Source organism: Trachemys scripta, chromosome 9 (assembly GCF_013100865.1).
Source record: "Trachemys scripta elegans isolate TJP31775 chromosome 9, CAS_Tse_1.0, whole genome shotgun sequence".
Classification (NCBI taxonomy): domain Eukaryota; kingdom Metazoa; phylum Chordata; order Testudines; family Emydidae; genus Trachemys; species Trachemys scripta.
Window position 1 is genome coordinate 98,097,614 of NC_048306.1, and position 70,531 is coordinate 98,168,144.

General features: G+C 54.5%; 1 protein-coding gene across 1 annotated transcript; it reads left to right on the forward strand.

Annotated features, from left to right (window-relative positions):
* Positions 1 to 22,070: 22,070 nt before the first annotated feature.
* NMUR1 (neuromedin U receptor 1) lies at positions 22,071 to 33,700 on the forward strand. Its single transcript, XM_034781937.1, has 2 exons — positions 22,071 to 22,965; positions 31,392 to 33,700. The coding sequence occupies exons 1-2, from the start codon at positions 22,071 to 22,073 to the stop codon at positions 31,790 to 31,792; spliced, it is 1,296 nt and encodes a 431-aa protein (XP_034637828.1). The 3' UTR covers positions 31,793 to 33,700.
* Positions 33,701 to 70,531: the final 36,831 nt, after the last annotated feature.

Genomic DNA, 70,531 nt, shown 5'->3' on the forward strand with positions numbered 1-70,531 from the left:
CTACAGCATGGAGAACAGAGATTCCAAGGCAAGAACCGCAGGGAACTCTGGGACCAGAAAAGCAGGGAAGCACTGCATGCTGGGGGATCTCGGCTCCACGTGTTAATGCACACACCCAGCTCAGTAGTTATCAGACCAATTCTAGTAATGAATCCTTTATTGATATCCAAAATACAGAAGCTGCCTAATTGCATTGTGAGCTCCCTGGAAGGAACACCGCCCATAGCCAGGAATGATCAATTCCTATTGTGTAGCCTGAACAAAACCACTTTGGGATACTCCCTGGAGCCATCAGTTGACCCACAAACAAATCTAGTGTTCTCCCTTGAACCATTGTTGTTTCCCTACAAAAACCCCTACCCACGCTCAAGGAAGGGTTCTGATGCCTGGATCCAAAATTGCGTCAGTTCCATTGGGACTTCAACTTCTCCGGCCTGATCGTGCTGGGGGCTCTGCCTGTCCCCAGCACTCCGGACCCTCAGTTACCACCACCATCACCTGGGTACCCCGGCCGGTTCAAGCTTCACGGAGTGGTGAGAACCCAGCTCTCTCTCTCTCTCGGTGTAGCCTTCTGACCCTGACTTGTGTGATCTGTTAGTTTTCTAAACCTGACTTTTGTAATCACATTTAAGCTGGATTTAATATTATAACTGTTTTGTTTGTTTGGCTCCCCTTGTCTGGTTATTACCCGGCAATAAATAACTTGTATGGTTAAGCTGGTTGCTTCACTCCCTCCCTCTCTCTCGCTCTCTCTTGTGTTTTTGGCTTCTCCATTCGCTCTGCAGCAACGCTCCTCTTACCTAAGCTAAAGATCCCTGCAGCGCCCAAAAATCTGGTGGGGTTTGCTCATCCAGTGGGTTCTACCAGGACAATTGTGATGTGAAAGTGGGGATAGGGACGTGCCGAACCTGGGGCATAGGAGGGTGGCAGCTTGGAAGTGCTGCTCGACCCAGCCTGCAGAGTCCAGGGGCATATAAGGGGTCAGCTGGGGAGTGCTGATTGACCCGCTCCGCTCAGACGTGCTCTGTTAGTGTGTGTGTGCGTCTGATTCTGGGCTGGAGGAACCCGCCCTGGGGAACCGAGGTCCTGCAGGAGAGCTCCATTGGGCGGGAACTCGCAGCAGGGAGAAGTAGAGCTCTGTGTGGGAACACAAGTGACACAAGCAGCACATTGATTGAAGTACAGACCCCCCCCCCCGAAGAGTAACCCTAATAAATGAGTGCACCCCAAAGTAATGGGCAAGTCTGGTAACACCGGGGCGTCTGGTCACCTGTGTCTGGGTGTGAGCACTGAACAGCACTGAGCTTGGCATCGGCGCTCGTGAATATCACCAGAACCCGCAGCCCGTCCGTGTGCGGCTCCATGTCATGGGCACAGCAGCGCACAGAGAGCCGGCTGCTCTTCAGGGACACCAGCCGCTTGTCGTGGCCCCGCCGCTTCGTATACTGACTCCCCCTGGCCGGCATGAGCTGAGGTCTGACACGTTCCAACGTGTCCTCATGAATCTCCGGCTGCCCTGACCCATCTGCCTCAGGTTCCCCGGGGAGACCCATAGAGCGTCACTTTCGGAAACACGGTACCTCATTGCCAGTGGGCCTCAGCCCTTACCTAGGGGTGAGAAGTTCCACCCCAGAGGTAGCTGCATTTAAATGCTGCCTAGAATTTCTCCTCACCCCCTTTGCTCCACTGCCTGCTCGGCCACGAGGCTACCAGTGAGGGTTTCCTTTCTGCAGCTCAGCTCGTCCCCTTTGCCTTCTCACTCCCTTCCTTGTGCTCCCCTAGTGCTGGCCGTGAGTCTGTATTTCATCCCAGCTGGCCCAGGCCCTGCCCTCTCTGGAAATGCCTCCTGCTGCCACCTTGACTTTCAACCCTCAGCTGGACACAGATCTCTTTCCCCCTTGCCTCTGTCGATCTACCTCCGCCTCCCGCTGCTGGGAATTAACCTTGCCAAGCCCTTTTGCGGAAGCACGACACAAATGCTGGCTGGCAAGGAAGTGTGACCTCGGAGCCTGGCTGATGCGCGGGCACCAGGAGCTGGACTGAGACCTGCCAAACTCATGTCACCGACATCAGTGGCCAAGCTTGGCTTGGACTCCACAATGTGCAAGACAGGGATAATTGCTACTCGCCGACACAGATGCACAAGCCGAATAGAACTCGATCCGTTTCGGTCAAGGCATTTCATCTCCAGTGGGGATCCCAGGGTGCCTTTCCTAGGAAGATTTATTGCTAGCAGCATCCTGTTAGCACGCCTCGCCTCCCGTCCCAAATGCCAATGCAGTCAAGGAGGCTGGCAAGCTGCCACGCTCTCCCCAGTGGCCACTTGTTACTGCCTAGCTAACTATGTTAGCCAGCACGTGCTTCGCCCAGGTAACCGGGGTGGCTGGGAAGCTGATGTGATTATAGGCAGCGGAGAAGATTGCAGAGAGTGCAGGGCGCCCCATGGCAGCTCTGAAGCCCTTTATTTCTCCTTTCCAGGAGCCACTCGCTAGCAGCACCAGAAGGAGTGAGGCGAGAAAGCTGCTGTAAGGTTTGGGGTAACTCGTTTAAAGCAGTTGTCTTCTTTGGCCCCGGCTGGAAAGGCGCTCCTGCGGGCTCTTTGGAGACAGTCCCCAGGTGCCTCCATGAACTTGGCCATTGGCAAGGATCCGAGTCTATCACGGAGGTCGTGGATTCTGTGACCTCATCGGTTTCAGTCTGCTGTAATGGTGGGGCTGGAGCAGCTGTCAGGCCCCGCCCAGGAGCAGTGGCCCAGGGCCAGAGCAACCGCTGGGGCTGGGTCGGTTGCCGCTGGAGAAATCTGCCACGTGGGCAGGTGGCAGGCGTAGGAAACCTCGGGAAATTCTTGCCTCGTCTTCTCAGCCTGCTACAGGCCCAGTGCTGGGAACACCTTTGCCTCCCCCCAGCACGAGATTTGCACTCCTCACCCCTCCTCCGTAGATCAGGACAGCGCCACAGAGAGAGGGCGGCATGGCACTGACAGAGCTGAGCCCAGAGTCCGGACTCCCTACTCTGGGCGCTAGACAGCTCCAGAGCTGTGTGGACAGGAGGGGCGTCGGCTGGTCTGTCTGCAGCGAAGGACGGCTGAGAGGCAGCGTGCTGGAGAAACACCCTGGCACTCACCGGCGGAGAAGGGCAACTATGGCTGTGTCCTGGACATGGAGAGAGGCTGGTCCAGGGGATGAGTCATTAGACAGGAACTTGGCAGCCCTGGGTTCCATTCCCTGCTCTGCCACAGCCTCCCTGTGTGACCTTGGGCAAGTCATTTAGTCTCTCCCCTGGCCCCACCGCGCTGGGCCTGGGGATTATTTACAGTTTAAGATTGTGAGCTGCTGGGATACTCTGGGGAAGGGCCTTGGGAGCTGGAGGACACTGAGCGCTAGCAGGCCAAGGGGGTGACCTCACAGTAAGGGCGAAAGTAATATTTAATTCTTACTGGTACCGGGCCCCCAGAAGGGGCGGGGCCTCGGGTGGAAGGGGCGGGGCTGAGGGGGTCAGCTCCGATGGCTCCCGGGCCCTTCTAAATCGCCAGCCCCGGGGCAGCTGCCCGGTTTGCCCCTCCCCCCCATCGGTGGCCCGGGGCTGGGGGGCAAAAGGGGTAACGCCGTTAAAGGTCCTTTGCCGCGGACGACTGATGAGATGGGCCTGAGACAGGTCCTAGCAACTCACGTGTGATCTCAGGGAAGCGTTTGGACCGGGACTCCTTACTGCCCTCCTGTACCAAGTACCAGCTGCTTTGAACTAACACTAAACCCTTGTAAGGCGCACGCAGAGCACGGAGAGGCCTGCAATTACTGAGGTGTGCGTGAGAGGAACTGCCGAAAGTGGACACCGCTTCCTAGCACCTGTGTTAGGGCTGCAGCTCGCTGGGCTCTGAACCAATCTTGTTCTCAGCTGGGCACTTCATTCTCCCATTGACTTTATTGGCAGAACCGGCCTCTCTCAATTTCCTGTATATTGTCCTCCATGGCCCTATTGAGGGACTCAGGGATCATAATGAACAGTGCCCAGTAGCTTCGGGCTCCAGAACAGACACAGCTGAGAGAAAGAGAGGAGGCAAGTGACTCAGGTGTCCTGGGGAGAGATTTGCATCCGGCTACAAGGAGCGTGAAAGACTATTACTCAGCCAGGGCAGAATTCCCCCAGTGTCCACGCACTATAGGGGCAGGGCTGGGGATACGAGTGGTTCTGTCAGGGATGGGGAATCTGGGCCACACCGCCACCCCCCATAGACAGCTGCAATTTAGAGAGACCCCCGGGCTGCTCTAAACTACACCAGATCTGGGAGGTGCAAAGGTGGATTAAAGCCACCCTCATCCTTCTGCCCACAGGGTTACAAGTCCTGCGTTGCATCTCCAAGAGGCGCAGCGTGGAATCTCAGCCCTGGGGTCTAATGTTTGCAAAGCAATTTGCGATCTGCAGGTGGAAGGTGCAGTAGAAGTCCAAAGCACTGTTGTTATCAGCTGCTGTTGCCTGGTCTAGCCCCAGCCAGGGCACTTCCTCGCTGTGAGAATGACGAGGCCTTGGATGTGTCTTTCCGTACCGCGCTCCGTTCCGGAGACCGATTCTCCAAACAAACCCAATCCAGCACCAGCCAAACGAACGAATTTGAGGTTAATTCAGCGTCCCACCATTTAATTCAGATATTAGCCCAGATCTGCTCCCATCCTGCAGTGGGTGAGAGTTCAGCTCCGGGATTTGGTTTGGCCTCTTACAGACAGGAGGGGACAAGTCACCAAATGCGGATTCCGAGCCAGGCTTCCCCAGGCTGACTGTCAATAGCGCCAGCTCATCCCTAATTGCAATATCATGTTTCCTCCGGTTCCAGCCATGGTTGCCGAGGTTTTCATTTAGTGTGGGATCTATCTGGCCCGCTGCACAATTAACCTCATGGTCCATCATCAGGCAATGGCTCATGCACTGAGTCGTTGGTACACTCAGTGGAGGGGGCAGTTTGAGGTTCATCCAATGACATTTAAAAATAGATCTCTTAGCGAGCTAACTAAACAGCATATAAAATACGAACTGACCTGTAATGGTTATTGACAGATCCCTAATTTGCCTTGTTGCCTTGTATATCAGGGCTTAAGGACCTGCTGTTACCACCTGGGAAACATGAGACACCACCCAACTCCTCCAGCCATCCCTCCTCCTCTATTACTCAGGGCTGGCTGCTGAGTGCTCCGAGTCTGTTTGCTGACTCTGACATCATCATCCTCTCTTTGTGATATCACACTTATTGCCATGGCAACAGGAGCTGGCGACAAGGACTGCAATTTTTCACCAATCTGTTTTGCACAATTTCACTCGTGTGTCCAATTTTGATCCTCCCTCCCCCCGCCCCCCACACCTTCAGGGACTGATAATAATTTGCAAAGCCCCCTGTGACCTCCGCTGTGATCCCGCCAGATAATCTTGCAGCAAACCTGCTTTTCTTTCTTTATCTGCCGGAGCACTGGCTGACCCATTTCCGCTTTGTTCTTTCTGCTCCTTTGGCAGAGAAGAGAAACTGGGTGAATCTGGGAAGGAAGCACCCCTTTAAGAGCAGGGTATGAAGAATGTGGGAGATAGTGGTCTTTCCAACCACCCCCTGGCTTAGGACGGGGACAGGGGCCCTTGGGCGCAAAACCTTAAAGAGCCTGAAAACTATTAAAAGGGTAAAGATGGACCCCCTGGAAGCAGGTGGGTACCTGTGATAAAGCAGGGCCTGGCTAAGTCTTGAGGGAAATGCTAAGCTTTAGGTATGCCTGCCATGTTGTTTTAACCCTTTTCTCTATGCTAGCTATGTTCCTATGGCTAAATAAATCCTACTTTGTTCTGAAGAGGTGGTCACTGCGTTTACCAATCATGGCACCAGACAGGATGAGGCTAAACTTGGTGGGATCTGCTGAGGAAACATGGTTGGTACCTGGGAGTGCTGTCACCTACAGTTCCACTCTCCAAGTGGGGTGAATCGCGGGGTTCCACTCTGAGAGAAGTGCAGGCGCATGTAAACGTACACACACAAAGGAGTTAGTCTTAGGTTTCAAAGGATAATAGAAACTTCTATAATAAACCAACTCTCTATGTCCTTTAGGGCTAAATAGCTGGGGACCCCCTTGCTTATGTTTAAAAACCGTCACTCCCCAGAGTTCAAACAGCACAGGGATGAAATTCCTTCCGGTCAGGAATTTTTATTCCCTTCCCCCAGAGTTCAAACTGATAGGACCAGTGTGTGGCCCGTCTCCCCTTCATGTATGAGTGTGTGTGTGTGTGTGTGTGTGTGAGCAATCAACAGTCTTTGTCCTTTGATGCTTCACAATGGCTCATTTGGTTCCACTAGGCCTCGTGGGCAGGCCAAGCATTTTACATCAATGAATGCGTCTTGCCTGTTTGGTGAGTTACACAGTTACAGAGGTTTACAATGCAAACACTCAGTATAACTTTATACCATGGGCTACAGAGGTTATAGGGGACATCCGTCCATGCAGCATCCTACAAGTATTTCATCAAGTCTAAACACATTCTTCTCAACTTAATGTCTGTTTTGACAATGCTGACACACAGGTGAGCCGGACTGGTTTCCAGCTGTGCATTTCTCAGCGTTCAATGAGGCCTGGGGCCTTGGCCAGCGTCACACCAACCTGTTCCATCTCCAGTTGACTGATGCCCCATTCTTGGTCTCAAGTATCAGGGGGTAGCCGTGTTAGTCTGTATCTACAAAAACAACAAGGAGTCTGGTGGCACCTTAAAGACTAACAGGTCTTTAAGGTGCCACCAGACTCCTTGTCATTCTTGGTCATTCTTGGTCTGAGAGCAACATGCTGAACCAACTTGCAGATGTGCTTGTACTGAGGGGAGGTATCCCACCCCTATGGCCGGGATGGGACTTCACGGCTGGTCTCTAGTGTCATAGAATCATAGAATATCAGGGTTGGAAGGGACCTCAGGAGGTCATCTACTCCCACCCCCTGCTCAAAGCAGGACCAACCCCAACTAAATCATCCCAGCCAGGGCTTTGTCAAGCCTGACCTTAAAAACCTCTAAAGGAAGGAGATTTCACCACCTCCCTAGGGAACCCATTCCAGTGCTTCACTCCCCTGCTAGTGAAATAGTGTTTCCTAATATCCAACCTAGACCTCCCCCACTGCACCTTGAGACCATTGCTCCTTGTTCTGTCATCTGGTACCACTGAGAACAGTCTAGATCCCTTTGCTATTGCAGCTCACGTGTTTTTGGACAAGAGCGCGCCTGGCCCTTTACCATGCGCGGACAGTCCATGCCACCAGGGAGCCGAAAATGATGTCCTTAGTGTGGAAGCATGAGTTGGAAAGAGAGTCTAACACACTAAGTAAATTCAGGAGTCTATCACTGCATGCGTCTCCTTGTCCACTTGGTCGTAGACCCTGCTCCAAATTCTACAGCCTACTCTCTGGCTCGACAGAGCTGCTGAAACCACGTGCCGGCCTAGCCTGTTTTCCTCCCCATGCTGTGACTGTGCGGCCGCGTCGCAAACCGTAACTCATACGGTGGAAGAGCGCCCAACCTGACATGCGGAGGGCAATTTATAGCACCTAGCCAACCTTGAGGCCAAACTCTGACCTCTGCGTCCGAGAGCCAGGATGTGTGGTGGGTCCCCTCTGTGTCCAGTTTGTTAGGGGAGACATTAGCACCCCAGCAGAATGCCTAGGCCACTACCAGGACCGGAATATCGATGATTATGTCTCTTGCCAAAAGCACCTGTAAGGCCTTTGTAGCATAACTAGGCAGGCCAGGAGGGTAGGGGGCGTGACGATAAGAATTGAGCATGCTCCTGTCTTGTGTCTTCCAAACTGTTGCAGGATGTGGGTTTGGAAAAATAGGAAGCCTGTCTATATTTGACTTCCAGTCTGCGTGTGTCGGGGCCCGTGAGACTTCAGGCCCTGCAAATATCTGTAAAACTAACGGCTTGAAACTTGCTTAACAAACTGCTTGCGCTGCAGTTATTGGTGATTGACGAGCCATGTGACCTTTTGAGCATAAAAAGGGAAAGAGGGCTGAGTGATTTGGATTTGGCAGCTAGCGAATGTCCCTTCGGAACGGTACTGCACAGTTCTTAGGAGTCCACGGGAGGCGCTGTTGTTCGGCTGGGGGGTTCTCAGCTCCTTGCAGTGTCCCAAGGGAGGTCTAGGTTTGGCTCGGCAGAAACAGCCTGGATTCCGCTCCTCTCAGCCGAGTTGGCATCAAAGGTCCCCTCTTCGTTACTGAAGGGAGATTTCCCTTCCTTGCCTGCTATGAATTGCAAAGAGGGCTGCTGGAAGCTGCGGTCTCTACAGCTGGCTAACTGGCAAAGAGGGCTGGCTTCCTGGGGTCCCGCTAGAGGGATTGAAACAGCAGAGAAAGGACCTTTGAGGCCAGTGCTGATCAAGGTCTTTAAAATCATGCATGAGACAGAGAAAGCCAACTGTAGGTGTGGGGGGAGGCTCCTAGCGACCCCCATCCCATAGTACGCAATTAAGTGAAAAGGCAGCTGATTAAAAATGGTGGCTTAATCATGCAGTGGGTAATTAACCTGTGGAACTCACTGCTACAGGACAGGTGGGTCTTAGTATGTTCCAGAAGAAGGTTAGGCACATGTGGTGTTTATAAAGGGGGTGGTCATCTACATGCTTTGTGGTTTAGATTCTGTGTGCTGCAGAGACTGAGGGCCTGGCGGTCAGGACTGGGGGACATAGGCAGACCTGGGGGTGGGGAGCCCAGGGCTGGAGAAGAAAGGAGAATATATCGAAAAGTCTCTCATCACCCCTTAAGGTAACTGAAGGCAGAGAAAGATAGCCTAGGGCGTAGCTACACTTGCAGATGTAGAGCGCTGTGAGTTAAACCCGCCTCCGGAGAGCGCAGTAGGGAAAGCGCTACAGTCTGTCCACACTGACAGCTTCAAGAGCACTGGCATGGCCACATTTGCGGCACTTGCAGCGGCATTGGGAGTGGTGCATTATGGGCAACTATCCCAGCATGCAAGTGACTGCAACATGCTTTTCAAATGGGGGGGTGGGGTGGAGTGTGACAGGGAGTGTGTTGTGTGTATGTGGGGGGAGAAAGAGTGGGTTTTGGGGGGGCTGAGAGCATGTCAGCATGCTGTTTTGTAAGTTCAGACAGCAGCAGACCTCCCCCCCTCCTTTGCCCCCCCCGCCTCTCTCTCACACACAGCATTCCACACTAATCTGTCTCGGAGCAGATAAGCAGCCGGCTGTCAGAAACGGAACTTTCAAATGGCATATCCGCATTCCTACAGCGAGTTCAAAACAATGACAAGAGTGGCCACTTGACTTAAGGGGATTATGGGACATTAATGGAGGCCGATCAGAGCGCAGTAATGCAACACCTCGTCCACACTGGCCCGGCGGCGCTCCAGCAGGGGCGCAGCAAACGTTATTCTACTCACCAAGGTGGAGAACCAGCAGTGCTGTAGCCGTGGAGTCAGAGCGCTCTACGTGCCTTGCCAGTGTGGACGGGGAGTGAGCTAGGGCACCCGGGGCTGCTTTATTGCGTTATAACCCGCAAGTGTAGCCAAGCCCCTAGTGGTTAGGACATGCGCCTCAGCATTGGGAGACCCCCAATTCAATTCCTTACTCTACCACAGACTTCCTATCTGGCCGTGAGTAAGTCCTGTAGCCTCTCTGTGCCTCAGTTTCCGATCTGTAAAATGGGGATAACTGCCCTGCCTCTCAGGGGTGTGGAGACTAAATGCACTAACGTCTAGGAGATACCGATCTACTACAGTGAAGGGGGGCGTCTGGGAGCCCCCCAGTCTCTCCGGGATGAAGCTCTGCGGTGGATTTCATGCTCTGCAGCAAGAGAAACGTCTGGGAATGAATCCCTCACCTGCGGCGAGATGGGATCTTCCGCCAAAGCCTCTGAAGGAAGCTGCTTCCTTCACCCTCTTAATATCCAATCCCCAACCTCATCCCCCCCACCCCGCACAAAACAATCCGCGCCAATGAGGGGCCTGGTGCAGAACAACCCGGGGCTCTGTCTTGCTTTGCTAGGGGGCCTGTGTCGGCTGCGGGCTGCAAAAGCCGCTGTCTGGGCCGGGCTGGATGCTGCATGGACGCTGGGCCGGATGGAAGGCCCATTATGGACTGGGACTAGTCTGAAGAATCAAATGGTAGCAGCTCATCGGTTAGATTAACCACAGTGGTCCCACAGGCAACGCTGCAGCTGGTTTGATAGCACCTGGGACGCGCCGGCTGGTCTGTTTCCCTAAGCTGTTTGGCGGGTCAGTAACACTGCAGGGGTCGGTGCTGCAGCCCCGCTCAGGATCAGGCCCTCGGTGTGCAGTGTGATTCCCCGCTCCCCCGCAACATTGTCTCCCTCCATTGGGCCCATTTTCCTGTCCTAAAGGCTGAGAATCCCCCCTCCCCCCGGGAATCAGCTGGGAGAGAACTAGAAGCAATGTGGGTAGGGGGTGTCCCCAAGACAGCCCACGGCCAAGGCCCAAGGCGGCAGCGTGACGAAAGCGGAGGTGCTCCTGCTCGGCCCATAGACAGCCCTGCAAACACCTCCGGTCTCTTCAACCCGGGCTGGGGAGGACTTTGCCTCCAGCAGTGGTACCAGGCCGTCCTGCACCCACGACGGCATTGCATTGCCACGGCCTTGCCTTGGGTGGGCCCCCTAGCACTATTCTAGATGTGGGGTTGGGTCCCGTCTTCAGGGTGACCCTGGAGACACTGGGGGGGGGGGGTGTCAAAGCTGATCTCATCCACCCCCAGCTAGGAGGCACTGAGGGAGTTAAACATGACTCCTGGAGGCAAAGCTTCCAGACCAGCCTGCCACAGGAGCCTGAAGGGTGTGGGGGGAGATGAGAGGAAGGGGACATTCTAGCCATCAGAGCTGGCCCTGAGATCCTCCACCCATCTCCCAGTGACCAAGGCAGGCGCGTTCCCATTTTCTAGTCCTCCCTCCGGTCTAGTTTTCAGCCTCCCCAGGGATGAGGCCCAAAGGCCCAGACCACGCCCTGGGAGATGTGTTGTCGGGAGCCGTCGTGCCCAGCTGCGAGATGGGACCGAACAGGCCTCTCTCAGCCCAGAGGCTTTGAGCCGTCTCGTCGCCTCTTCCCAGGCCTGCTGCTAAAGGAGCGAGGCTGCTCCCCGCACCAGCAGTGAGCCTGACGGATACCGGGCGTGGATCAGCTCCAGTCTCTTCAGCGGGGGGAGATTCCCTGATCTAGGTCTCCGCAGAGTCTGAACTGGTGCATCCAAGCCAGAGCCCGGAGAGGGGCCTGATCCAGGCAGCTCTCAAAGCAGCGGTAAGTCCTCCAGGAGGGGGGCACAGGTAGGTCAGGTGATGCGCTATAGGGAGCCAGAAGGCAGCTGCAGACCATTACCTAGCCCCTCCGGCTGCACTGTGGGCTGGCCGCGCTGCCGCTCGGACTTTCCTGCGGGGTCTGGTAGGGGGCGCTGGGGTTACCGATAGGTTGATGGGGGTGATGAGCAGGGTCTAAAACCCAGTAGAGAATGGACTTGAAAGACAGAGGGTTTCACAGGCTTGCTCCCCAGCCCTGGCGCTGTCCCCAGGGGGGCTCCCTTGTGGCCGGGCTCGGATCACCTTCACTCTGTTCGCTAAGCACTGACGCATCGCCTGGAACCCTGTGCAGCTCAGTCCGCTCTGCCCTGCGCCCGGGGGTTCCTTGCAACCGGACGCGGCAGAGCCAGCTGCTGTCGCCTCCCCTGTGCGGCGGGATTCCTGCAGCGCCCGACTCCCCTCTGCCCCTGTAAATCTCTGCCCGCCCTGTCCTGGGGTTTCCCATCTCCCCCCACCTCCCTGTGCAAGCTGCATCTGGAGCTAACCGGCTGCCCCGGCTGTTGGCACCGCCACCAGCCCCTGAGAATCCAGCCCACGGCTCCGGCTTTCCAGGGCTGGGCTCTGGCTGTCTGCGCCCTGAGTGCTCTGTGGTCCTTGGCCCTCGCTGAGCTCACGGATCCCGTTCTGGGCTGGCCTCCTTCACGCGTGGCCTGCCCAGGAGGGGGCTGGTTTGCCGGGGAGAGCAGCACATCAGGCCCTATAATTAGATCCCACTTTGCCAATCCCAGCCTTTCCCACGGCGCCGCTTGCAAATTCTCTGCTCCAGGGCAACGGCAGAATCGTGGCATCTTCTCCAGGGCCCAGTCCCCACCCCTGCTCTCCTGCTGTCACGCCCCAGGCTGGCAGGGAAACCCCATTGAAACCAGCAGGGCTCCCCCAGATCGGCGACTCTCCACTGCCCCTCCAGTCCTGCAGGTTACAAGGGCTCATCCCCATGTGGGAACTGGAACAAGAGTCAACGAGGCGCCCCCTGGTGTCCGGCCAGACAACAGCTGGCGACACCCCCAGCGTGGCTAGCTGCTTAAAGAGGTGTCTGGGGGAGAGGCGTGCGGAGCCACCCTCTCTGTTTGCAGACCTTGCCTGGCCCCTGCCCGGAGCTGCCGTCTGCCATGTGCTCCCCGTACCAGCCGCCGGGTGCCTGCGTGTTGGGGGCATCGGTCAGGCTGCAGTATGAATTTCTACATGGATCAGGACCTGGGGGTGCACTTTAAGCCCGGAGAAAGGGCGAATCTTTGCGATAAGGGCTGCTTCCGTCCCCTTCCCCCCCAGTATTTGCTCTGCTAATGATTCGCTGTTGGCACTTTGCCACTTACCGCCGGGGGCGTAGCAGAAACTCAGCTGGGTGTGGGGGGAGCTGGGCTGGCCGCTCTCCAGCGCCCTCCTCCACTGGGGGCCGGCAGCTGCTGTGTATGGATTGATCGCAAAGCACCCACTGAATTCTCCTTACCAAAGTGCTCAGCTCTCTGTCCGGCTCTGCTAGGGAAGGCAAAGTGCCCAGTAATCCGCCGTGGAGTCCCTCGTGGACAATGTTCCGTGCCGCTGATTACTGTGCTCAGCGCTGAGATGCTGCTCTAGATGGAGCGTGGCGAGATGGACAGCTGAGAGAGCGAGGCCCAAGGAGGGTCAGATCCAACCAGCTGCTTATCCCAGGGCCAGGCAGCTCCACACCGGGACACACCCAGACTAAATACCGGTGCAAGCTGTACTGTTATTTCCAACTATAGATCCACTTGCCTTGGAGATCTGCAGCTCCATCCACACACTGGAAGTGGAGTGGATCCAGTTCTACCCAAGATACTCAGGCCTGAGTCTCAGCTACTCTGTTCCTGTGCTGAGGCGCTTACCTGGTCCCCGTTGTCATTTAGAGCAGCCTTGGGGCTTCTCTACGTTACCCTCTTCATCCTGTGGGCCTGGGTGAACTCATCCCGATAACTTTATTGAGCAGGGGGAGAGGGGCAGGCAATGCCCGGTGTGTGGCCTGTAGCATCTCGCCGAGGATTCTGGGCGAAGGCCACTTCCTGGGCTGAAATCCTGGGGGCAGAAATCCCCTCCTCCCGGGGGCTCTGTCCTGCCTTGGGAGGGACGTTCCCCCGCCATGAGACCTGAGGCACTCAGAGCCCGGCCAGTCAATAACTTTATAGAAACCAATGGAACGTTCTCTCTTCGGGCAGTGACTGTGCAAAGCCTGCAGCCTTTGAAATGCTGATTGCTGCCCCGCCCCCGCTACCTTTAGATTTGGGGAGAGCCCTCTGGCCGTTACAAAGATAAGCTGAAGTCCCGCTCGCCCCCGTGCTATGAACACGGCTGCTGATCGCAGTGGAAATCAGCAAGGGAGGCAGCACTGTCCTGAGCGTGGCATTTCCCCACCAGCCGCACGTGCTGCCTCGTTCCGCGGGAAAAGGGCCACGTCTCTCCCCGCGGCACGAGGATCAGTTCTGACGCGCTCTCCATTCTGGAAATGCGGCTGCGGCTTTTACGTCTGGCCTGTTAGCCCCCTGCCCCAGCCCCTCACCCTGCTGTTCCGGCTCGTTGAATTAAAATGGCTCCCTTCTCACAGCTGGGCTGCTAATCATCGCCGAGGGCTTTGCCCTTCTCTAGTGACGTGTCCAAGTGCTCGACAAACTCCGACCAATGCAGCGTTCCCGCGGGGTCAGGTCAGTGAGACTCACGACCAGCAAGAGACTCCTAAACGTGTCTCCTGCAGGCGGACACTGTCTGTGACTGATGAGGAGAGCTGGCCTATGGGCTAGTGGACTTGCCACCACAGCCACTGCCGGGGGCAGTCACACACGCTGGTTAGGGTTTGATTGCCCTTTGGAGGCCTAGGGGTGTTGTCATAAACTGGTTTAGCCCTTGTATGTCTATGCACCACTGCCCTCTCCTGGTTGGAATCAGAACTGCTCCCCAGGTCATAGGCTCTCTAACCACCACACTGTCATGCTGGGGACGTTCTTTTCGGCCCTGCTGTTCACATAACTAAGAAACTCTGATGCCATTTGCTTTGTGTGCGGAGCCTTTAAATGTCTGAGCGCTTGGCCTCTGTGCCAGGACCAGTGGCCATTTGGTTCTCAGCCTCACTGAAGCCTGTTGCCGTGAGCCGCCCATGCCATGCTCTCCTGCAACGAGACTTTACTTTGGTTCTTTCTTGTTGTTTTCCCTCAATTTCCAGTAACAGCCATTGGGCAGGGAACTAAACCATGCATATCACTGCCTGCACAGATGGAACAAGAAACAGCGAAGAAGAACTGGGCGGGAATTTGCTGATGAAAAAAATGCTGATGAATTGAAAACAAAACTTCGCAGGACGGAGCTGGACTGGACAGATCTCCTGATTCAAAACATTTTTTAAAGAGTTTCAGCATGGTCAGTGGGGCCCATTTTGACATTTTCTAAATGAAAAGTTTTGGGGGGTTTTGTCTGAAACTACTGTTCGTTTTGAAATGTGAGTGGATTTACACTAAAAAAAAAGAAAAGTTGAAATAGAAAGGAACCCTTTTGAAATGATGAGAATGAAATGTCTCGACTGGTGTGATCTACGTCGGTTTGGCTTATCGGGCTGTGAAAACTTTCAAGATTTCGACTTTTTGGTCCCCATTTGGGACTGGCAAAAAAATTCAAAAGCTCAAACTCTCCCAGGCTTGGAAATCTATTGGGGAGGAGGGATAGCTCAATGGTTTCAGCATTGGTCTGCTAAACCCAGGCTTGTGAGTTTAATCCTTGAGGGGGCCACTGTGGGATCTGGGGCAAAATCAGTACTTGGTCCTGCCAGTGAAGGCAGGGGGCTAGACTTGATGACCTTTCAAGGTCCCTTCTAGTTCTAGGAGATGGGATATCGCCATGGCCAGGCCCTTTGCATGTGACCCTGTAGCCCCTCTCACCTGGCTGTGAGAAGCTTGTGCGCCTGGCCCCGGCCTGCTGGCTCTCCCTGACAGGTGGGGCTAAGAGGGTTCAGAGCCCTTGTTCACACATGGCTCTGTTGATCAATCTGATTGTCCCATTCGGGTTGTTAATCCTGACTCTTTGTGAGTGCAATTATTCCTGTTGGCAGCACTGTTTGCCTGCCCTCAATAATGTCTCTGAAGATTGTTAAGCAAACAGAGCTGCAGATGATTTTTTAAACACTTTATAGGGCTGGGTCTATTATTCAACTGGGCCAAAAAACCTTGGGGAGGAGGGGGATGAATTGATCCCTGCGCTTTCTCTCCTGGCCTGTGTTGCACTCCAGTGTGAACCTCCAGGGGAGAGGGTGGGGGAAGCAGGCACAGGGGGAGAGGGTGCAACTGTGCAGCTCTGCCGGTGCCCCTCAATCCCAATCTGCAGCCCCCTGCCACCCCAGACCTGGTCTCCCCCCACCCCCACCCCCACACAGTTCTGCCAGTGCCCCTCAATCCCAATCTGCAGCCCCCTGCCACCCCAGACCTGGTCTCCCCCCCGCGCACACAGTTCTGCCGGTGCCCCTCAATCCCAATCTGCAGCCCTCTGCCACCCCAGACCTGGGCTCCCCCCCGCACACACAGCTCTGCCGGTGAGACATACAGCCCGCCCTTGGGCCTGAAGTTCTTTTCCTGCTCTTGCAACAAGCTGCTTGTTCCCGTCTCGTTTCAAGGGAGTTCTTTGTTCTGTGATGCTGCACCCGGCTAGGGACCTGGTCACAGGAGTGGCTCCAAGACCCCTTCTGAAAGCAGCGGCTGAAGTGCGGTGGCTGGAATCCATCGCATCCGCGTCTCTCGTGCCTGGCCGCAGCCCTTTGGTGGAAAGAGCAAAACGCCGCTGGGTTCCTCAGTGCTGGGGGTGGGAGCTTCTGAGATCTCCCGACACCCATGAAAACTGGGTGGTGCTGCCCCCCGCTCCCAGAAACACCCACAAAGCTATTTCCTTATCCACCTTCCATCCCTCCTCGTTTGCCAGGATCCCTACGAACAATGGTTAGGCTGTGACCTCTGCCGATCACACTGGTCAGTGCTGTCTGACTCTTTCCTTCGCCTTCTCTGTCTGTCTCTATCTCTTGTCACTCGATTTATGCTTAGAGCTCTTTGGGGCAGGGACTGTCTGTTCTGAGTTTGTCCAGTGTCCCGCACAACAGGGTCCTGGGCCGTGACTACAGTAATATCCAGAGTAAAAATCAATTACATGTCTGTGACCTCCTTGATTTCTCTAGCCCTGCTCTGTGTGGGGCAGCTGGCATTCAGTTTTCTGAGTCCTGCACCTTGTAGCGGTATTTCCCTTGCCTGTCTACAGTTGTGGGACAGCTGCTGTTTGGCTAGCTCCGAACTGTTGCAGAGGGACTCACTGCTCTCGTGTGGAGACTTTACATTTGTTCTTTCTGTCTTTTTTTCCCGTCATCTGAAATAAAGTTGCCCAGACTGAACACTGCTCTTGGTGCTGGAAACGTAACACTTTGCATCTCTTTAGATTCCTGCCCCCTTGAAATCACTAGGAGTTGTGCTGTTGACATCAATGGGAGCAGGCTTGGACCGTGTGTCTCCTCCTGTGTTTGTCTAATGAGCAGACATTTGAGATGGGAGAGGCTTCTTACACCCGATTAAGCCCTGTGGTGCATGAAGCTTTTAGTTTCTGTGTCCTGTGCCTTTACGTTTCTAAGCCCTCTGCCTGCGGGCAGAGACAGTGGCCGTTTTGTCTCCAGAGTGGGCGTGGCACGTTGCAATGAGATGCACACACTGTGCTCTCTCCCCCAGAGACTTGACTTCAGTTCTTTTCTGTTGTTTTCCTCAACCTCAAACCAAAGCCATTTTGAGGGCGATCCCGTGGCTGCTTTCTGGGTGTGGTATAGAGTAGGCCCTATTCAGCCCAGTCACCTGGACAGGGCAAAGAACTTGCCCATGGCCCCAGGTTTTGTAAATTCAGTTTAGGGGTCAAGCCAGGCCAGGATCTAAGGGGCCCCATGGGGTGACTCAGGGCGCCGTAGGCTGTATTAGCCAATCCGGGAGCTAGTCTGGAGTCCTGGCTCTTCTCTGTGGGGATTCACAGTGTAGACCAGGGTAGGGGAACCCGGCCCCTGACCCTCAGCCCTCGCCCACACCCAGGCAGCCAGGGCTGGGAAGTCTGTGCTTTGCCTGCACCACCAGCACTCACCCTCCTGGCAAGCCAAGCTGGAACTAATCTCCTTCTTTATTAAACTAGCACAATCTCCGATACCACTCCTCTCTGCTTTGAAGCAGCGCCCAGCCCCAGGTGTCCAGCACGTGCTGCGCCGGCTCGCACCCTCGAAAGCTCTCGGACAAATATTTGCCCTAGATCATGAAATAAAAATGGGTTTTGTTTTCTTTCCCCCATGAAAGGGCTTTGCTCCACGCACGCAGCCGCTGGGGAGCTGGCCGGCTCGAGGCTTTTGCTGGAGGCAGTGGGTTGTGCCTGTGTATGTGACTTCACACCGTCGGGCTGTGACGTGGCCCTCGGCGCTCAGCCCAGAGCGGCTGGGAGTGGCTGGCGCCCCAGCAGCCGATCCCCTTAAGGGAGTGGGCTCTCCTTGTATAGCAGAGGGGCTGCTAACCAGACCCCTGGGGTTCTCCCTTCAGCTAGGGGGAAGGGGGGTTGAGCCGTTAGAGATAGAAACTGGGACTTGCCAGGGCACCGGGATCAAGCCCACCGCTGCCACCAACGTACCCGAGGGTAAGTCATTTCCATGGCTGTAGAAGGGGGCTCGTGAAACATCCCACAGGGGTTGTGAGGCTTTGCTAATGTTGGTAAAGCGTTTTGGGCTCCCCCGGCTCAACCCAGGCTAGGACTGATCAGTGACTTGCCCAGCATCGCTCTGGTGGGCCAAGGGGACGCCTTCCCTTCTGCGGTGGCACCGCGTGGTTTGCAATGGAAATGGATCTGCTGCGTCTCATCCCCCTGCTCGGATCCATACATGGTGGGTGTAGTTAGCAGGCCGGGCTGTAATGAGGGTAGGCCAAGGAGATGGAGGAGTTTAGGATTGGAACAGCAGGGGGGCCCCGGGTCAGGAGTTGGGGGTGCATACGGACCGGCAGGCTGCAGAGCCCCATGGGGCTCCCCGAGTCGAATCCCACGTGGGTTGCACGTCGGGATTAGCTAACGGTTCCGGTTCCACCCAGGCCGCCTGGCTGGCCCCAGACCGCTCTGAATTCACCACAGGCCCTGACACGTCTCAAGCTACGGCCCACATGGCGGGGACGGCCTCAGACGGGGCTCTGAGCTGACCCAGGCTGCAGACCGAGGCAGGCGAACATCTCACGCCTCCTGCTGCGGGGGGCACCGAAGCAGAGAGGACGCCCGGGCCAGGAAAGTGCAGCGTGCAGCCCGATCCGACCCTCTCCCTCTAACGACAGAGCTGATCCGCTCCGGGGTGAGAGGCTACTTCCCAGCTGCAGGTCCCTCACTCTGCCCAGTCCTGCTGCCTCCACTTCTAACCAGCCTCCTGCGTGGGCCAAAGGCCCAGGCCCTGAGGGGGGGGCCTGCCATGGCCCTGACTGCAACACAAAGCCCCTTCCCCGGATCCATCTCCGCAGCTGTGATTAGAGACTAGACTGCAATGCCCCCTGGTGGTGCTTGAAAAGCCAGCAGCTACAGGCAGCCCCCCCTCCAGCCCTCACTCGGCCCCCCCACCCCGAGGCAGGCAGCCTCCCCATTCATTGATGCTTTTTCCCTCCAGTCTGTCACAAGCTCACACGCACACGCCCCAGCGCTGAGATGGAGTGAAGACTTTAACCGTCTCCTCTTCGCCTCCTCCAAACTCTCTGAGCGAGCTTGGAAAATGAGCAGGGCTGGAAGCCCGGGGAAGTCTTTCTGCAGCCGGGCTGCGTAGCAAGGTGAGCGTCCCCCTCTGCCAGAACGAAATCTGGATTTTGCTTTTTTTGTTGTTGTGGTTCTGGAAAATGAACGTAGCGTTGGGTGTCCGGGAACCCCGATCGCCCCGCTCCAAGTCGCTAGGTGGTGGAGAAAAAGTGGATTCCCACAGCTTGGAAAAAGCAGACAGTTTGGAGGGTGACAGGCGTGTTCCTAAGACGGGGGCAGCATCTGAAAATAGAGCAGCGGCGGGGCTAAAATCCTGCTCTCGCTTTAGCAAGCTGCGTGGAGAGGAGCGAGGCAAGGGGAGCCAACGGGCTGGGGCGGTACGGCTGGAACCGACGAGACGTAGTCTATCTCAGGCGTGGAGGAAATGTGATAAAACTCCGAAACTGCAGTCCCGAGGGGCAGACACGGTGCAGGTGTGAATGGATGGATGCACATTCCAGGGCAGGTGGATGGCTGGCTGGATAGACAGATATCGGATAAACAGACAGATGCTGGATGTGTACTGGAGTGATAGATGGGATCGGTGTATGGACAGACAGAGAGATGGGCGGCTAGACAGACATTGGATATAGGCTCTGTAGACAGTCTCTGGGAAGCAGGCGAGTGAGTGTAAGTTTATTATTGGATGTGACTGTTTTATTAGAATCCCGTTCAGTAATAAGGGACCAGTCTCAGCTTAAACTTCTCATGGCTGTTAAATTGGACTTTGCCTGCAGCTTTGAGCTGGCTGTGAGCAGCGTGTGGGTTCAGCGCTGCATACACAGCCTGCCTGGCCAGTGCTCTCCGTGCCCGAGATGGTTTTGGGGGGCAGGGAGCGAGGTTTGCACTTAAAGGGGTGGCCCCGTCCTGGCCAAGAGTCCGTGTGCCAAGCAGGAGAAGAGAAATCTCTGCCTCTCTCACTTAAGAGGTGGCATCTCTCCTGCAAGGAGATTTGCCTTCCTGAGTCTATCAGACTGTGTCAGCACTTCAGGACGGGAGCGGAGTTATTTATGTCTTTTCCATCACCGAGCACAAATAAAAAATCAGAACTCGATTCATTCCCCCACCAGCAGCACTGGTGGCCGTGTCAGCGTCCCCTCGGGCTGCCTCTGGCCTGTGGGGCTCTTTCAAAGACACTTGATTATTTTTTTTAGAGCATCTTTAGCATGCGCTGCACCGCAGGGTGGCAATAACCCCCTCGCAGAGCTACAGGAGTCAAGGATGTGTTTCTCCGCTGCAAACAGGTGCCGTAGACGGGAGGGAAATACAACCCCTTGGAAGTCCTGGCCGTGACTAGCACGATGCAAAGTGGTGTCTTCCCTCCCCATCTGCGTCCCCAGGTGACTAACAGAGCAGAAGGAGGGCGAAGGGAAAGGCGAGAGAATTGGCAGAGGCTTTCGGGGAGGATCTGAAAGGACATGGACGTGAAGTTGAAAGCACCAGAGATTTTTTTTTTCCGGGCTGTTTGTTAAGCTGGCAAAGCCCAAGCCCTGGTCCCTGTCCTGCCGAGGGTTTTGCATTTAATCTAGCACCCGTGTAAATTGTCCCCTGGACCAGAGGGCACTGGGATGAAGAGCCATTTTCCCCAGGATGATGTTATGGCCGTCCCTGTATCCCCGTCGCCCAGCTAGGGACGTCTGAACTGGGGCGATCGCCCAGAGCTTTTCTGGGTTGACTGTAAAATTGTATCCTGGCTTCGCTTCTTGCCTGTGTGCGGGGGGCGGAGAACAGCCACATGGAGATGGTGTTAACGGCTGCCGAGAAAGCTTTGCTAGAAAGAGACGGTGCCAGTCTAGCCGAGCACCTCTGGGACTGGTAATCGGATGACACTGACCCCCTGAATAACACGGCCCTGGCAGCCCCGGCCCATGCAGCCAGGGAAGGCTACTCTGCGAGACGGGAGCGACTGAAGTAGCATTTTCCTGAGCCAGGCAAAAAGAGCCCCACGGGACTGAGCTGTGCCCGGCTTCTTGGCGCTCTTCACCTGTGCGGAGTTAGGGAAATGCAGCAGGCTCAGGCTGTGCGGGGGGAACGTCTGTTTGTAACGTGGTTCGGGAGGCCACTGGGTCTCCTGGAGACAGATCTGGTTATACTCGGGACAGGCAAATTTGTGCTAGACAGATGCTTCTGCCAGGCCTGGCTTTTGGGGGGGGTGGATGAGGAGGGGTGTAGAGAGGAAGGAGTGAAACCATGGATTGGATTGTACTGAGTGGGGAGTGTTGAGGGGTGGGGTTTGGAGGGACAGGGCTGGAGGGAGCGGGGAGGTTTGGGGGGCAGGTTTGGGTGAGGTTGGAGGTTTTCAAAACCCCACCTGGTTGGCGCAGGAAGTTGTCAATGATGCAGACTGGCCCATCCAGCCCAGTCACCCAGTGACTTTTCCCTGGCACGTGCCCCCAGGGTTTTGTAAATTCGGGTCAAGGGCCAAATTTTGGCATAGGAGCAAGCCAGCAGCACTGCCCGTATTCCCCCCTCCCCTGCGCCAGGCAGAGTGGGGATTTTTCACTTGCATCTGCTGCGCTGGTGCTTGGAAAGCTGCCGCCACATGAGATGCCCCCATGCCCCTTACAGCAGCTCTCCCCCGGCCTGCAGCACAGATAGCTGGTGACAGCACGGCCGGGCCAAGCCAGGCTCGGGGTCCCTCTCGGGGCACGGCAGGCTGCGTTAGCCGTGGCCCGGGCCCATCGTTCCCGAGGAGCATGCGCTGGCCCGGGTTGCATTTCAACCCGCTGCAGCCCCACGGTGTTGTGGGGCAGCCATTCAGTCCACCCCAAGCTGGCCACTTGCCAGCATCCTAGACAGCTCCTGTTCCGATCCCAGTGACCCCGAAGCGCTCACGGTTCACCTGCGACATGGAGGCCCGTGCTGGGCCCTGCCTAGCCGAGCACCTCTGGCAGTGAAGAGAGGACCGTTGAGGAGCTGCCACTGGGGATGGGAATGAGGGTGGCTTTAAGGCATCTCTCTAATCCAGTCCAGTCTCTTTGCAGCGGGAGACCATGTATCCCTCCGCCAATTGCTCCAGCCTGCCCCACAGAGACCTCCCCGCGCTGCTGGACTACCAGGATCTGTGCAACCAAAGCCAGCAGGATGCTGCCTTTAGCCACGTCGACCCCAAGGACTTGAACCTGACGGTGGAGCAGCTGCAGGACAAATACCTGGGCCCCCGGAGATCCAGCTTCTTCATCCCAGTCTGCGCCACCTACCTGCTGATCTTCATGGTGGGGGCCATCGGCAACACGCTGACCTGCCTGGTCATCGTGCGCCACCGGTTCATGAGGACGCCCACGAACTATTACCTGTTCAGCCTGGCAGTCTCCGACCTGCTGGTGCTGCTGTTGGGGATGCCGCTGGAGCTCTACGAGATGTGGAGCAACTACCCCTTCCTCCTGGGCGCCGGGGGCTGCTACTTCAAGACGTTGCTCTTTGAGGCAGTCTGCTTCGCCTCCATCCTCAACGTGACGGCGCTGAGCGTGGAGCGCTACATCGCTGTGGTCCACCCGCTCAAGGCCAAGTACGTGGTGACCAGGAAGCACGCCAAGCGGGTCATCGTCACGGTCTGGGTGTTGTCCGTGCTCTGCTCCATCCCCAACACCAGCCTGCATGGTATCCAGCCCCTCTATGTGCCAGGCAGGGGGGTGGTGCCGGACTCGGCCATCTGCACCCTGGTGAAACCCCGCCTGATTTACAACTTCATCATCCAGATCACCACCATCCTCTTCTTCTTCCTGCCTATGGGCACCATCAGCATCCTTTACCTGCTCATCGGGCTGCAGCTGAAGAAGGAGAAGATGCTGCAAGCCCTGGAAGCCAAATCGGGCGGGGACTGCGACTACCACAACATCCGCGTCCAGCAGCAGAAGATCAGGAGGAGGCAGGTGACTAAGATGCTGTGTAAGTGGAGATGAGGGGGGCGAGGCCGGGGAGAGCTCGTGATTCACCTCGGCGGCTGGTCCCCTGCATCACAGAAGATGCAGGGAGAGGCATCCCCAACCTGTGTTTTCACTGGGTGGCTAGGGCAGGCCCCCCGCGTCCTGCAGCCCAGCTGCTGAAGTGCAGGACCAAGTGAGAGCTCCAAGGGGACCTGGGCACCACGCAGCAGAGTGGTGGCGGGCGGATGCAGCCCAGCTCCAAGGCGTTGCAAAGGGGACTGCAGATCTGGAAGGCCTGGAGCAGTCCAGACTGGAACAGGCCAGGCTCCGTGCAGTCTCTCTGCAAGCCCCTAGGAGCACACGCATTGGAGAAAGTTCCCTGCAGGGAGGCGATCCGCCCCCTTCATCTGGTACAGGCGGAGAGCAACCGGCCTAGGGATTTGAGCCAGGGATCCTTGGGTGACCTGGCGTTAGCTCACCTGCCCCTCCAGCTACGGCAGTCTCTGCACTCAGGCCCCTGCGAGGCAGAGCCACCCAACCCCTAAGTGAGAGCAGCACCGCCCGTCCCCTTGGGAGCCTGGCGTCCCTTTGCAGAGGGACTGGGAGTTAGGAGCACCGGAGCAGCAGGTCCCAACTCCCCGGGGTAGTGCTGGGAGGCAGCTCTTGGCCGGACTCCTGTTCGCCACGCACAGTCCTAGCAGCCTCCTGGAGAGTGTGCTTTCTCGGGGAGCTGAGGAGGGGCTGGGTGAGGGCTGCACCCAGAGCTCCCCAAAGCTGCCCTGCACATGGCCAGCCGGCTGGATGGGACTTGCTCCCTTCTAGATCTTGGCATATTGCCCCCCATCGGTGCCCCAGCCCCTGCCCGCCGGGACCCTAGCGTTTCCCCCTCGCAGAGCAGCGCTCTGTGAGCGCAGCCAGCCGGCGGCTCAGAGCTCCTAACAAACCCAGCCCCTCGCTCCGCTTGTACATTGATACCCAGGCCCGGGTGGAACACAGGCATCTTGGGCCAGAATCTCGGCGGGTGGCAATCGACGTAGCCCCATCCAAGTCAATGGAGTCACGCTCATTTATTCCAGTTGACCCTTTTGGCTGTGTTTACTGTGTGTGTGTGTGTGTGTGTGTGTGTGTGTGTGTGTACCTCTGTGTGTGTGTGCGCGTGCGCGTACCTGTGTGTGTGCGCGCGCATACCTCTGTGTGTGTGCGTGTGTGTGTACGTCTCTCAGCGTTGTTGCCTTCATGCGTGCGGTGCTGGTGTTGCGCTGTCAGTGTGACTTTGCCGCTCCAGCATGTCACTCAACAGGTGTCTTCCGATGCACCTTTCCAGATTGGGTGGGTGCGTGGGGACAGCAAAGGAGTGCTGAATTAGCCGGCCGTGTGTGTTGCTGGGTGTACAGGGAAGGGGCGTGCGTGTCGGCTGACCCGACGTCCCAATTTTATAGGAACATTCCCAATACTTGGGGCTCTGTCTGCCTGTTACCCCCACCCCCATCCCAATCTCTCTCACTTGCTATCTGGTCGCCCTGCGTGCATGAAAGTGCATTGTGGAGCTCACACGTTCCAGGGGAACCTCCTATTAATTAGGAAGAGCCCCAGAATGCATGGTGCTGTACAGAGAGAGAGGCTACAGGCCCTGTCCTGGGCGCTGACGGTCTGGGTTGTGCCCAAGGCTTCCTTTCCAGGATCTCGGTGCCGTGCCGTATAGCAGCCAAGTGGCACTGTGTGCTACGCTGCAGAGGTGTGACTGGGCTGTGCCTTGCTGCAGTGCCCTGGTGGTATATTAGTGCCGATGCCTTGCAGGGAGAGGGGCGTGGGTAACCGCAGCTCAGCGCTATGTTTTTGGAAACGCGACTTTGGTGCCGCACTTGAGCGGAGATTTGCCACGTAGTCGTTATTTTAAAGCGAGATGCGCGGAGGGCGAGTTCTGACTAGCCAAGGCGGGTTCCGGCTCCTGGGCCCGATTCTCGCCCGCGTCCCCCTTTGCAGCTGGGGAAAGTGGGTGTAAAACGTTACCGTTCTGATCGGGTGCCATTTTGCACCCGCTTGGCCCGGGTGGAAACGGCGTCCTGGAATGAGGTGCCACGGCGTGTCTGGCTGGCGCTCACTGCATGCTTAGCACGCCTGCCGTTGGCTTCTCCTCTGAGGGGTGAGTCCCAAGCAACATCCAGCATCCCTCCAACCACAGTGCGAGAGAGGACGGCTGGGACCACCGGGGCCCGGGGGCGTGTGTGTTCTCCGCGTACCGTGTGCATCCCAGGTCCTGGCTGGTGTCAGCTTGGTGCAGCAGCTAGGGAAAGAGGCTTTTATCACAGTAGCACTAACCGGCTGGGAATTGGCAACGGGCCGGAGATAAGAGATCTGAGCCAGCAGCCCTCCCAGCCGCTCGTTAATCTCCGAGAGGTGCCCAGGGTCGGGATGGTGATTACTCCATTAATGGAGGGCTGCTTCATTTGGCTAATAAACGCAGCAGGCTTCCAGGGAGGCCTTGGCTGGCTGGTGGGTTTCGCTCGGGCACAGACACAATCCAGGGCAGGAAATGTTTCCCAGAGAAGGTGCCCGCTGGGAGGCCAAGCCAGCCGGAGCTTTGTGGCTGTCTGCTGACCTGCAGTGCTCCCCGGGGCTGCAATGCTCTGGCTTTAGGCTGAGCGAAGGCCCCGTGCTTGCCAAAAAGCAAAGCCACGTGGCAGAGCGGCCCTGGCAAGAGAGAGAGGGAGAGATGTTAACCAGACCTCACGTCCTTTCCACAACCTGCTTCCCCGGCCGCCCCCAGAAAGCAGATCAACAAGCCGGGGGGGAGGGCGGAGTGAATCCCTTTTGTTCTGGCCTTGCCATGCAGAGACAGGCTAGCATTGCAAACAAGCGTTGGCTGGGACGGTCCTGAGCTCCCCATGCCTGCACAGGGCCTCGTGTCCTCCTGCAACAGTGTCTGGGGTTTTAACGCAGGCTTGGCTTGAAGTGGCGCTGGCTGCAAAGGTGTCCCGTCCCCAGGGACGCCACAAGCATTGCCACCACCCTGGCTCAGCGGGTCCCCACAATGCAATGTGCCGCGTTTGGACGTAACCCAGCGCCCCTCATCCCAGCAGCAGAGCTGGAGGGGTTGCAAGCACTTTGGAGGAGAGGATTAGGATTCAACACGATCTCGACACACTGGAGAACTGGTCTGAAATAAATAGGATGAGATTCATTAGGGGCAAATGCAAAGTACGCCGCTTAGGAAGGAATTGCACACGTACAAACTGGGAAATGACGGCCGAGGAAGGAGCATTGCAGAAAAGGATCTGGGGTTAGAGTGGATCACAGACGAAATAGGAGTGGTCAATGTGACACTGCTGCAAAAAAAGCAAACATCCTTCTGGGCTATGTTAGCAGGCGTGTTGTAAGCAAGACACGAGAAGTCATTCTTCCGCACTACTCAGCACGGGTAAGGCCTCAGCTGGACTATTGTGTCCAGTTCTGGGCGCCACCCTTTGGAAAAGAAGTAACAAATTGGAGAAAGTCCAGAGGAGAGCAACGAAAACATGGCCTGCGGGGAAAGATTGAAAAAAAAAACTGGTTAGTTTAGTCTGGAGAAGAGAAGACTGAGGGAGGACATGATAACAGGCTTCAAGTATGTAAAAGATTATTATAAAGAGGAGGGTGATAAATTGTTCTCCTTAACCACTGAGGACAGGACAAGAAGCAATGGGCTTAAATTGCAGCAAGGGAGGTTTAGATCAGACATTAGAAAAACTTCCTAACTGTCAGGGTGGTTAAGCGCTGGAATAAATTGCCTAGGGAGGTTGTGGAATCTCCATCATTGGGGATTTTTAAGAGCAGGTTGGACAAACACCTGTCAGGGATGGTCTCAGATAATACTTAGCCCTGCCTCAGTGCAGGGGACTGGATTAGATGACCTCTCCCAGTCCCTTCCAGCCCCACATTTCTATGATTCTGTTAGGGGATCGGTGCTGTGGGGTAGATGCCGTGTGTGGATGTGCCAAAGCCGCTCGGCTGCTGGGTGTGAGAGCGAGACCCCCAGGTACCAATGGCCCTGCAGCGGCTTTTCTGCTCAGTGGGGACACCCCCAGAGGGATGTCAGGGGGCGAAGGGTTATCCCGCCCACACCCTCGGGTGACTCCACTTGGCCAGAGCGAGGAGAGTTATGGGAGCTGGGAGGGGGAAACCAAGGGGGGAGCCCAACCTGGCCCGGTCCCCCATGCCACCCTGCAACAGTGAGCTCAGCTGCCCTGAGGCGATTTGGTTGAGCACGTGGCCCCACAGGGCTCCCTGCAACGCTTCCTAGGCCTGGCCCGTCTCTAAGGCCGAGGTGCAGCCCGCAGAGACGACATGTCCCAGAATGCATTGCTCCATCTTGATCCAAACAGAGGCGACCAGAGGAGCAGGCTGAGCGTTAGAAATTCCTATGTCCCCATGGTGGGACTCCACCCCAGAAACAGCTGCATTTTACTCTGTCTAATCTAGCTACCATCACCGGAGTATCTGGGTGCCTCCGGCAGGGTCGCCGAGAGCGGGTTCAGGCCCCAGTGAAAAAAAAATTCGCCCCCCACCCCGCAGCAAGGGCGGACCGGCTAAACAGGGCTGACGAGGGGGGGTGGGGAAACGAGGGAAGCCGGGCCCCGGGCCCCCTTCTGGACCGCCGGGCCCCGTTAATTTGTACCGGCTTCCCCCCTCTCATTGGCCCTGGCCTCTGCTGCCACCTGCGTGTCACTGGTGATGCAGCTGGGGAGGAAAGGGGCACTAGAAACATAAATCGTTATTAGGGGTAGCGTGGTCTATGGGGGCCTTGTACAAACAAATCCCGATTAACTGACGTTTGGATTAGCTGGGACATTTCTGTCCCCTGGATCCATAATTCCTGTAAGGACTGAAATCCCTTTTCTGGCCTCCTGCTCGGCCCCCAGCTAACCAGGCAGCCAGGAGTTTACCTGGTATGCAGGGCGCTGCAAACTGCTGCGTGCCACCCAAGCTGCCCAGGTGGTCCCCAGTTGGGCATGGCGCCTGGCCTCTCTCGGGACCGAGCATTTCAAAGGAAGAGGCCCCATTCCAAATCGACTCCGGATTCCCCTCCGTCCCAATCAGCTGCAGCTGGGGGCGTGAGCATCGCTGGAAAAATAAACACCTGTCCAAGTGAAACGCCAGCAGAATCCCATTAACCCCGAGTTCAGCCTTTCGGGCAGCCTGGCGCTCCCTGGGCAGTGTTGGGTGGGTGGCTGCCACACCCCTCCCGCACTCTGCCTGACCTCAGGGCTCCCCTTCCACTCGCCCGGGTGGCAGAGTCCTCGTAACCCCGACAAGACTGAGCCCAGGATTCCTGCAGGGCTCGACCCCCAACCTTGTCGTGGTCACTGAGGGCAGGGGCGAGGGTGTCCCCGCTCTCTCCACACTGGACGCTTCCCAGACCAATTGATCATTGCATACAGCTCAAAGCAAATACAAGTTATTAAACAGCAACCAATTAAAAACGAATAAGGAAAAAATGGGAAAGGTTAAAGGAAACATGTCACCCCGCTCTGTGGCCTGGGGACGTCACAACCAGTGTCTCTGGGATGTCAGGGTAGTTCACAGTCTGTCCCTCACACGTCCCGGGCCCCTGCCCAGGCCCTGGCTGTGCTGCAGGGACGCTGCGGGTCAGACACTTCTCTGGTGGTGGCCACACGCCTCCAGGCTCTAGGTGGCAGGACCCTTCTTCACAGCGTCAGCCCCCCGTCGGGGTTACGATCCTCCTGCAAGTCTGGGCCTCTTAACTGCATTTCCCTGCACTGGGACCACTGCCCAGGGTCCCCCTCACTCTCCCCAGCTGCTCACCGCACCCAGCTCCGGACGACTCCTGCCTTAGCACAACTGCTGCTCTGCCTCCAGCCCCCGGGGCTGCTTCTCTCTGGTCGCTGCAGTTCTCCTCCCAGCACTGACCTGCTCCCTGGGCTGCTTCTCTGGTTCTCTGGCTGGCAGGGCCCTAGCTGGGACCCCTGCTCTCCCCTTAAGTCAGCCCCACTCTGTCTGACCCAGGCAATTCCAGCTCACAAGGAAGACGGGACCCTCCTGATTAGCCTGCCCCGTCAATCCGGCTGACCTGGAGCGTTGTTCCTGGGGACTGTCAGTCTCAGGGTTCTAATTTCCCATTGACCCTTCCCCTTTCTTTGGGTACTGGGAGCTACCCAACCAGAAACCCCCCACGGAGTTTAGTAAGGGACCAACAGCCCTTACACTGGCATCAGGCGGCTCACGGCCACAGGAGGGGCCGGGAACATCCTGGCATGGCGCTGGGCAGGCCTGGGGGGAGCAGAGATGGGAACCAGGTTGTCTCATGACCCCATTGCTGCTGCTGGGAAGGCTCCAGGGCTGCCAGTCTGGATCCGGTCACCAGCCTGTGAATCCACGCCCGGACTCTGGGGCGTGGCGCTCCGTTCCCGTCTGCGCCAGGGCCGTGTATTTAACCAGGATAAACAAACCTTTCGAGACCAGGCACCTGATTTCTACCGGGTGCGTATCCTGGGACAACGGGCGCAGCCCTCTCTGGGGTCGTGGGGGAAAGGAGCTGTGTTTGTCAAGGAGCTTGGGGAAGGTGACAGAGAAACAAACACCGGAGACAGGATAACGAACGGAAGGGGACAAGGGCCAAAGCCGGTTAATGTGACCACACTTAGCAACCGCTGGCTGGGGCACAAGGGAGCGATAGTTACAGGGAATCGCACAGATTGCCGGATGGCCTGTTCTGTTCATTCCCTCTGGGGCACCTGGCATCGGCCACTGTCAGAGGACAGGATACTGGGCTCGATGGACCTTTGGTCTGACCCAGTTTGGCTGTTCTTATGTCTCTTATATTTCTTATGGAGGCTGGGAAAGAACTGGGTCACACTTTATATTAGGGTTCCATTTATAAATGGTTTACAAAGGGTTAACAGATGTTTCACGTTACAGACAGGTGTAGGACATGTTATAGATGGTTACAAGCAGCCTATTGACGTGCTGGATTCTATGACAGTTGATTAACCAGTTATTAAAACAGCTAACGCTCTGTTAACTTTTGATAAGCTATTGATTTTATAAACTCTATTGAATGCACATCATGCCTTGTGAAATGTTACAAACCATGTGATACAAAACCAATGAACTGCTGTGTGACATGTCATGATAGCTAATGATATGTCATGACATAAATCAGCGTCCTTTCATCGCAATGAGCAACCTCATTCCTTCAAATTCTTATAATCTATCTCTCTCTCTCTCTCTCTCTCGCCATACACCCCTTCTATCTATCTATCTATCTATCTATCTATCTATCTATCTATCTATCTATCTATCTATCCCCATACACCCCTAGCATCTATCTATCCCTATATACCCCATATACCCTATCTATCTATCTATCTATCTATCTATCTATCTATCTATCTATCATGCCCATCAAAGTGGTATTTGGGCTTCATTTTAACTGCCAGCCATCCACTCCTATTTTTGTGTCTTGCCCTTAATTCAAATAAACCAGCAGACTATATCTGAAGAAACGCAGCGCTAGTGACATGCCTGCCAGCCAGAACCAACCAAAACCTCCTGCCTTTTTCTGTTGTCTCTCTGCCTATCCTGCAGCCACTAAACTCTTTGTAGATTTGTCTCATTTACTGTAAGGGCCCGTTTCCTTCCCATGGCTGTATGATGCCAGCTACGGTAAGTACCATAATAAGGAGGCCGTAAATCAGTCACCTGAGGGCTATGAAAGAAATGGGTGTTTACCCTAAGGTGGCATGTTAGAGGTACATACCACCCACCCCGAGATGGGTCATCAGCAGGGAAAGAACCCACAACTCGCAGCACCACAGGCAACAGCAATTCTGGGCCCCAGGGCAGAACAGTCAATGGGCGCTCCTCCGGCATGGCCAGGGCTTCCACATGCCTGCCCGGCTGCCTTCAGCACCGCCGGTGCCACCCCACGTGCACCTAGGAGTCCTGCGGCCCACTTGGACAATTTAAAAGGGCCCGGGACTCCTATCTACCACCGCAGCAGCTGGGGGCTCTGGGCCCTTTTAAATCACCCAGGCCCCTGGGCAATTTCCCCCTTTGCCTCCCCCCTGTCGGCGGGCCTGACCGCAGGCCTTTATGACTCAAGGTAAATGTTAGTGGGCAGTATCAGTAGGTTGTTATCCCTCTGTGGTAGAGTCAGAAATTGAACCTCGGTTACCTCTGGCCCAAGCTACCTCTACTTGGGCGGGGAGGGATGGCCTGCTAAACCCAGGGTTATCAGTTCAATCCTTGAGGGGGCCACTTAGGGATCTGGGGAAAATCAGTACTTGGTCCTGCTAGTGAAGGCAGGGGGCTGGACTCAATGACCTTTCAAGGTCCCTTCCAGTTCTAAGAAATAGGATATCTCCATTAATTTTTATATTTTTTTTTTACTCCTGGGGCCACCCTCGCTGTCCTATGTGAGCCAGGGTAATTTTCTCTGCTTCCTTCCAGTCGTGCTGGTTGTCGTATTCGGGATCTGCTGGGCCCCCTTCCACACAGACCGGCTCGTCTGGAGCTTCGTCTCCCACTGGACGGGCCGGATGCTGCACATGTTCCAGTACGTCCACATCATCTCCGGGGTCTTCTTCTACCTGAGCTCAGCCGCCAACCCCATCCTCTACAACCTGATGTCCACGCGCTTCCGGGAGATGTTCAAGGAGGTGATGTGCCACAGGCACCTGAGGAGGTTGGGCTCCAGGAAGTACTCGCCCAGCGTCACCCGGGTCACCACCCGCAGCACGGTGTGCGAGCACGTGCCCGCCGGCAACGGGCTGCCCCTGTCCAACCTGGAGGAGGAGGAGATGGGCATGGAGGAGGAGGACGCCCTTAAGCATGAGACGTCCTTCCCCTGAGGGCACCGCCAGGGCCTTCCCTGCTAGTCGGGCTCCTGGAGGGACACAACGACTGTGAGGGGGTTGGGAAGGCCATGTCCAGTGTCTAGTCACCCTGCTTACGTCTCCTGTCGCTGTGCCACCCGCTAGCACTGCCCTGGCATGATCTCCACTCCCACCCCTTGCAGGCCGAACTCACCAGGGGCTGCACCGTGGCACGAGGGTACGAACGAAGGCAGAAGTTGGGTTCAGAGAGGTGGGGCATTAACTCTTCGCTGGCTGGGGTCCCACTCCACGGGCCATGCCTTTGCAGCCTCTTGGCTTCGGCATAGGTGGTGGTGCCATCCGGCTGCAGGTTGTCTGGTGTGTCTGGCAGCACCGGACCGGCTTAGTGCTAGGAGGGATGTAAACAACAAGAGAAAGGTTAGCAAGCAGCAGGTTGTCTCCACTGATCCCAGCTTCTTCCCTGTGTAGGGCATCGGGGCCTGAAACAGCTCGGCCAGAGATTCAGACATGGCCACTGAACTCAGAGCAACTGCCTCTGTCATTCAGAGGGCTGGGCCCTGGTCACAGGGTAACGCTGCCTGCCGGCTGCCTGAGTCCCAGGGCAACAGGTCCCGTCCCCCCCACTCCTGGGAGAAGTCTCCTTGCTAACCCTAGCCTGAGGCTCCAGCCATTACTACCTGCTAGCCTCATTCACCCTCCTCCCCCGGTCCCACTACCCCCATCCCCAGGCTCTCTCCTCCCTTCCCGCACCTTCAACCACCACCCAACAATCCCTCATCCAGGCTGTCCCAGCCCAACACCCCCCTCCCAGTAACCCCCAACTTTCTCCAGTACTCTGGTCCCCACTGGGTGCTCCCGATTACCCGCGAGCCCCCCTTGCTCCCTGAGACATGCAGGGAATCAGCTCCCAGCATCGCCAGCTCCAAGCCCCCCAAGTTCATCTGACTTTAAAAAATACTAAATGTCGGGGTCTGTTTCCCTGCCTCCTGGTGCTGGGACCTTTAGGAGTTGCAGCCCCAGCTTTTCTCCACACCCACGTGGGCTCCAGCCTAGAAAACAAGAGCTGAGATGCTCCCAGAATCCCAGGACTCGAGGAGCTGGGGGTTTCAGAAAGATGCCAGATATCAAGAGAGTTGGCAGCGCTGGGTTCCTGACACCCCTACTCCTGCTGTCCCTGGGGAGGAGGGCGAGAACCAAGAGGTGGAGGAAATCAGCAGAGAAATGCCACTCAGGGAGCGTGGCAGGGTGCAGATGCAGGATCTCCCCCGCGGCCTGTGGGTTTGACGTGCTGTAGCTGAGGCATCAACACCCCCATGAGGTGTGGTGTTACCCTCCACCCCCCCTACGTGCCCAGCTGTCCGAGCGTGTGCCATGCCTCTGCCGTGGCAACTCTGGGCAAGGCCATGGCAGCTGTGGGTGGGAAGAGCTTCGCCCAGGCACCCCGCAGCAAGGCGCGGGGAGCTCAGTTTGACACGCACCACACCTGGCTGCCCTCCCTTTCCCCTTCCGCCCGCCAGGGAGGGACTGGAAATCAGAGGGAAAGGGCAGTGGGGCCTGGGCCTGTCGGAGCTGCCGAGGCCATGCTGGAGGCGAGGGGGGCTGGTTTTACTCCGACCCCAGTGAAGAAGGAAGAGCTGTTGTGTGAGGCTGACTCACCCTTTCCCTGGCTGGCTCCTATGTGTTGGCGCGCGTGAGCCATGGAAGATAATTCACCCTCCCCACATAAACATGGGAACCTTTTCTGACAACAGAGATGTCTCTGATCCATGTGCTAACAGCTGACACAAAGTGCAGTGCTGGCAGCCCGGCTGGGGAGCAGATGCTGTCTCGCTCCCTCTCCACTTCCCTTTCTTCCTTTCACCACCTCGTCCCGGACCTTCCCCAGCCCAGCAGCCTCTCCTCTGACATCAGCAGCTACCCCGGGCCATCTGCACTGTGGCGAGTTCGGGGTTTTTCTCTCTCTGAGTCTCTCTGGTCTGCATGAGCTGATTGTCGCTTAACTTGAGAATTAAAACAAACCCACCACCATTCTTGTTAGTTGGGCTCAAATTATTTCTCTCTCTCAGCTGCTCTCCCCCAACCCACTGTCTCTATTCAGCATAAACTCAATTGCACCCCACCTTGACTTTCCCTAGAGGAGTGACAGCAGAGAAGCTAAATGAATTATTTGCATCGGTCTCCATTGCAGAGGATGTGAGGGAGATTCCCACACCTGAGCCATTCTTTTCAGGTGACAAATCTGAGGAACTGTCCCAGATTGAGGTGTCAATAGAGGAGGTTTTGGAACAAATTGATACATTAAACAGTAGTAAGTCCCCGGGATCAGATGGGATTCACCCAAATATTCTGAAAAAATTCAAATATGAAATTGCAGAACTACTAACTGTGGTATGTAACCCATCACTTAAATCAGCCTCTGTACCAGATGACTGGAGGATAGCTAATGTAACACTGTCTTTTAAAAAGGCTCCAGAGGCGATCCTGGCAATTACAGGCCGGTAAGCCAAACTTCAGTACCAGGCAAATTGGTAGAAACTATAGTAAAGAACAGAATGATCAAAAATGTAGATATACGCAATTTGTTGGAGAAGAGTCAATAAGGCTTGTGTGAAGGGAAATCATGCCTCACCAGTCTATTAGAATTCTTGGAGGGGGGTCAACAAACATGTGGCGAAGGGGGATTCAGTGGACATAGTGTACTTGGACTTTCAGAAAGCCATTGATGAGATCCCTCATCAAAGGCTTTTAAGCAAAGTAAACAGTCATGGGATGAGAAGGATGGTCCTCTCGGGGATCAGTAACTGATTAAAAGACAGGAAACAAAGGGTAGGAATAAATGGCCAATTTTCAGAATGGAGACACGTAAATAGTGGTGTCCCTCAAGGATCTGTACTGGGACCAGTGCTGTTCAACATAAATTATCTGGAAAAGTGCGTAAACAGTGAGGAAGCAAAGTTTGTAGCTGATACTAAGTTACTGAAGATAGTTAAATCCAAAGCCAACTGTGGAGAATTACAAATGGATCCCACAAAACTAGGCTGCTGCACAACGAAATGGCAGATGAAATTTATTGTTGATAGGTGCAATGTAATGCACATTGGAAAACATAATTCCTACTATACATACAAAATGACGGAGTTTAAAATAGCTGTTACCACTCAAGCAAGAGATCTCGGCTTCATCTTGGATAGTTTTCTGAAAACATCTGCTCAATATGCAGTGAAAATCAAACAAGTTAATAGAATGTTAGGAACCATTAGGAAAGGGACAGATAATAAGACAGAAAATATCATAATGCCTCTCTATAAATCCATGGTACGCCCACATCTTGAATACTGCGAGCAGTTCTGGTCGCCCCATCTCAAACAAGATAAATTAGAATTGGAAAAAGTACAGAGAAGGGCAACAAAAATGATTAGGGGTATGGAACAGCTTCCATATGAAGAGAAATTAAAAAGACTGGGACTTTTTATCTTAATAAAGAGACAATTTAGGGGGGATATTATAGAGGTGTATTAAATTATGACAGGCATAGAGAAAGTGAATAAAGAAGTGTTATTTACCCCTTCACAAAACATAAGAACCAGGGGTCACCCAATGAAATTAATAGGCAGCAGGTTTCAAATAAACATAAGGAAGTATTTCTTCACACAGTGCACAGTCAACCTGTGGAACTCCTTGCCGGAGGATGTTGTAAAGGTCAAAAGCATAACTGGGTTAAAAAAAGAATTGGATAAGTTCATGGAAGATAGGTCCATCAATGGTGGTTAGCCAGGATGATCACACGCACTGGGTGTCCCTAAACCTTTGACTGCCAGAAGCTGGGGCTGGATCACTCAATAATTGCCCTGCTCTGTTCATTCCCTCTGAAGCATCTGGCACCGACCGGCCACTGTTGGAAGACAGGGTACTGGGCTGGATGGACCATTGGTCTGACCCAATATGGCCGTTCCTGTTTTCATGACAGGAATCCTGCTTTTTTTAAAGCCACTGCCCTGAAGCACGGTTAGCTCACACGCACTGCTGCCAGATTTGTGCTGTGATAAGATTGATACTAGCAGCAGAAACTTCCCTGGCATTCCTGAGCAAATAAAATGAAGCAGGGTGTGCCTCACACTGCCCTCGCTTGCTCATAACCCCCCAGTAAATGGGCCCGTAATCCCTTAACTGATCCCTACTGCTCCTGTAGGGCATGATCCAATCTGGCAGTGGGAGCCTTGTGGTTGGTTTCAGCGGGCTTGGGGTCAGGACCTTAGACTGTATCTTTGTCCAAATTCACCAAGTCGTCGTTCAGTGACCAGCTTTGTTTTCCAACTTCCGGTTTCTAATGATTCTTATTTGGATGATTGTCTTAAAGGAGGCAGCATTTCCCAGTGCATGAGGCACCAGACTGAGAGTCAGGACTCCTGGGAGCTGTTTCAGTCCCTGACACTGACTTATTGTGTGACCTTGGGCAAGTCTCTTCGTCTCTGTCTCAGTTTCTCCACCTATAAAGTGGGCATAAGCACAGGTGCCAACTTTCAGCTTTCCCCCCGGGTGCTCCACCCCTGCTGGGTCCCGAGGCCCCACCCCCACTCCACCTCCTCCTGAGGGGCGGTGGGCGAGAGGCACTGGGGGAGGGGGAGGAGCTGATCGGTGGGGCCTGCCAAACAGCTGATAGGTGAGTACTGGGCACTCACCATTTTTTTCCGTGGTGCCCCAGCCAGGGCCGGTTCAACCACTAAGGCAGAGTAGGCAGCCGCCTAGGGCGCCAAGATTTGGGGGCGCCACCGCCAATCAAAGCAACAGAGGGTCCTGTGGCACCTTTAAGACTAATGGAAGTATTAGAGCATAAGCTTTCGTGGGTGAATGCCCACTTCATCAGACCTTTTTTTATAGATTTCCATTCCATACGGCTAAATGCAGTGCCTTGCATGGTGTCAAGTATCAGAGGCAGTGCCGTATTATTGCCTAGGCCGACAAGGCCTAGGCCTAGGGCGGCAAATTTTCAGGGGCGGAAGCTCCCCTCCACGCCCCGTCCCCCTGCTCCAGCTCACCTCCGCCTCCTCTGCAAGCGCACCGCGGCGTCCTGTTTCTCTCCCCTCCCAGCGCTTGCGCCGCGAACCAGCTGTTTCGCGGGGCAGGGAGGAGGGGGAACGCCACACGCTGGGGGAAGAGGCGGGGCCGGGGGCGGGGATTTGGGGAAGGGATCCAATAAGGGAAGGGAGGGGCGGAGTTGGGGTGGGGACTTTGGGGAGGGGGCGGAGTCAGGGCGGGGCCAGGGTGGCAATTATTTCCCGGCCTAGGGGCGGCAAAATTATTAATCCGCCACTGATCAGAGGGGTAGCCGTGTTAGTCTGAATCTGTAAAAAGCAACAGAGGGTCCTGTGGCGTCTTTAAGACTAACAGAAGTATTGGAGCATAAGCTTTCGTGGGTGAATGCCCACTTCATCAGACCAAGATCAAGACGCTGGCTGCAGATCGCACACTGTAGGGAGGGAAGACGTATATGATAAGAACCACGCTCCCAATGAATTGCTCTCCTGCCTTTAGAAAGTCAGCGAAGGCCTTTGATTTGATTGCTGTGTTGATAGGTACATTTACACAGTAATACATGGTTTGTCTTGCGGCCAGAAGGCGAGTGGAGCCGCTTGCGGCGGGAAGTGTAAGACCCCCGCCGGGGCTGAGCTGTGCTGTCAGTGCGGTGCAGCCGGGACGGCTTGCATGGCATGCCCGGAGAGCGGGCTGCAGGATTTGCAGGCAGGGGCGGCTCTGCTGCTCCCTGGGGAGAGAAGGGAGGGACGCTGCGGCTGGCAGCTCTGCGGGCTCGCTCGCGTGGAGGGGCATCAAAGCCTCTTTAACCCACCTCCCTGCGCCCCAGCTTTCTACCCTCCCGACCAGGGTCGGCTCCAGGGTTTTGGCCGCCCCAAGCGGCGGGGAAAAAAAAAAAAGCCACGATTGCGATCGGCAGCCGCTCCACCACGCCACTTTCTTCTTCAGCGGCAGGTCCTTCCCTCGGAGAGGGACAGGGACCCTCCGCCGAACTGCCGCCGAAGAGCCCGACATGCCGGCCCTTCCCCTTGGCCGCCCCAAGCACCTGCTTGCTCAGCTGGTGCCTGGAGCCGGCCCTGCTCCCGACCCTGCTTTGGTATGAGGGCAGCGCACTCTCTGCCTCACAGTCCTGCCTGCCCCACGCCCCCCACGGACTCGTGAAGGCAAAGCAGGCCACACGTTCCCATTGTCCTGTTGCAACTGCACTTGAATCCTACCCCGCCCGCCGCCCCCCGGCCAAACCCAGATTGCGCCCTCTCTCCCCTCCACACCCAAACCCGGTCTGCTTCCCTTCCCCTCCCCAGACAAACCCAAACCCCGCTGACTGTCTGCTTCCCCTCCCTATCAAACCCAATTCCTTCTCTGACCAAATCCAGTCTGCTTCCCTTCCCCACCTAACCCAATACCCCACTGATTTAACCAGGTCTGCTTTTCTTCCCCTCCCCAGCCAAACCCGATCCTCCCAGTGACTGAACCCGGTTTGCTCCCCTTCCCCTCCTCAGCCAAACCCGATCCTCCCAGTGACCGAACCCAGTCTGCTTCCCTTCCCCACCAAACCCAATCCCCCAGTATGACGGAGTATCCGCCATTCTAATTTTATAAAAACAACAAGGAGTCCGGTGGCACCTTAAAGACTAACAGATTTATTTAGGCATAATCTTTCGTGGGTAAAAAACCCACTTCTTCAGATGCATGGAGTGAAAATTACAGATGCAGGCATTATATAATGACACATGAAGAGAAGGGAGTACCTCACATGTGAAGAACCAGTGTTGACAGGGCCAATTCGATCAGGGTGGATGTAGTCCACTCCCAATAATAGATGAGGAGGTGTCAATTCCAGGAAAGGCAAAGCTGTTTCTGTAACGAGCCAGCCACTCCCAGTCCCTATTCAAGCCCAGATTAATGATGTTAAATTTGCAAATGAATTTTAGTTCTGCTGTTTCTCTTTGAAGTCTGTTTCCGAAGTTTTTTTGTTCAAGAATAGTGACTTTTAAATCTGTTATAGAATGACCAGGGAGATTGAAGTGTTCACCTACTGGCTTTTGTATGTTACCATTCCTGATGTCCGATTTGTGTCCATTAATTCTTTTACGTAGAGACTGTCCGGTTTGGCCAATGTACATGGCAGAGGGGCATTGCTGGCACATGATGGCATATATCACATTGGTAGATGTGCAGGTGAATGAGCCCTTGATGGTGTGGCTCATGTGGTTGGGTCCTCTGATGGTGCCGCCAGAGTAGATATGGGGACAGAGTAGGCGACGGGCTTTGCTCCAGGGATTGGTTCCTGGATTAGTGTTTCTGTGGTGTGGTGTGTAGTTGCTGGCGGCCTCCTTGTTGTTTTTGTGGATACAGACTAACATGGCTCCCCCCTGATACTTGACACCAGGCAAGGCTCTAATTTTATAAATTTTATTAATAACAATAATTGGCTATTATAAAGGTAGAATAAAATGTAGTAGATTTTCATATGAAAGAATGAAGGACGGAAGTGACAGTGTATTGTGTACAATGTATGTGATTTATTTTAAGATCAGTGCTATGTTGTGCAAGTGAAAACAATAACAATGTCAGCACTGTCAGGTTACTCCTTTATTTTTATTAAATATGTAGACTAAATAATGAAATTAATACATTTTCAAGCCGACCGTGTATTAATTATAATGAACAATGCCATATTATGCAGTATTCGTTTTTGAAAGTTTATAATAAGCGATGCTCCGAGGGGAGAGGGGGCGGTGCTCCAGGGGGAGAGGGGGCGGTGCTCCAGGGGGAGAGGGGGCGATGCTCCGAGGGGAGAGGGGGCGGTGCTCCAGGGGGAGAGGGGGCGGTGCTCCGGGGGGAGAGGGGGCGGTGCTCCGGGGGGAGAGGGGGCGGTGCTCCAGGGGGAGAGGTGGAAGTTTCGCCAAGGGCGCAAAATGTCCTTGCACCGGCCCTGGCTCCAGCCCCGGAGCACCCACGGAGTCGGTGCCTATGGGCATAAGGAAGTGAAGTACTTTCAGCTCTATGTGCAAGAGAAGCCAGCTCATCCTCTGGGCCAGGAGCTGGTTAGACGGCTGTAAATGACACAGGACAGACCCTAACCCTGGAACATGCAAACCCCTGCTGCTGCCCCTTCCAGAGCCCAGACCATAAACCCCAGTGTCCTGGTGTCACTTGCTGGGGCCGTGGCCTCAGAAATACCCCCGTAATCCAGAGCAACTGCGCTGGGTTGTGAGTGAACAAGCTGTATCCGGCCCTTCAAACGCAGCGTTCAGGAAATGTCACCAAATGTCAAGGAACACGGCTCGAGCGGCTGCGCTTCTCTGAGGTGGAAAGGGGCAATCAATTATTCCTTCAGATCAATACCCTCGATTCCCCTGTGATCTCCCTGCCCACAAAGAGGATGAAATATTCAGACACTGAAATGCCACCTGAGACGCAACCCTTGCTCGTCCCAAAGAGCTCTGCCCAACCGGTGCCCGCACCATGGAGAATTTTGAGAAGCTCCCTGATCTCATCTGAATTTTGAACGTATCCACCCTTGAGGCGTCTAGGCACCAGGCAGCATCCTTCTCGGCTGGTAGGAGTCTATCAGCCGCTTCTCTTCTCAAAGAGCCTGAGCCCACAGCCACTAGCAGTGTCTTTGCCCTGGCTTCGGTGCATGCTGGGTCAGGCCCACAAAGCGTATCCCAGACCCTGTTTTCATGTCCCAGAAACAATGAGGGAAGGCGACTAGAGGAGCTGCTGTCTGGGTTGTTTCTGAATTCAGGTGGTTCCTCCGTAGCGCGGGGCACTTGGGGAAGAGTTGGTGGCATGACCCCCAGCCGCGTGGCATGACCCCCAGCCTCTGAACATGGAACAGAATCAGACCCATAGGCAGCATGGACATGGAAATTCAGGGCTGGCCGTGCAGAACCCTGTTCCTTCTCTCTCCTCCTTGCCCGGGTCCATGATGGCAGATTCCTCCAGAGAGAGCCCAGGCTGCTGTGACCCTAAGCACTGTCACCAATGCCTGCAAAGCGTTCCCCTATCTCTCCCCCACCGTCCTCCCCACAGGATCCCTCCTGCGTACAGAGCAGAGGGACGCTTCTGGGATCACCATAAAAGTTGAACACTGGTGCCAGACAGGATGAAAACCAAACCAAACTTCCTAGCCGGGGGGTTGCGGGGGGGGGGGGGGGGGGGGGGGCGGGGAGGCTGCATGATGGGGTGCATGGATCCTGCCTTGTAGTTGTCAGGGAGAGGGTTAAGGATGGTCAAGTCTGGCTCCAGCTCCAAACTTTCCCAGCCCTTTTGGGGTTCCCACCAGGGGACTAGTTTTGAGGCCTTCTCCCCATGCAGAGGCTCCCTCAGGGGCTCCCCCCACCACTCATCCATTTGGCTTGCCAGGGAGCAATGGAGCTGGGTTTAGGATTGCCCCAGCAGGAAGAAGTCACTTCTTGGGGTTTAGTGCCCTGGGTTGGGCAAAGCCTTGTGAACTGAGCTGGGCTGTGGGTTCGGAGCCCTTCCATCCTGGGCTTCTGGATCAGGCCCATCCCTGCCCCGTGGCCTTTGCCTGTCGGAGCAATGGCTGGGCTACATTATCCTTACAGCTTGGAGGGGGTCTCTGAGCCCCACACAGGCTGCATTTCTCTTGGATCCAGGCTCAAACCTGGGAGTCACGGTGCTGCGAGAAGAACCCATGTTTCCCCTGTATCAGCATGTTCTGCTGCAGGAGCAGCAGCTGTACGAGGCACCCAAGCGCAGAGTCCTGCGCATCGACAAAGCCACCCGCAGCGAAAGGGAAACTCACTCTGTTCGCTGGCCCCATCAGCAGCTCCCCACAGCGCCCTGCCAGGGAGCTTGGTGAAGGGCCTTCTTTCTTGTGACGTTCCCACCCTGGTTTCGGAGCCCTAGGAGTTCTGGATCATTCAGGGGAGGCTGATGAAGAAAGGGGAAAGCCACAATCCAGCCCTCCCAGCACTATTCTCTGGCCTGATCCCCTTCGCTTCCCACTGGCTTCTCCCAATTCCCTTCGCAATCAGCGGGATAGGGCCCTGCGTCGGCAAAACATCTCTCGGAGGAAACTGTCGCTGTCATGAGCATCAATACTGATCTCGTTTCCTCTCCCTTAATCTGCCATCCATCACTGGTGCAGAGGAGAGCAGGAGCTCTGGGTGGGAACGCTCCAGCCGGAGGTTCCTATCCTCCCACTGCTCGCCCGTGTGCAGCCAACAGGGTGATGTGTTTGGGAGAAGGTAATTGCCCCTTGATTACTATTACCCAGCCATTTATCGAGGGCTAGTGCTGAGCGGTGATATACACCTCAAGGGAATAGCTCTTTAATAGTCAGTCAATACCATTTCACGAAGCAACAACTGCTGCTCGAATGAAGCTTGAGGGCCCCCTAATGCGATTAACGGGGATGGAAAATCGTTTATAGACAGCAGCCCAGGAGACACTCAGTGTGGTTTGCGGGGACCAACGCTCTGCTGCCCGGAGACGTGTGCTTTTGGGGTGCTGGGTCTCTGGGAAGCCATAGCATGAGCATCGAGTGCCTGACAGCCCCAGCTCCTCCATTCCCCTGCTTCCTTTCCAGCCCCAATTTGGAAGCGCTGCCAGGACTCACCCGCCAAAGGCCCGGCACTAGCCTTACAAAGCAGCCACCTCTGGGTAGCTCCCCTGATATCTCCTAGGGGGTTGGATGGCGCTAAGGGAGGGTCGTGTCTGGCATCTGGAAATCAGAACTTCCTGCCCAGAATACCCAGTGGAACAGCCCACAGGAGTTGTCACAGAGACTGGCCAGAGGCTAGGAGTGGGGGGGGTGAGGTTCTGTGGCCTGCAGGAGGCCAGACTGGATGATCATGATGGTCCCTTCTGACCTTACAGTCTATGAGCTCCAGAGGGGATGGAGGGGGACAGATCGTCAGGGGAGAGGTAGTTTTATGGCTTGGTGGTGTACAGATGGTAGTTAAAGCCCTGTGACCAGATGAGATCACCCAGACAGACGGTGTAGACTAGCGGGAAAAAGAGGGGGCCCAGGACAAATGCACTATGGAGCGGCATTGGGAAGAAGGTTGACACTGATGCAACAACCAAAGCCGTAGAAGGATGTCCAGGAGGGGCTGGAGTCCTGAGAGCCAAGGAGGGACAAGTTCTCCTGCAGCTTGACTGACTGTGTCAAACGCAGCAGGCGGGCGGACATGGATGGCCTGGGTTTTGGTCAGGGGGAGGCTGCTGGGGACCAAGTGAGAGCAGGGCAGGCTGTGGGGCACCCAGACAGCAGGGACTGAATGGACACTAGGCATCACAGAGGAACCCATGCTGTTGGTAGGCTGTGTCCAGGTGAAATGGTTGTGTGAGGGACTGGAACCCCCTCGCTCTGCCAAAGCCTCCCAGTCCTGACCTGCCGACTTCCTCCCGCTGCCCCCATTCCAGGCCTGGGCTCCCCCCACCCCACCCCGCCCCAGCTCTGCCGATGCCCCTCAATCCTCCTGACCCACAAGCCCTAGTGTGCCCCAGGCTTGGTCTGCAGCTCCCCTCCACCCACCTCCCGGCTTTTCCAGTCCTGGGTCGCTCCTGGGCAGAGACAGGCGACTGTGTTGTTATTAAGTATTATGATTTATTTGTAGCCTGGTAGCACCTAGGGGCCAGGACCATGCTGTGCTAGGCGCTGCACAAACATGTAACAAAGAGCTGGTCCCTGCCCCCAAAAGCTTGCAGCCGAAGTAGCGTTAGAGTGAGATGGCTTTGTGATGTGAGCAGCCAGCCAGCATGAGACCCAGCAAACTCGTGTCACCTGTGAACTGAGGCGGATGGGAACCTGCTTCCTCACTGGGCTACAGAATCCCCAGAGGAGATTTCTACGGAGGAGGAGGAAGTGACTTCCCTGCTATTAACCCAGTTTACGAGGAAAGGAAGGGCACAGAATGACAAATCAGAGGCTTTCCTTGTGGGAAACCTACCATGGAGGCGTCTGGAAACGCTAATGATAAATTGCAGCCATTCTGCAGAGCGGAAATTGTTGATCTCTACCTTAGAGAGCTTAATGGGGGCGTGGGACCCCCGGAGGAGCAATCCCGGAGAATCAGAGGAGCACGTCAAAGGCCCTGCGGAGGGCATTATGCTAGCTCAGTGGTTCGAGCATTGGCCTGCTAAACCCAGGGTTGTGAGTTCAGTCCTTGAGGGGGCCATTTAGGGAACTGGGGTAAAAATCTATCTGGGGCTTGGTCCTGCTTTGAGCAGGGGGTTGGACTAGATACCTCCTGAGGTCCCTTCCAACCCTGAGATTCTATGCAAAGCAGTGCTGGGAAGCACTGAAGCAGAGGCAGGCTTGCCCTCCTGCCCCACCACTGGGGGGAGCACAGCGCCAGCCCCCTTTGCGCTGCATTAATCCAGCCGCCACGCAGACTCGGCCTCCTGAGTGTGCTGGAAGCACTGCTGATCTGGCAGCTCTCCGAGCTAGAAATCTCCCTCTCGTGCGGTCACATCACCTCCCCACCAGCCTACCCCGCTAGGGTCCGAAGGCAGCAGGGGGGAGAGTGAGATCCTAATTTGAACCTCATGGGCTTGCCCGGCTCTAAATGAGGACAGAATCGGGCCGGCAGAGTCTTTGTTGTGAGGTTCTGTATTTTGCCTTATAATACCCCACGAAGCCAGGAGGGGGAGGGCTGGGGGTGGCTCCAGGCAGTTCTGCAGGAGCTCTGGGGCTAACCCTGTTTCTCTTCGCCTAACTAAGGCCCTTGTTCAGTGTACAAGACAGCGACCCTTCCTGCGAGTCTTTACCATCGCCGCATGACGCTGTTCATGACGAGGCACACACCAGAAAGAACCCAGCTTGAAGCCCCACTCCCAAGTTAGAGACCCTGTCATAGAGTTTACGGGACTGCTCCTCACCAGAGTAGCTAAGACACTGGCTGTCTGGAAACCCAGGGAAACTGACCACATTTGCCACAGGGGTGCGACAGACACAGAGCCAACTCCTCAGTCCCTCACAGCGGTGCTTTCAGGACCCCGCTCACCGGCGCTGTGGGGAGGAATGTTATGCCCGTGCAGAAGGAGTGAAAATTGGTGCAATTCGGCATTCTCCACTCACTCACTAGTGATAGCATTTTGCACTGGTGTCAATGATGGTGCAAAGTGCAAAACAGGGTGAAAGAGCCTTAATGATTTCTTCCCAAGTAATACTCTTTGCTCCTTTTTTAAAAGGATCCATCTCAGCTCGTGTCGGGGCCAGTTCTGCATTCCCCCCCGCCCCCCGGAATTAAACTAGGATCTCCGCAGGCAGGGGGGAGCCAGGAGGAGGGAATGGCACTCCCTTATCCATACAAATCCCCACCCAGCTGGTAGTCTTTGTGCTACCGGGTTTGGCGGAGCCTAAACATACTATTGCATGGCAAAGAGAAAGGACACTAGCCCATCTGATTCCTCCCACAGACTCACTGCACAGGGATTAAACGAGGCAGAAATGATACGGGTAGGGTGACCAGATGTCCCGATTTTATAGGGACAGTCCCGATTTTTGGGTCTTTTTCTTATATAGGATCCTATTACCCCCCACTCCCTGTCCCGATTTTTCACACTTGCTGTCTGGTTACCCTAGATACGGGTATCATTCAACTGGGGAGCAGAAGAGGAGACGGGTTACCTGCTGGGTAAGACTGGGTGATGCCTTGAGGCCGACGTGAGGCCACCCCGCAGCTTTTAGAGGCCTGTAGATCTCAGTTAAAAAAACGGCGGTCAGCTGATAAGTTGTTGCACACAAACAGTGATCGGCAAAGAGAAATGTGGGGCTGATCTATCCCTGTTTTCCCAAATGACTCTATGGGCAACTGGAGCGCGGGGGTGGGGGGGTTATGACAGCACAAGCACCCAGAGACCGAACCCCGATTGACACCGAGGGGAAGTGTTTGCCGTCTAAACCGCTCTCTTAACGTGGTTTTTATTTGTACGTTGCTGTTGATCAGACCTGTGTAACTCAAATGGCCGAGCAACAGGTGGGAGAAAAGATCTTGTGTTAAAAATTCATCTGTCCTGCCCCTTCAGACAAGGCGCACTCAGTACATGAGGAAGTCAAGTCTCGACATGGGAAGTTTCCAAGTTTCAAGTTTCCAAGGGAAAAAGCGAGCCCAAGGGAAAACAACAAGCGTTTCAGGTTTTCTGCCTCCCTCCTAAAGAAGCCAAACATGGCAGCAGCCCATTTATTTTCCTCTTCAGGTCTCCTTTATTGATCTGCCTTTGGGGGACTTGCTTAAATCATCTGAACGATGCAAAGCAGACATCAAAGCTGCAAATAGGCAATTCTACTGATGCCTCCAGGTTCGGGGCGGTAGATTGAACCAATAGATTCCGGGAGGAAAGATGATAAAAGGCCGTCCACCAGCCCCGCACGAAGACGTCCGCACTGACACCTGCTTCCGGGCCGCGTGCCAGCCGAGCCCAGCTGATTTACTGACCTCTCCAAGAGCTCACGCTGAAATGGGGAAAAGATCGAGCGCTGTTATTTATCAGCTCTCCAGAGACAGAGGGGCACATGGTTCTTTACAGACAAACAAAACACTCGGGTGCCTTGCTCTGAGAAACCCACAGTCATGAGGAGACACAGCACAGCAAAAGGCTGGGGGGAGGTTAGGGAAGGCTACAACAGAGAGGCCCTGTGTCACATGCTGATCCGGTTTAGTGCCCAGCTGTGTGTACTGCGATTTGGGATCTAGGGCTGGGGGTCTCCCTTTCAGTAGATGCCTGGGTGATCAGGAAAACCTTCGAGATGCAGAGGAGAGACATGATAGCTCGGTGTCAGGGGGGCGGTGTGGTGGCGCAGAGGGCAGAGTGGGAAGGCATTGCCTTCCCCTTCCCCCTGCCCCCCAGGAGTCCTGGGCAGGGATCTGAAGGCGAGGGAGGTTGTATGGTGCACAGGACCGGGAGGATGTGCCAGGCCTAGGGGAGGTGTGAGGGGAAGACTTGGAGATGCTCATGAGACGAGACCAGGGAGTGTCCAGCTGCGTTGCAGAGCGCAGGATGGGGAGACAAGAGGTGTAACCTAGGCAGAGGCCCCGTTGGGTGCGGGCGAGGAGTCTGAATCTTCTACCCTGAGAATGGCCAAGTGACGCGCCCGGGGAGGCGTCTCCTGACGCGGAGTCGGGGTGGTGTTCACACCACCCATTGCCACCCCTTCAAGGCCAATCCCTAAAGCATCAGAAGTGCAGGAAAAGGCTTGTATGGGAAGTGGCCCCAAATGTCAAATCTCAGCTCCTGAGTTTTGGGGGTGGGAGACTGGCAATGTGAACCCAACTCCAGATTGGAAGGTTATGGTCTCTGCAATAGCTGCTACCAGAACCCCAGAACTCAACCCCTGTAAACCCCAGGAGTGCTCAGAACCTGAAAAGGAACCAGATCCAAATGGGATGTCTCTTTATGCCAGGGTTAAATGGTACCCCTGAGTCTAACTCCCCGAACGGTGGGTAACTCAAAACCCAGCCCCGTGGAGAGTATGGTGATAAGAAAGGGAGAACCTGGATCCAAACGTCAGTATTAGCACCTCAGCCTCAAATGGGCCAAACCAGGACCCCAAATCTGAACCCTCCAAAATGTTGTGGGGTGTGTGCGGTCCCACTCGGAATTGAGATCTGAATGCCAGGGGTTGGCCCCACCTCCAGGACTTATGCAAAACGGCAGGGGAGCCGTACAGATATGGCATCAGAGAAACGTAGGGCTGGAAGGGACCTCGGGAGGTCATCTAATCCATCCCCCTGCCCTGAGGCAGGACCAAATAAACCTAGACCAGCCCTGGTCAGACTGTTCTTAAAAACCTCCAGTGACGGGGATTTTACACCTCCCTAGGTAACCCGTTCCAGGGCTTGTTAGAGTTAAAAAGATTTTCCTGATATCCAACCTAAACCTACAAATTAATCTGATTAATTCTTGTAATATGACCAGTAACCAGAGCTTGTTTGCAGTGGTGTTGTAGCCCTGTTGGTTCCAGGCTATGAGTGAGACAAGGCGAGCGAGGTATTATCTTTTAATGGGCAAACTTCTGTTGGTGAGAGCGACAAGCTTTCAAACTTACACAGAGCTCTTCTTCAGGACTGGGAAACGTAATCAGAGTGTCCCAGCTAAATACAGGTGAGAACAGATGGGTAAGTGTAACAATTCTGCTTAGCAACATGAGTTAACTCCTTATGCTTAACCATCTGTTCCACCTTGTACTTAGCTAGGCTGCACAGCTTGGGGAATGCTGGTGTGTGGGGACTAGTGGCCAACATGCAGGGAGTGGCCTTAATCATTGTAGGGGTGGACCTGGTCCCAGGAGTCCAAGAATCTACCTGATATGGGTCTGGCTTTCCCTCTGCATCCTAGCAGGCCCTTTGCTGCCATATCTATCTATCTATTCCCATACACCCCTTCTATCTGTCTATCTATCTGTCTATCTATCTATCTATCTATTCCCATACACCCCTTCTATCTATCTATCTATCTATCTATCTATCTATCTATCTATCTATCCCCATACACCCCTTCTATCTATCTATCTATCTATCTATCTATCTATCTATCTATCTATCTACCCTCCTATTCCTTGCTGGTCCTCCATATCTCTGATCTGAAAAAAGTATTGACTTCTCTGTCCCCTGGGTAGGGCAGGGAACTAGGAGTCAGGAGATCTTGCGTCTATTCCCAGCTCTGCTACTGATTCATGCCGCAAGCTTGGGCCAGTCACTCAGCCACTCTGCCTCAATTTCCCCGTGTAGAACATGGGGACGGGGATGCTCACCCACTCTCGTGAGCACTCTATATCCATGCGACGTATCGTTGCCACGTACGAGGGAAGCAGCCGGGTGTTGTCTGTGCCAGTTTGCGGCTGCACAAGGAGTCACTAGCACATCATGGAGCCGGGGAATCATTTTGCCTTCCAAGAGACGTCAGAATCGAAGGACCCCGGGTGAGAAGTTCAACCCAACCACTAGTGTTTGTAACACAAGACGTGGGGGCACAGAACCTAATCACACGAGAACAGTTTTCCTGGGGGAAATAGGATTTTGGAGGAGAATTTAAATTTCCCCTTGTAGGTTTCACTGGAAACACAAATGCAGTAGCAACAGTGCCAGGAAGGGAAAGTGACCATAAGCAGGACGTGAAACTGACGGGCCTAATTTCATGGGGGACGGTTCTCCGTTCTGGTCACCTTGTTACAAAAAAGCAGAGGGCAAGGGGCTCTGGAGATGGGCGGTGAAAATGATTGGAAGCCTGGCGAGACAACCATAGGAGGAGTGAGACGATCCGGATGGGTTAGTTTAGAGATTAGGAGAGTAAGAGGGGCCATCATAGAGTGGGTACATCTGTCACTCCTGCTTACAAGAACGAAGAGACCAGAGACCGAGAGCTTTAAATATATTTAAAGCTAATAACATACTTGTTTACACAACACATCATGAACCTGTGGAACTCTCTGCCACAATGTGTCCTTGAGCCAAAAGCACAGTGGGATCCCAGAAAGGGTTGGATATTTATTTATATGGATAATGTGAACATCTACAACTATATGAAGATAGAATGGAAAATTATAAAGGAGTGAAATCCTTCCTGCTTCAGGGCAGAATCCAACTACTGACTGCTTGGGGTTACGTAAGAACCTCCCCATAGCCAGGGCACTCCATAATTACCCATTTCTTCGACTGAAAGCTCGTCAGGGCAGGGACCAGGTCTATTCTATGCCTGGACCAGAGCCTATGATTGTACAGTGCCTTGCACAATGAGGTCCTGATCTCATCCAGAGCCTCCGGGTGCTACCGAAATACAACTAATAGTAATAACTATTGTGATGGGGACCCTGAATGCAGTGTAGCATCACGGCCGGAGGACTGCAACTCAGCAAACCTGGCTTCTAGTCTTGGCTCTGCCATTGGTCTGCTGAGTGACCTTGGGCAAGTTACTACCCCATTGCTCTGTGTCTCAGTTTCCCCATCTGTAACATGGGAATAAAGCTACTGGCCTCCTTTGTAAAATGCTTTGAGTTCTACTGAGGAAAAGCGCTGTATGGTAGCTAGGCGGGTATCTGTCCATAAATGAGATTTAATATAGGGCAAAAAGGAGAGAAACGCTGAGTTATGGAGATCTGTCAAGGACTTTTCTCATCCCAGGCAAAGGGATACTTACAGAATGAGGCTCGTCTAGCAGGCAAGGTCTGTCTGGGGAGTGAAGCATGGGAAGGCAGCTGTTTAGCATTGCTAAAGGTCATTCTCCCCATTTTGAGACAGTCTCCTGGAGGACAGGGGAATGCAGACGTCTGTCAGCTCAGCACCTAGTCCCTGCATGTCTCTGCAGAGGGCTGCTCAGGGGTGCTGTCTGGGATGTTAAGGAGCTTTGGAAAAACCCCGGACATCAAGGGACTTGATATGGACCCGGGGAGCTGTTGAAAAATGGGGGTTGGGGTTGGAGAATGGGAGCGACCTCTGTGACACAGCAGGCAGAGGCTGATCGGGGAACAGTCAGAGGGGGGTGATTTCAAAGGTTGACCAGATGTCTCTGGAGCTAAGCTACCCCACCTCGCTGGGGGTGGCAGCGTGTTCCTATGAGGTATGCTATGAAATCTGTAGCACTGTGGAACTGCATAGCACAGCCTGCCTGTAGTAGGACAGAAAACGACTGTGGTCTGGCTCATTTCCTGCAGGTGCCTCACAAGAGGGAGCCCCCCTAAGCAGAGACGGTGAAGGGTGCAGGAATCTCTGAAGCCTCCCCAAGATGCTAGTCAGTGGGCACGGGCAGTGATGTCCCCTGTTAGAGGGCTTATCCCTTCACCCTCCCATTCCCTGGCCCTTCTTGCCTGAACAGAGAGCAGCAATACCTGAAGTCCGAAATTGCAAACAATTTGATGTTTATTGGGGTGAACTTCCAGCAAGCACTGATTCCAATTTCCTTCCTCAGTGTCCCCCTTCCCAGCTCTGACACCACAGAGCCTTGCCAGTGTCCCTGTTCCCATTCCCTGTTCCGGTTCCCCCCCTTCACAAAACAGGATTCCAATTCCCACCACTTCCTTCCTGATTGACTGCAGACTACATAGTAAAACTTGAGTTCTGCTTAGCTATACCTTAACCAATCATTTTACTGAAATTGAATGAACCAATCCTAACATATTGTAACATGGTTATCTAACCAATTATATCCCACCACCTTAATTGGTTTACACTCAACAAAATTAATTATACAGCAGACAGAAATAAGCACAGAACCAGACAGAGATTATACAGACAAACAATAGGGAAGTGATAGAACGACAAAGAAATGAGGATTTCACACCCCAGCTATTGATAAGTGAGTTCTTGCCAGGCAGGATGCGATCAAACTAAGTTTTCTTCACATCTTCTAGGCTCTTCCCTTTCTCTGGAGGTGATAGATTGAATCACCCTTTTAACAGCCCCAAACTGCCTTATTTCCGTGCGACTGGTGAGGACGTGACCGTTCGCTTCTCAGCTTACGGCTGCCCCTGCTGTTTAGCCAAAGGCCTTAGCCTAAGAACAAGGCCTCAGACTGTCATGGTGAGAGAAGGCCTATAAACAGGCAGACTGATTTTGATTCTTGTTTTGTACCTCCAGGGCCGGCTTTTGGAAGTGCGGGGCCCGATTCAAACAGTTTTGACGGGGCCCCGGCAGGGATGACTGAAAAAAAAAACGTAAAAAAACACATGGGGCTTGTATTCACCGGGCGGCACTCCTAGTCTTCGGCGGTGGGTCCTTCACTCGCTCCGGGTCTTCGGTGGCACTGAAGGACCCGCCGCTGAAGTGCCGCCGAAGACCCGGAGCGCTGCCGGGTGAGTAAAAATTAACAAAGAGCCTCTAGCCAGGGAAGGGATTCTCGGCCACTTGCCCCCACCCCGGCGGCCCTGCCACTGGGCGCGGGGCCCTCTTAGGCACGGGGCCCGATTCGGGGGAATTGGTGGAATTGGCTTAAAGCCGGCCCTGTGTACCTCTATAACTAGCTAAGTGATAAGAATACATCTAAATTCTTAAAGTATAGGCCTTTACAGACAGGCCTGAATATCTATATCCTAACATCCCCCGCACCTAGGGTGACCAGATGTCCCGATTTTATAGGGAGAGTCCCGATTTTTGGGTCTTTTTCTTATATAGGCTCCTATTACCTCCCCACCCCCGTTCCGATTTTTCACATTTGCTGTCTGGTCACCCTACTCGCACCCAGTCCGCTGGGTCTGCAAAGGGCTGCAGTCAAGGAGACAAGCCTGAAGACCCAAGGAAGAGGCGGAGTTAGTGGGGATGCGGGCGACATGAGGATTGCATCTTCCTCTGAAGCATTCGGCGCTGGTCCCAGCTGGGGCTAGAATACCAGGGTGGGTGGGCTGCTCCAGCCTGCCAAGTCCTGGGCTCCTAGGCTGGGAGTGACGCGGGAAAGGAGGCTGAATAGTGGGGAGAAGGATATTCATTTTGACAATGTCTCGGCTCTGACAGCCAGAGTTTCCAGAAAGCAGGCAGCAGAAGCAATATTTTTTAAAGTATTTTGTAAAGTCGACAGGGTTCCATTCATTCAATAGCTTCTAGGTAGAGGCGCCGCATCTCTGAAATCATCAGAACGGCTCTGTGGAGGCTCAGCTCTGTATTCAATTAAAACAGTCCCAAGCGCTCAGCCTGGAGGCTTTTCCTGTAGCGCGCCTACAGCCTGGCGGCTGGAATTCTCAGTGTATCGACAGAACCGGTACGATCCAGGCAGTGGGCGAGACGGTCGGCCTGATCTGGAAGGGGCAACGTTCCGGGGGAGTTCTTAGTTGGTCATTGCCATCTTTGGAGGTGCAGCCAACAAATGGGCCATTAGTGAGGACCTCAATCATGCTGTTGAGACCCACCAAACTCGGGTCACCTCCCCTGAGCTCGGGTGGCGACCCTGCGGGATAAAAGTGGTATTGGCTGTACCCTCATGTTGAAATGCAACGTGGCATCACCACAAGCCAAGAAGGGTGCAGGGGAAACCGCCAGCTACTTGTGTAAGTGGCCTCTTGGGGAATCTCTGAGTCTGTCTTCTCTGAAACACCCTGGGGCTGTTGACCTCAGCCTCAGCGTCTGTTCGCTCTCGGAGCATTGCAATCGGGGAAGAAAACTTGGGACCGTCTTCTAGAATTTTTAATAGACTGTTACCATAGAAACCACTCTACGAGGAATTGGAACACGGCTCCGTAGAGCATTTTTAGGGACTCTGACTAGAGAAATCGACCGGGTTGGCCAGACTTCCTAACAGTTTCTCTACGGCGCTCGATTTGAGTGTCTATGGAATTTCCTTCAGAACAGTATCACCGCAACCCCGGTTTCATATGGGCTACAAGAAGCAAACTGTGAAGCAGGTTCAATGTATTTGCACCAGCCCTTTGGAAAGTCCCTTTTTAAATTACTTTTTGCCCTAAGAAATAAATGAAAATTGCATGAACCCCGAAGCGAAACTTGTTTTGTGAGCTACCAGACACAATGAGCGCTCAGCTTTCCGGGAAACGCTTTCAGCAGAGACCGCTCGAGAACTGCTCTCGGCAAATAAAGGAAACAAGGAAAATAGACACAAGTCCGCTCGCAGCTGCTTGCTTATGCAGTCCTGTGTTTGCGAAGAGCTTGATGGCAGAAACAGCTGCTTCTTCAGGATGCTTGGGATGGTTGGGGGAAATTTCTCGCTTCTTTTGCGTTTTGCTCATTATTATTTCAGGCCGACGAACCTGAGTCTGGCTAGCAAGGTCCCCTGGGTAGCTGCCTTTTCCGCTTGCAGGGCCAGTTCAGAGAAACAGTCCCTTGTGGCGGTCGTTAAATCCCTCCACCAGAGATCATTGTCTCAGGGGCACCCACTGGAGGGAGACAGTTTGCGGGGAAGGCTTGACAGTGTAACAGGTGGCTGCATAATATGTAGTAGCGTTGGACTATATAATATATAGTCCAGGTGTGGACCAGGACCCTGTTGTGCTTGGTGCCGTACGAAATCAAGGTCTTTGCCAAGTCCCCTCCTGTTCCTGACCAGGACTTTGGATCAGCCCAGGAGGAGACAGATCCTGCACAAATCTATCCCAGACATTACATGATCCGTTCAGGGCATGGAAGCACAGGGCGCTCCGGGGAGACCAGCTGGCTTCAGGCAGCCATAGGTGAAAAATAGCAAGTGTGAAAAATCGGGATGGGGGTAATAGGCGCCTATATACGAAAAAAGCTCCAAATATCGGGACGGTCCCTATAAAATCGGGACATCTAGGTAGGTTGCAATGAGCACAGCTGGGGAAGATAAACTCCCGAACGTAGGGATGGTTCTCTGACCCACCCCCAAACTCTCTGGACCTCTTGGGTCTGCAAGACTGAGCCGGACTTCTCCGGAGGACAGGCCAGCACTTCCACACTTCGCTATTCTGCTCCCGCTTCTTGTCAACATCTGGTCCACTCTGGGCAATGGACAGACGTCTCATCATCTCATTTGCATAGCCATACCCACACCAGTGCTGGGGAGTCCTGAGCTGATCGCTGAGGGGTGGGGGAGGTCTGGGGGGGGAAGATCTGGGTTTCTGTGTGAGCTGACCTGGTTCGCCCCTCCCAGGTTGGGGCAGAGTGTACCCCAAGAGGAGCATAACCTGCCTCTTCCTAGTCTAAACTGGGTTGCAGTTAGGGTTGAATACTGAAGGCACGTCTACACTGCAATAAAAGCCCCACAGCACAGCCGGGGCTGGTCCAGGTCAGCCGACTTGGGCCCCCGGGGCTCAGTCTGTGGGGCTAAAATTTGCAGTGTAGACACTCGGGCTGGGGTCTGAGCTCTGGGACCCTCCCCATTTGTGGAGTTTCGGAGCCCGGGCTCCAGCCCAAGCCTGAACGTCTACACTGCAAATTTTAGCCCCACAGACTGAGCCCTGCAATTGACCTGAGCTCTGAGTCTTGGTGCTGCAGTGTAGACGGACCCTAAGAGACCCCAGAGCCATGCAATGCCCAGATCTCCACCATCCCATCCTTGTTCAAAATCTGCAAGCAGAATTGGCTGGCTTTGTAGCAGGCCAGGCTGCCACGGGCTCCCCCACTGCTCCCCTGAGAACTCCAACGGGGAGGCAAGGCTCTGTGGGCGACGGCACTGGAGAGGAAAAACGTCCATAGACAAAGACAACCAGGATCCTACAGCCAGCGCAGCTTTACTCTCCCACTGCTTCGGAAGGAGGCAGCCGAACGAGAGGCGAAACAAAGAAGGGCAACGAGAACGAGACAAGGAGAAGAAATATGAGGCGGGAGGGATGGAGCCGAATGTAAATAGTCTAGCGGAGAGGAGGCTCGCGGGAGCCGAGAGCGCTGTTTGAATCCCTCCAAGATAGCGATATAAATTAAAGAAATTATTCAGAGTCTCGGGAGGACATATGGAAGTGATGGCTCAATGCCAAGGGAAGGGTGGTTAAACGAGCGATCAGAATAAAGTTCTTGACAGTCGGAGCAATTTGTCCACCATAAATACTGTGGCTGGGGTTTAAAGGAAGGACTGGATGATTTGGTGGCTGATAATAACATCTGCAGCTGTGTAAAGGACTATCAGAGCCCATGCTTCAGAACGTCAGCTGGGCGTTCCAGGTTCAGGAAAGAATTTCCCGCCGTTACCCTACGGCAGACCTGACCAGATGATTTCAGATGGACTTCACCTGCAAGGCATGGAGGAAGCAGGATGGAGCTACAGGACACTGGACCGCTGAGACTTGGTGTAGAGTGGCTGATCCGAGGGACCAGATGTCTGCGGTGGACGTTTAACATCCTTGATTTCTGTCTAACTATTTCTGAAGGGAACAAATCCACGTGTGAGCGTAGCATCAGGCCCAGATCCACTAGCACCGTGACACTTGCAGTGGGGGATGCTGGTCTCTCGAGGAGCTGGCATGACAGCACCAGCTCATTTCTCACAGGCCATCAGCCAGCTGGGAGGGGGCTAGTAGTGACACTGGGTCACTGCCCACCTGGGCTGGCGCTGTATTGGTGATGCATGCCAGAGCCCACTGCTAACCCTCTGAGTAACTCAGTGCAGCCCAGAGACGGACAGGGCGGAGGGACCCCACAAGCCTCCTGGAGCGCTGTGCTATTGGTGCGTAAGGGGGTGGTTTTCAGGGCACCAGAGGGAGCAGAACGTGCCAGCATGCTGCCGGATCACTGCTTATCAATGTTAGGAGCATCCTTGGCCATTTCTTGGGAGCCATTGGATAGTCCTACAGGAGCCTCAACAGGGAAACCACCCCATTGAAGCTACTTGCCCACACGGTAGCTACTGGCCCCAGCAGCTCCAATCATAGAATCATAGACTATCAGGGTTGGAAGGGACCTCAGGAGGTCATCTAGTCCAACCCCCTGCTAAGAGCAGGACCAATCCCCAGACAGATTTTTGCCCCAGATCCCTAAATGGCCCCCTCAAGGATTGAACTCACAACCCTGGGCTTAGCAGGCCAATGCTCAAACCACTGAGAAGGCTGTATGTGTCTCCTTTTCATATCGTACTGCTTTGTTTTTAGACAACATGTTTGGCTACGTTTGGCTATTTGGTCTCTTGAACATTTTTAAGAGTGAAAAGCGAGTGTCGTCAAATAATTGGCTACCCCTTTTAGTCAACGCCCTGTTGTGTTGAGACATGCTAACGCTGCATCAAAGCATTATCACCTTGCAATCAAAATGTTATTATTGTTTATGGGTATTACTGTAGCAGCTACGAGCCCCCGTCATGGACCGATGCCCCATTGCACTAGTTTCTGGACAAAGCCAGGACAAGAGAAGACTGCCTCTGCTCCCCAACGCTAACAGTCTAAATCATCACGTCACAACTGGTGTGAGAGTTCTGTACAGTAGGTAGAGCTGTGTAATTAGTTAATCTAACGAGTGCCATCTGCTGGCAAATACGAATAGGTCGCTTTGGTCAGAAGCTTGTGGGTTCAGTAAGGTCGTTGTTATGCTCTAAAATTGGGGAGCTCTGAAGAGCACTACCATGACGTTTCATGGGCCACCCAAAATACCTTTGTGATCTGTGACCCACCGCTTGTGGGGCACACGGTTGGCCCATCAACACCAGGGGGGTTCTGGTGCCTAGTCTGGTGGTCACCACGCTAAGCGTCATCTCGTTAAGGCGTAGGGTCCGTTAGAAGGAAGCAGGACAGGGAGATAGGACGTTGAGGCCAGTGTGATGCTGTCTCTCAGCTCGGTGTCCTTGGGGTAATACCCTGAGCTGCAATGCTCCAGATTCCGGACAGCAGCACAGGACTCCGTCGGAGCTGGTCCAGGGGGAGGCTCAGCGGGAGAGGTTCCAAATGGCGTCTCCTCTCTCTGCACCCGCGGTTGGCGCCGAGGTTGCAGCGTGCCGGGGCTGAGGGTGATATCTGTGCTTGGCTTGCCTGGAACATGCAGCGAGCTGGACGTGCTGCAGAGGCCGGGCTCCATCGAGTAATCTCCACCACAAACAATTTGTGCAAAAGAATCTTTTCCCAATGCTTGCCATCTATCTTCCGAGATTTAGGATGGCGTCTTCCCAACAGGGGGAATGAATCAACACATGCCCCACGCACAACGCTCTGGATTTCACCCCATCCCGTCGTCTAAGGAGTCACTGCCCTTCCCTGAGTGGCTTACGGAGCTGTCTCTCCCCTGCTGTTGGACAGTGTGAGTGACACTGTCTTCAGCGCTTCCAGGAAGCAGATTTATCACCGCGGCTTCGGGATTAAAAAGCCATCAATCCACCAGGCTGTGTCAGCCTTGTAAGGCTGTTTTTACAGTGGTTGTTTGCAATAGAGATTTTTTTCCCCTTGTGGAGCAAAATGCAGCTTTATTTCAATTGTCGTGTGTATTTTGAGCCGTGATAAATGAGCTATAAGAACGCCAGCTACTTCCCCTCATCTCCCTACTGAACACCAATGTCAGGGTTTTTCCTGTGCTCGCTTAGCAAAACAATGGGCTGTCACTGCTAGTGGCGGGTGAAACGCCAGAGGATGAGTGTGGAAAAGCGCCCGAAAGTTCTCAACGCTGAACCTGAATGGCATCACCCAACCCTCTTCCAATCGGGTCTGGATGTTGAGGGAGAATTTGATGAGTTTTCTCCTTCTCTTTGGGCTGTAGGTACCATCAGAAGGGCTTCTGCAGTGGGCTCCGAGCCCTTCCATCCAGAACAGGGTGTGAAAATGAAAAGTGATCTGAACCTCAAAATATTGTTTGATTTGAGGTTGAGGGCAATATTCAGGTGGGTTCTTATCATACCCCAGGTACTCCTCCCATCTCTAGTTACTAGAGAAGATGACAAATCTATATCCAATGCCTAGGTATTACAGTGGTGGCAGATAGATAGGTAGATCTGAAGAGAAATTCATTGGCAAAGCATAGGCACAAGGTGGGAGAGGAATGGTAAGAAACAGGACCGGTACCCGGGGCAGCGGTAGAGCCCGGATAGCAAGATGAAGAAACCTGAGCATAAGGCCCCTGACAGCCAGTGGAGGCATCTGAAGCAGGGCCTGGTGTGGGCCAAGCAGCAGTAGGGAGAAATGATTGTGGCACCGCCGTTCTGGATGGACAGGTGGGGAGCGAGATGGGAGCTGGGAGCTCAGAGAGGAGGTGGTGAGAGCAGGCGAGGCGAGAGGCAGCCCGGGCAGCGACGTGCTTTCTAGCCCTGGGGACGGAGAGGAAGCGACGGATTTTTGCAACAGGGTGGAGGGAAACCCAGAGGGACTGGGTGTGCGGGAGGAGAGAGCAGCGTCTCGCTGAGGAGGTGGGCCTGGGCGATGGAGAAGCTGAGTGCACTGAGCTGAGGGAGCAGAGAAAGGGCATCAGGGCTGTGAGGCTGGACGGCAGGAGAGAGGTCAGGGATGCGGCAGAGTCTGCTCAGCACGCAGGGTAACCGGGCCCCATCAGATCCTGGCGGGGAGCGTTAGGGACTCTTGAATCCTGCTGGCCCAGAGCCTGGACACACACTCACCGATCTGCTCCTGTCCTTGCAGTGCACAAGGCAACAAGTCCATGAGCCCAGGGACCGCACTGCTCACTGGGCAGCATGGTGGGTACGCTCCTCGGCCCTCGGAGGGCGTCTCTGGGCCTTTCAGTGCCTGACAGGGGTCCTACAGTGCGCAACAAAGACCCAAACCGAGCGGTGCACCAAACAGGATCATAGACAGGAGCGTGGGGTGACACTGGCTCCTTCCCTTCAACACGGGTAAGTGCCATTTCAGGAGCCAGCCTCTGGGTCTGATCCTGCCACTGTCGAAGTCAACAGGAGTCTTTCCAGGGGTCCCGTGGGAGCTGGACATGCCTGTGTTTTTATACCATCTGGTATGGGAGAGGAGGCCGGCAGGGGAATCTGGCTCTGGGATAACGGACCGCCGTGGGAGGGAGGGCCCATCCCCACCCCCCAGAGCCCTGGACCAGCCATGATGGACTTGCTGGAAGCTCCAGTGATATTTGGGATCACTTTCATGCTCGGGCACCAGTTTTGTGAGGTCTCGTTTTCCCAGGACTGGGTGTTCCCTAGCAATGGCCTGGCGAGGAGCCCCGGTTATTTATCGCACCTAGGCCAGCTGGCATCTCCTGGGCAAACATCTGAGAAACACTCTGCTTCCCTGCCCGCCTTTCTCTCTCCCCACCCTCTTTATGCCCGGGGGACGTTGGCAGGAAACCAGGATCTGTGTGTTCCTTTAAATGTCCATCTGCTCCTGCGGCTTGCTCCTCACCTGAAAGCCCATAATCCTCTCTGCCCGTGGCATCCTCGGATTTATCCCCTTCATGATTCACCAGCTGTGGAGCTGCCCAGGCAGAGCAAAGAGGGAGGGGCGGGGAGGAGGGGGCCGAAGGAACTAGCAGCAGGGACAGATAAAATGCACAACCTGCTTGCAGGCCAAAATTGGCTGCTTAACAAGTGTCCTGCTAGGGTTGAAGCAGAATTATGCTGAATGTTTTCAGGGGCACATGCGGGCGGTCTGGTAACACAGGATGTTGTCTAGCCAGGGCAGGCTCTGGTACGGGTTTCACTATGAGAGAACCGATGGTTGTGGGGCTCAGGAGAGCTGAGTTCAAATCCTGGCTCCCTATGTGGGCTAAACGTTGAATCCGTCCAGGCCTTGCTGCTTCATTTGTAAAACGGGGACACAAAGCCTTCCTCGGTCTGTCTTGTCTATTTGAATTGGAAGCTCTTTGGGGCCAGGGCTCCCAGGGTCCCTGCTATGGGTCTCTGCAGATCCCGGGCAATGGAGCCCTGATCTCAGGTAGGGCAGGGAAGGTCTCTCGTTGTGTCTGATTGCAGGTGGGGTCTCGACGATGCCAAAGTAAAGGGCTACCCCAGCTGAGAATCCGGCCCATGAGCGTGGTTCTTTGGCGGGGAGAATGGCATTATTCATTTTTCCTCCGCCTGGTGTTTCACCAGCCTGGCACACAGTGTAACAACTGCCCTGGGCCTTTCACAGCCAGCACCCGTGTGTCTGGTGAGGGATCCCAACAAGGGTGTGGCGGCTAGCGAGTTAATTAGTGTAGGAAGTGATTAACAGGCTGCAGAAGCCAAAGAATCATAGGTGCTGACTTTTATTTTTCCCTGTGGGTGCTACACCCCCACTCCCACCTGAGGCCCCACCCCGAGGCCCCGCCCCTACTTCAACCCTTCCCCCAGAGGCCCCGCCCCATCCTGCCCCTTCCCCGAGGCCCCGCCCCCACTCTGCCTCTTCCTGCCCCCTCCCCTGAGGCCCCTACCCACCTGCCACACGCTGCTCACCCTGTGACACGCTCCCCTTTGCAAACTTCAACTCCCCCTGTAAACAAGGCTCCCCGCACCCTCCAGCCACTTGAAACCCTGCTTGCCCCAAGGGGTACCGTGGGGATGCTGGATATATGGGTGCCCAGAGCCAGCCCCAGGTCTGTGTGATGCAGCCAAAATCCATGGGCATCCAGGGTCTTGTCTGTGAGTCCAGTTTGCCAGAGAAAAGAGAAGATGCCAGGCTGCATGTGGAGGATGGGGTGGGCTGAAATGGCTCTCGTACAAGGAAAATAGGGGACTCCTGGGTTCTGTTCTCTCTCCCCACTCCCTCGCTTCCTTTATTCCTTCTCACCCCTCCCTCTCTTTCCCAGACCCCATCTCCTGCTCCTCCGCAGGGCCTTCCTCCCACTACCTATGCCATCAGCTCACTCCCGGGTCTTGGCAGGCCTGGTGGTCCCTGCTGTCATCTGAGCCCATCTTGGAGAGGTTGGGATTGGAACCTGGCATGATGGGTATTTCCAGCCTCGACTCAGATTCCAGGGGAGGCAGCGGGTCGGGGAGCTCAGAGCTGGAACGTGGCTCCCTGTGGGCCAGCAGAGTGGGGAGATTATTCTCTAGGGCAGGCCGTACTGAAGGGCACTGCTGCAGGATGATGGAGGGAGCCAGCACTCCCCCCGCTGACGCCCTCCAGCCAGGATCCACTTGGATTTGCAGCCTTCCCCTTGCTCAAGCAATGGGCTGCTTTGCACGGGCATCATTATCAATTATGTGCCATCCGCATGACACATGCTTCCCCCACCTCGCCGTCCGTCCCCAAGATCGTCCCATTATATTAGCTTCTGCCAGTCATCTACTGGCTTGGTTAGCCACCAGCAACTCAGCTCTTGACCCTGGGTTTCCCAGTCCTTTTTCGGCAACGGGAGCAAAGTTAGTGCAGTTCAAATAAAGAGCTGAGACGCCAGGTGGAAATCTTGTCTCGTTCCCCAGGGCTGGATGGCCTTGGAAAGTCAGTTGGCTTGAATTTTTGAAGGTCTAAGACTAAATTACAGAATAACAGCTCCCTGGTGGTCCATCTCCCCAGATCTCCTCTCGTCCTGAGCCTGCTTTAAGTAGCTCCAGTCTAATCTAGTCATTACATGCAGAACCACGGGCCTTAATGCTGCAAAGGGAAGTACTCAAAATCAGGAAATGCAAACAGTTATCTCTGCCCCCCCTTGTGCCTATGCAATTCTGGCTGAGTTTTCAGTTATGTGACTGGATGATGAGTTCCACGGTGGTGGTGCCAGTCGGGACCCCGTCAGCTGGGCGCTAGAGGGAGCGATGGTCCCTGCCCCAAATTGCTAACATGATCCCCTTGTTAGCAGGAGAGACCTGCACCGGATCCAGAGCATGTCATCAGTGTTAAAGGAGCTTCATAACTCCCATGTTAGGGGAAGGTGACTCTTATCCCCATTTTAAAGGTGGGGAAGGTTAAGTCCCTCTAGCCATAGAGCGGCAGAGTGTAGAATGGAACCCAGGAGTCCTGCCACTTTAACCACTAGCCTGTACTGCCATCCTGAGCCAGGAACAGAACCTAGGTAACCTGACTTCCAGTCCATTGCTCCAGCCACTAGAGTAGACTCCCTTTCTTCAGCTAACAAGAGACAAAGGCCAGTATCATTGAGCCCAATGTTTCTTTTCCACATGAAGCCAGTGTGAAATTCCACAGGCCGTTCGGTGAGAATCCTGCAGACACGAACCAGCTCTTCAGCTGGACCCAACTAAAGGGCACTTACTTTGTTTCAGCAACAAAGCTTTCTGCAGTCGAGTGGTAGAGTCGGGTAATGGGCCTTTTGTTGCGCCAAAATTAAACCCGCCAAGTGATAATGGAGCTAACGATTGGTGCATTTAATTTCAAACGAAAACAAAGCGCAAAGCCCAATCCGAGGGCCCATCTGTTCCTGGAATCCTGCTTGGTGGTAAAACTTGAATTACGCATTTTATCTTCTCTGCGTTTATTGGAACAGCCAGAAAGATTTCGCCTTTGCAGTTCTAAGCTCCTGAAAGCGACACGTTCAAAGAAACTCAGAAGCCCTTTCAGAAACTGCCTGCACCTTTCTGACTAGCTCTCGTGAGCTTGGGGCATGACGTTGCTGAATCAAACGCATGTTGGCCAGGGTGCATGAGAGATTTGACTTTCAGCTCACGTGGCCAAGGAGCTACATACTGTATTTAGCCTGATCACTTTTTGTGATTTGACATCCCAATTCCCTGGATTAAAAATTCCCTCCAGCAATAATACAGTAGCACCTAGAGGCTCCAGCCAAGATCCCCTAGACGCGGTACATATGCAAGGGAAGAAGCAGTCCCTGCCCCAGCAAGCTCACTGGTTAAAAGGACAGACACAGCAGAATTATTATCCCCATTTTATGGATGGACAACTGAGGCAAGATGAAGTGACTTGTCTAAGGTCACCAAGGGAGGCTATGGTAGAGGTGGGACTTGAACACAGATTCCTGGGCCTAGATCTTACTTTAGTGCCCGGATCATTCTTGCTCTTGTCCGAGGCTGAGATAGCTAGTTAAGGGCAGTCAGGCCTAGCCCTCAGCTGTGATTAATTAGCTGCTTCCCAGGTCTTGCATTTGAGGGCAGAAATCAGGGGATAGCTTGCAGGCCAGATAAAAGTGAGACCTGCAGGAAATAGGTAGCAGTACTGCCCACCCGCCCTAAACATTTGAAAAAAAAAATCATGGGATTGGCTTAAAAATCGTGAGATTGTTTTAAAAAATCATAAATCGAGGGACCATTTTCTTTGCCTTTCGGGGTTCTGAGTCTTTCTGGAGCACTGGGGTCACATTTTCAAGCTTTTCTCTACAACCAGAAGAGTTGGAAACTTACTTAAAAAAAAAAAAAAAAAAAAGACAGCTGAAATTCTCAGCTAATCACATGACTCCAGACGCTTTAAGAAACACACCAAATATTGCAAGGTTTGGGATAAAATTGTGAGTGTTGGCAACACTGCGGTAGGCTGCAAGGGGGGTTCCATGCTGGAGACATGGAAGCCAGGGCTGGAGATCTTTGCTTTATGGAGAAGCAGCTTTTGGAAAGGCTGGTTTCTCTGTTTTCATTTGGACACTTGTGAAAATCAAACACTCCCTGAGAAAGGGACAGAAATTCTGCTTCGGTTGGAAGCTTTATTTGACCCTCAGGCTGGTCCCACTGGCTTACACCCCTAGTCTAGTTTATTCAGGTTTTCCATCTTATTGATTATTTGTATTACCCTAGCACCCAGGAGCCTTAGTCATGGACCACCCTGTGCCCATCACCACAGTATCTGTGTGCTAACCCACCATGAAAGCGTTGTCCTTCCTAGGGCGATATTTTAGCTACTGTACCATGAAGAAGCAGCAGCTTGGGGATCTGGCCAGCCCTCATTTGTTGGTCCCATTTTCTTCTCCACCCTACTGATGCTTCCTCCGTCAGGGTTTAGGGCCAGATTCTGATCTCATTGACCCCTGCGTGCAGCGGGAGTATTTCCCTTGAGAGCCCTGGAACTGACCCACGGTGATCCTGGTGTAATTGAGAGCAACGCTTGGCCCTTATATAGTTATTGGACTCGGTACCTGGGTGAAATTTAACAGCCTGCATTGGAGGTCAGACCAGCTAATCTGAGTCGAGTCCTTTTTGGCCTGAAGTGCTAAGAATCCACGAATCTATTATTTATTATGTGCATTTCTAATGTGCCCATCCCCTTAGGACTTGAGTGCAATGTGCATACATTTGCAATATAAAAAACTCCCATGGGACAACTACACTCCTGACTCCCTTCTTTAGCCAGAAGTGCAGCTACTGAAAGTGGGAGCAAACCTAGGAGGCAGACACCATCCCGGGGGTATAGCTGGTGAGATGGGAGCTCAGGTACAGTGAGGCTGGGCAGAGTCTGAGTGCCTAGACAGACAGATTCCAAATCACCCTTTGGACAGAGCACCCTAAAGAGTTAGCCATGGTCAGATCCCCACCAGCAAATGAGTTCTGGGGTCTCGGGCCATCCACTGAGCAGACTCGACCCTCAGCGCTTCGTCCCATTTCCATCCTGGGGGCCAACAGGCTATCGCTGTTGGCTGAGAGTCTTTCAAGAATAGCATCTGCAGTGACGCTAGATGGGATAAGGCCTTCAGTCCTTGCGCTTCAAAGCGTGAGCTGATCATCAGCGGGGGTCGGGAGACAATGTTCCCTGTATGGTAGGACACTGCATTGCGGGAGGGGTTTGCTTTCTGCAGTGGATAGCAGACAGGATGGGCTGCTGGTAATTCCTGTGTTGATGAAATTCCTCCACATGCCTCCCATAGCCAACCTAAGGGGACCATCACACTCATAGACACACCCTACGCAGTGTGATGGGCAGAGCAGCCGAATCCGTCCTGCAACTTCCCTGGAGACTTGTCAATTAGCTCTGGGGGTGGGATCACAGCTGCAGGGCTGGCTGCACCTCTGACTCCTTCTCTGCCCCTCTGAGGGCACTTACCTCCCCAGGGTGGAATCACGCGATTGTCCCGCTGGCCCTGGGCTGTAGCACCCTGGGCTTATACAGCAAAAACAACTGGATCCAGTACCTGTGGTTCTTCCCTTTGGTAGCTTGTGGCCAGAGGTGAAATCAACGACCCAGCACAGCCTTCTTGAAACCAAAGTATTGATTGTTCCATCCCAGGAACAAAGCAGAACACAAGAGCAAAGAATTTTATACCAACAAAAGATTCACCACCTGCCTTACTGAGCGTCTAACCAGCCTCTTGATGGGACCCCATCAAGTCAAACGTCCCCTAGGTCCCCAGTCTCTGGAATCTGGGGATTCCCTTTGCCCTGGCCTGGGGGTCTGGCTTAAATCCAGCCCAAGGTCTTTGTCCTCTCGGCTCACATACTTGGGCCAGTTTGAGGATCTCCGCAGAGGGGTGGAGCCAGAGCATCAAAGTGAGTGGCCCTTGTATTGCCCGTCCAGTGTTTGCTGGGAAGTGTGTATCTGGGTCCACCTCCCCGGGTGCATTTCCTGACTGTCCTGCCGTGCACACAGGAAACGTCCCAATAGCCCAGTCAAGACCAGTAGCCACCACCTTCCAACCCTTAGCCAAGCCTATAGGACTCGTCAGTTAGGATAGGCCGCTCCAACGCCATCACGGGCAGGTTGGTTTTTTAAACACGCTGCTTCAGTAATTCCTCTCTGGTGAGTTTTCCTCCTGTCTCCATGGCTCGCTGGCGAGTCATTGATCCCGGCACGAGCACGTTGTACACTCGGGCAAGGACGCCAGTGCTGGCGGCGCTGGGCTGAGCTCATCCAGGGACCCACCCGGGACGTGAGCTAGTGAACCTTCAGCTCCGAAAGCTGAGCCCTGTGCAAACAGCCCTGGGTACAAACGGCCGGTGGCTTTCAGAGTCCGCTCTGATTGGTGATGCTAGTTCGCAGGCTTGTGAATCAGCTCAGGGCGAGATTGTGGGAGCTACTCGGATCTGGGGTCCAACCAGGCAGCTGCCAACAACTACCCATCTGGAGCATCTCCTTGCTCCCCCGAGCCATGATTCTTCCCCTGGGATGCTCCAGGCCTGAGGCAGCAACGCACCATCTCTTGCTACATGCTGTGTCCTTGTGGCACCAAGTAGCCTGGAGTTTTCTCTAGCAAGAATTTCTTAATGATGTCATGAGAAATCTCCACTTTTCCACCCACCCCCCCCCCCCAAAGACAACTAGGCTGGTTCCTAAAGCGTCCATGGCCTAACACCCGCTGCTGGTACCTTGTGCCCTCCTTGGCAAGCTCAGCCCAGCGGCCAAGGACTGAGTGGGCCATGGAGACCGAGCTCCCCTCTGCCCTCTAAGGTTAAGGTCAGCTCCAGTGAACTGAAGCTAGGGGGCCGATGTGCCCCAGTGGCCAGCAATGCACTGCTCAGGGGCTGTGTGGGCCATCCCAAGGGGTTGGGAGAAGAAAATTGGCCAAAACAAAAGCAGATGGTTCATTTATTCTGATACCCTGACTCCAGTAGTGGCCAATGCTGGATGCTTCTGAGGCAGGTATAAACTATCCATAATGCACCTGACTGAGCAATACTCCAGCATGGGGGGGGGCCGGGGGGGAGAAAGCGGGAGGGAATTTTTCTGCCCCCAGCTGCTGCAGCAAATTCTGTGAGTCTCAATAGCCCCAGCTGCGTGTGTTATCTTAGCTAACCTCACCGCTGGAGCTCTGGTCATGTCTCTTCCCTGCAACTCATCCAGCTATTTCTCACCTCTTATTCATTCACTCAACCCGACGGGCGTCTATTGGAGAACCAAAGGGGTCCAGGGAGTCTCCTCTCTGACTCCTAGAGGCTGCTGTGCTCTATAAACCCCTGGGCTGCGATTCGACAGGCTCGGGCGGTGGCCACGACGCTCTCATTAGGGTGAATAGATGGGACAGAGGGAGAGGAGACCGATGGGCTGTCTTGGGCTGCATTGCAAGAACCCACAGCACCCGCAGCCTTTGCCGCCGCCTGTTACTGTAGAAAGGAGCTGGGTGTGAAATGTAAGGCGTTGCAGGGCCGTCGGAATGGCTGTGTTGTCCGTTGCGTAGGACCCTGGCGTGGAAGGCAGGAGCGCTGGATTTTATTCCCGTCTTTGCTGTTTACTCAGGGTGTGTAGCTGCTTCCTCCAGCGGGGCGCTGAGCCCCACCCCTGGCGTGACAGTCGTGCATCCCGCTCCCCATGGCCGGCGGTGGGTCTGCGAACGTGCCCCTCGAATCGCAGGCTGACCCTCGAGCTAGACACAAGCAAGCTGGGCTCCAAAGCGGCAGGCCGGGCCGGTGCAGGGTGTGACTCAGGTGCCTGCTGCGGTGGCAAGCTGGGGCCCCCAGTCAGATGTGGGCACTAACCAGTAGCACTTGGCCAGCCTCCTTAAATGATCCTCAGGAGGTGTGGGTACAAAGACGGACAGGCAAGTGCTACCTCTGATAAAGCCTGAACTGAGTGGGCCAGCAACCGGCATCCGTCAGCTGCGACCAGTAATTACATGGCAAGGCAGCACCCCTCTGGAGACGGTGCTCCCGTGCGCTCCAGTGCCACTCTCCAGTGGCTTGAGCCGAGAGGCCCCAGATACCCGTGCTGATCCCAGCCTGGGCCAGCTCCGCCTCGCGAGGGGGTATAGGCAAACACCCGGCGCTGGAAGCATGGTGATCAATTGGAGCGGGCTCAGAGAAGAGCCATGAGAATGACTGGTGGGTTGGACAACAGGCCTTAAAGTGATCGACTCAAGGAGCTCCATCTAGTTTATCAAAGGGGAGGTTTGATCACAGTCTATAGGTACCAGACGTGATACGAAAAGGCCCTTCAATCGAGCAGACGGAGGTATAACACAATGGAATCGGAAGCTCAGCAAATTCAGACTGGAGATGAGGCATACATTTTTAACGGTGAGGCAATTAACCACTGGCCTCACTTACCAAGGGCTGTGCGGAGTTCTCCACCCCTGGTCATTTTTAAACCAAGATGGGACGTTCTTCTCAAAGAATTCAAACAGGAATGAACCCCAGGGAGCCCCTGGGTGATGCTGGAGAGCAGACGACATTATCATAATAAGCAACAAAGCGTCTGTGGCACCTGTAGACTAACAGATGTATTGGAGCATAAGCTTTCGTGAGTGAATACCCACTATAGTCCTTTTAACTGACGAATCTCTCCCCTTCTTAGCCAGGGCAGAGTGGGAGGAAGGCTGAGTGAAGAATGGGGCTGCATCGTGGGGGAGATGGAGGGGACCCTCCTTAAGAACTAAAACAAGCCTAAAAGGAAACAACCAGTGAAACGCCACATGTGCCTGCCAGGGAATGAATAGCCAAGCCTGGGATCTAAGTGCAAAACGATACCACCGTGAATAGGCCCCCCCCCCCCGCCACCATGCTCTGGTGCTTCCTTGTCTCCTCTGGAAGTGACTGTCGCTCCCCGTTATAGAAGCGAGGTGGGTGAGGTGATCTCTTTTATTGGCCCGACTTCTGCTGGTGGGAGAGACGAGCTTTCAAGCTTACACGGAGCAGTTCTTCAGGACTGGGTAAGGCTCAGGGCTTGTCTACACCCAAACCACTGCCGTCCTCCACCTCTCTCCGAGGCGGTAGCTAGCCTGACAGAATTCTCCCGTCGACCTAGCACTGGCTACACCGGGGGCTGAGCGGGTTTAACTGTGTTGCTCGGTGGTGGATTTTTCACGCCCCCCCTCCCCCGAACGACGTAGTTATACCAACCTCATTTCCGAGGGTAAACCAGGCCTAAGAATGTCACAGCTAAATCCAAGGGCAGAGCAGATGAGTTATCACATGTTGAAAGAGATCGTTCAAGGGGCAGTGGGCCGTTAACACCTCTGCACTCACGGGGCAATAAAAGGGAGGTTAGCGGCTTTCAGGTTATCATGAGCCATAAATCCAGCATCTTTATTAAGGCCATGATTTTTAGTGTCCAGCAAAGATATGAATTTAAGCACCCAGGCTCATCTTTTGAAGGTGTTGGGCAGGTTTCCTTTGAGGATAAGGGATCAGAGGTCAGAAAGGGACTGATTGGAAAAGCGTTTGCTCACCGGTGACAGGGTGTTTGTGTCTGTTACCATTTTCCTGTGTGAGTTCATTCGAGAGCGTAGCGATCGTCTCGTTTCACCGACATACCTGTTATTGGGGTATCTAGTGCACTGGGTGAGGGACGCCACATGTGCTAGGCATGTGTTGGACTCATGGACCTTGTGTTGGGGGTGGGGGTCATTGCAGCGGTGGAGATGTGTCTGCAGGTTTTGCATCTGTTGTTCTGGCAGGGCCTGGTGCCGCTTTGAGTTGGCGCGTCCTGGTCTGTGAGGAGCTTGCTTCGAAGGATGAGCTTGGTGAGTCTGGGGGGGTTGGTGGAAGGGCCAGGAGAAGGGTTCAGGAGAGATTGCTTTCAGGGTGTGGTCCCCATGGAGAATGGGTTGTGATTGTTATGGGTTCCAGTGTGCGGTGGTAGGTGACAACTTGGGGGGTGTGGTCGGAGCGGTGTTTTTTCCCATCTTGACAAAGGTTCTCTTGGTTCGATGCTGAAGCCCAGCTGTCCCAGGGAGCTGGATTTGAGTCAATGATGATTGTTGCATGTGGAGAGGAAAAGGCGTCTCAGGCCGGAAAGCCAAGCAGGGCACTTTAGAGGGGACTCTGGGTGGCTCTTACAACCACCACCTTTCCGTCCAGTGTGTAAGATCCTGACACAGTGACAGACAGACGTGTGCAGATGTTACGAATAATCCCCAAGCGCTTGGAAACAACTCTCTCTCTTTCAATTCAGCTTTCAATTCACCAAAAGTCTCACATGGCCTGCTGAAGCCAATGAGAGCCTTTCCACTGGCTTCAGTGGGCTTTGCATCATCCCAGCCAGGCCACCTTTCCCCTGCTCCCCCAGCAGTAGGGATGGCGAGTGCCATAAGAGCTTCCTTGTTGGCTGTAGGCCACTGGAGGGTCCCTCTGGCAATAGGGTGAAGCTCCCCACGCTGGGTCTGCCAGCTTTTCAGGCTCAATTCCACCAGCAGCTGTACCACAGGGGAGGATCTGGCCTGTAGGCTTTGCAGTGTGCCATGGAGAACAACAAAGCCAGGAGCATCGAGAAAAGCCAGCCCCAAATGCCCTCAGATCCACAGACCCCTGGGAGGCCAGACTTGGGGAAAGAACATGGATGGGAACAGAACAGACTAACCTGAACCCCTGCCGACGGCTCCTGCAGCTAGCGGGGATTGCTGTTGTTGTGCAGTGGGAGAACAGCGCCCCAGACAGCGAGCATGCCCTCTCTACGCAAACCCAAGGGAGCTAGCAGCAGCGGTCAGATCAGCCGGTGAACTGGCCGCTTTTTCCCTCTTCTGCTTTTGCCAGGAGGAAGGTCATGGGCAGAACGAAGATGAGCTTCTGTTCCCGTGCCCGGCTTTCCAAGACATGGGTTGACAGCAAACAGCAGGGCATTTTGTGGATCCTGGCTTTGGGGATTCCCAGGAGCTGAGATGGCCGCTAAAGCATGACCTCTCTGCAGGTGGGATGAGAGGGATTTGCGTTTCGCCTGCCCCGGTGACTCCAGCAGTGTGT

Bases quoted from the DNA above. Each gene is read 5' to 3' on its own strand.
- NMUR1 (XM_034781937.1), top strand. From the start codon at position 22,071: ATGTATCCCTCCGCCAATTGCTCCAGCCTGCCCCACAGAGACCTCCCC. The intron at 22,966-31,391 runs GTAAGTGGAGAT...GCTTCCTTCCAG, and splicing joins GCAGGTGACTAAGATGCTGT to TCGTGCTGGTTGTCGTATTC.